This window comes from Aegilops tauschii, chromosome 5 (assembly GCF_002575655.3).
Source record: "Aegilops tauschii subsp. strangulata cultivar AL8/78 chromosome 5, Aet v6.0, whole genome shotgun sequence".
In the NCBI taxonomy this organism is placed as follows: Eukaryota; Viridiplantae; Streptophyta; class Magnoliopsida; order Poales; family Poaceae; genus Aegilops; species Aegilops tauschii.
In genome coordinates this window covers 491,084,466-491,155,343 of record NC_053039.3, presented here as the reverse complement: position 1 = coordinate 491,155,343, position 70,878 = coordinate 491,084,466, and the positions used below count along the sequence as shown (strand labels likewise).

Sequence of the window (70,878 nt, the reverse complement as noted above, 5' to 3'; positions counted from 1 at the left end):
CATCGTAGCATCGTTGTCGTCTCATCAATCTTATGCTTCTACAACTATCGCTACCGCTTAGTGATAAAGTAAAGCATTACATGGCGATTGCATTGCATACAATAAAACGACAACCATATGGCTCCTGCCAGTTGCCGATAACTCGGTTACAAAACATGATCATCTCATACAACAAATTATATCACATCATGTCTTGACCATATCACATCACAACATGCCCTGCAAAAACAAGTTAGACGTCCTCTACTTTGTTGTTGCATGTTTTACGTGGCTGCTACGGGCTTAGCAAGAACCGTTCTTACCTACGCATCAAAACCACAACGATAGTTTGTCAAGTTGGTGTTGTTTTAACCTTCGCAAGGACCGGGCGTAGCCACACTCGGTTCAACTAAAGTGAGAGAGACAGACACCCGCCAGTCACCTTTAAGCAACGAGTTCTCGCAACGGTGAAACCAGTCTCGCGTAAGCGTACGCGTAATGTCGGTCCGGGCCGCTTCATCTCACAATACCGCTGAACCAAAGTATGACATGCTGGTAAGCAGTATGACTTATATCGCCCACAACTCACTTGTGTTCTACTCGTGCATAGCATCAACACATAAAACCTGGCTCGGATGCCACTGTCGGGGAACGTAGTAATTTCAAAAGAATTCCTACGCACATGCAAGATCATGGTGATACATAGCAACGAGAGGGGAGAGTGTTGTCCACGTACCCTCGTAGACCGACAGCGGAAGCGTTATCACAACGCGGTTGATGTAGTCGTACGTCTTCACGATCCGACCGATCAAGTACCGAACGTACGGCACCTCCGAGTTCTACACACGTTCAGCTCGATGACGTCCCTCGAACTCCGATCCAGCCGAGTGTTGAGGGAGAGTTTCGTCAGCACGACGGCGTGGTGACGATGATGATGTTCCACCGACGCAGGGCTTCGCCTAAGCTCCGCAACGGTATTCTCGAGGTGTAATATGGTGGAGGGGGGCACCGCACACGGCTAAGAGATCTCAAGGATCAATTGTTGTGTCTCTGGGGTGCCCCCTGCCCCCGTATATAAAGGAGCAAGGGGGAGGCAGCCGGCCAAGGGGAGAGGCGCGCCATAGGGGGGAGTCCTACTCCCACCGGGAGTAGGACTCCTCCTTTCCTTGTGGGAGTAGGAGAAGGGAAGGGGGAAGGAGAAAGAAGGAAGGGTGCGCCCCCCTTCCCTAGTCCAATTCGGACCAGACCATGGGGAGGGGTGTGGCCACCTTTTAAGGCCTTTCTCTCCTTTCCCGTATGGCCCATTAAGGCCCAATACGAATTCCCGTAACTCTCCGGTACTCCGAAAAATACCCGAATCACTCGGAACCTTTCCGAAGTCCGAATATAGTCGTCCAATATATCAATTTTTACATCTCGACCATTTCGAGACTCCTCGTCATATCCCCGATCTCATCCGGGACTCCGAACTCCTTCGGTACATCAAAACTCAATAAAACTGTCATCGTAACGTTAAGCGTGCGGACCCTACGGGTTCGAGAACTATGTAGACATGACCGAGACACGTCTCCGGTCAATAACCAATAGCGGGACCTGGATGCCCATATTGGCTCCCACATATTCTACGAAGATCTTTATCGGTCAGACCGCATAACAACATACGTTGTTCCCTTTGTCATCGGTATGTTACTTGCCCGAGATTCGATCGTCGGTATCTCGATACCTAGTTCAATCTCGTTACCGGCAAGTCTCTTTACTCGTTCCGTAACACATCATCCCGCAACTAACTTTATTAGTCACAATGCTTGCAAGGCTTATAGTGATGTGCATTACCGAGTGGGCCCGGAGATACCTCTCCGACAATCGGAGTGACAAATCCTAATCTCGAAATACGCCAACCCAACAAGTACCTTTGGAGACACCTGTAGAGCACCTTTATAATCACCCATTTACGTTGTGACGTTTGGTAGCACACAAAGTGTTCCTCCGGTAAACGGGAGTTGCATAATCTCATAGTCATAGGAACATGTATAAGTCATGAAGAAAGCAATAGCAACATACTAAACGATCGGGTGCTAAGCTAACGGAATGGGTCAAGTCAATCACGTCATTCTCCTAATGAGGTGATCCCGTTAATCAAATGACAACTCATGTCTATGGCTAGGAAACATAACCATCTTTGATTAACGAGCTAGTCAAGTAGAGGCATACTAGTGACACTCTGTTTGTCTATGTATTCACACATGTATTATGTTTCCGGTTAATACAATTCTAGCATGAATAATAAACATTTATCATGATATAAGGAAATAAATAATAACTTTATTATTGCCTCTAGGGCATATTTCCTTCAACATCTTCACCAGCACCATCTCCTCTAAAACCCTAGTTCATCTCCTATATCCAATCTTTGTCCCAAAGCCTGAGATTGGTACCTGTGGGTTGCTAGTAGTGTTGATTACTCCTTGTAGTTGATGCTAGTTGGTTTATTTGGTGGAAGATCATATGTTCAGATCCTATATGCATATTAATACTCCTCTGATTATGAACATGAATATGATTTGTGAGTAGTTATGTTTGTTCCTGAGGACATGGGAGAAGTCTTGCTATAAGTAGTCATGTGAATTTGGTATTCGTTCGATATTTTGATGAGATGTATGTTGTCTTTCCTCTAGTGGTGTTATGTGAACGTCGACTACATGACACTTCACCATTGTTTGGGACTAGAGGAAGGCATTGGGAAGTAATAAGTAGATGATGGGTTGCTAGAGTGACAGAAGCTTAAACCCTAGTTTATGCGTTGCTTCGTAAGGGGCTGATTTGGATCCATATGTTTCATGCTATGGTTAGGTTTACCTTAATACTTCTTTTGTAGTTGCGGATGCTTGCAATAGAGGTTAATCATAAGTGGGATTCTTGTCCAAGAAAGGGCAGCAACCAAGCACCGGTCCACCCACATACCAAATTATCAAAGTAACGAACGCGAATCATATGAGCGTGATGAAAACTAGCTTGACAATAATTCCCATGTGTCCTCGGGAGCGCTTTTCCTTCATATAAGAGTTTGTCCAGGCTTGTCCTTTGCTACAAAAAGGATTGGGCCATCTTGCTGCACTTTATTTACACTTGTTACTTGTTACCCGTTACAAATTACCTTATCAGAAAACTATCTGTTACTGATAATTTCAGTGCTTGCAAAGAATACCTTACTGAAAACCGCTTATCATTTCCTTCTGCTCCTCGTTGGGTTCGACACTCTTACTTATCGAAAGGACAACGATAGATCCCCTACACTTGTGGGTCATCAATATGCTCTGATCATGATTCTACGAAATAACCATAGAAATACCAATAAAATCTGTACTTAAGTATCATGGGAAAGATATGAAGACATGCAGGATTGCAGATGGGCATAGTAATGGTATGGAACATGATTGTAGTTGTTGTACTACACGACGATGAGAGATAGAGAGGCTAACCTGACTTGCTGCCGCATTGAGATTTTGAGGAGGCTGCTAGAGACGGAACAGAGCTTCCTAGTAAGAAAATGCTCTCTACAACACATAAATCAGAGACTCATTCAGATCTAAGGATAGAAAGGGAGCAGGGGCGCCCCTACCTCTCACGGTTCTGATGTTGTAAGAGGACGCCAGGGCTGGAAAGTGTGGCTCACCGGGAGGTTGATTCAATGTCGGGGCGCGGGGCATGTGCTAGCGGATCTCGCAACGGTGGCAACAATCACGGCGCTCCGAGTGAGCAGCAGCACGCGGGTCTTCGGTGATGACTGCCTACGAAGGCTAGGCTGGCGGCGGTGCAATGCGGAGAGAGGAAGATCGAGGCAAAGAGAGAAGAATAGCGCGCCGGGATCAGGGCCATCTTCCACCGCAGTCAATTAGCACCGTCACCGCCTCCAATTTGCTAGTGGCTGGTTGCTGTTGCGGTGAAGATTTTATACATTGAGGGGAGATGAAGCGAACCACTGGAGGAAGACATCGGACTTTGGGGCAATAAGAATCCACCAAGGAGATGAAGAGGGAGAGAGTAGACGAACAGACCAAGCATGCGTGTCGTGGAGCCGATAACGCCTTTGGGAATAGCGTTGGGAGAGAGAGATTGAGAGGGGCTGGTCAATGATTAGCGATGATTGCCGGTTTATTAGGCATGGTTAGTGATGGACGCTTGCATGCACGAATCCAGCGAGGTTACGTTTTCCTAATTATCTATTGCATGCGGACTCTTCGGGGAACAAAAAGTTAAATCAAAACACTTAATGAGAGATGTGGCCCAGTACAGCCCATTCGAACTGCCTTTTGGTGAGTACTGGCTAAGTACAGCCCAGCCGCAAGAAATCAACACGCAAGGATTACCTAAAAAAATCAACACGCAGGAGAGGCAGCCAGAAGTTTATCGTGCAGGGTGGTGCGAACAAAGGAGGATGACGTGGCTGCATGAGAATGGATGAAAATCAGTGGGGTATGTAGGATGATGTGGATAGCTTGCATGTCAAGAGAAATAGGATAGTGGGGATTAACTATTTAGGTATTATAGATTCTCTAAGTCCCAAACATCTTTGGAACTCATTGATTTCACCTCTTGTTCCATTGCCTCCAGCCACTTCGATGAGTGAGGGCTTCTCATGGCTTCTTCATATGAAGTGGGATCACCTTCCATATGAATCATTTCTGTGTTATGAACTTTATAATCAGTAGAAATAGTTGATCTTTTAATTCTTTTAGACCTTCTAAGGGCCTCATTCTCTGGCACATTCTGTGCCTCATCTTCTAAAAATGGTTGTTGCGCCTCCCCTTCATGCTCAACAACGGGTTCGGTCGGCTCCTGACAGACAGGTTCTGAATCTTCTCCCATAGTTGTCATGGGTGGAGTTACAACAGGTGCTTGCACCACAACCTCAGGTACAACAGGTAATGAGAAAAATGGCTCCTGAACCATCGGATTAGGTGGATGCACCCTCTTCTCCTCAAGATCAATTTTCCGAGCTACCATGCTCCCCCTCATCATTTCGTCCTCTAAGAAGACTGCATATCTTTTTTCTACAAAATTTGTGTATCTCTCTAGACAGTAGAAATGAAAACCTTTTGATCTATAAGGACAGCCAATGAAGTGGCAACTGACTGTTTTGGGATCTAATTTTGCAATATTTGGATTAAACACTTTGGCCTCAGCTGGGCTCCCCCACACCCTTAAGTGTTGTAGGGAGGGCACTCTTCTTGTACTCTATTGAGAATGTGAATGGCAGTTTTAAGAGCATCCATCCATAATCCCAATGGCAAGGTGGAGTAACTCATCATGCTGTGCACCATATCGATAAGTGTACGGTTACGCCTTTCAGCTACTCCATTTTGCTGAGGCTCGCCGGCATTGAATACTGGGAAACTATGCCAGTCTCCTGTAAGTACCTTGCAAATGGTCCACGGACTTGGCCATATGGAGTGTGCCATCCGTAGTACTCCCCCCCATGGTCAGATCTTACTATCTTTATTCTTTTATCATGCTGATTTTCAACTTCAGCTTTGAATATCTTAAATTTATCCAACGCTTCACATATTTCTTTGATTGGATAAATATAACCATATCGGGAGTAATCATTTGTGAATGTTATGAACGGGTCATAGCCATCCACACTTTTCACAGGAAATGGTCCACAAATGTCAGTGTGAATGATTTCTAGTGTTCCTGTGCTACGGTTTGCATGCTTTTTGATTTGTTTTACATACTTTTCTTTAATGCAATCTATGCATTGTTCTAAGTCTGAGAACTCTAATGGAGGAAGAATTTCATTTTTAACTAGTCTTTCTATTCTCCCCTTCAAAATATGGCCCAAGCGACAGTGCCATAATTTTGATGAGTCATGAGTTCTCTTTCTTTTCTTTTGTTCTTTATCCGACGCAGAAACATGCCCATTCACATTACACACAAAATACACTTTTTCACGTAGTGATAATAAATAAAGCTCATTGTGAAGGAAAGCAACACCCACATGAGTATTATTAAACCATATGGCACACTTGACATGTCCAAAATGACATTCATAATGATCTTTATCCAAACATGAAACACTAATAAAGTTTTTGTGTAATGAAGGAACATATAAAACATCTGTAAGCAGAAGCTTTAATCCATCAGCTAACTCCAGGGAGACGTCGCCGACAGCTTGAACTTCTGCTTGAACTCCATTTGCAACTTCAATGCATCTTTCGCTTCTTTGCGTACTCCGCATCGAATGGAATCCCTGTAATGAATTTGCAACATGAACGGTTGCACCTGAGTCAATCCACCAAGTAGATTTCGAAAACTGTGTATACAAGGATTTATTTACAAAGGAAACAATATTGTTACCTCTCTTTGCCACTATTGACTTTAGCCAAACAGGGCAATCTTTCTTGTAGTGCCCAGTCTGCTTACAATGGAGACATGTATATTTGTCCACTGGAAAAGACTACTTTTGATGATGCTGATATTGCGTGGGAGCTTTTCCATGTAGCTTTGAAGGGGAACCTTTGCTACTTGGATTGTAATTCTTTTTCTTATTATCCTTCACATAGTTCAGAGAACCACCATGTGAGGTTCTAAGTCTTTCCTTTTCTTGCACACACATGGCTATAGTCTTTTCAATGTCCCATTTTTCAGGCGACATGTTGTAGTTGACAACAAAAGTGTCAAACTCTTTTGGCAGTGAAGTCATAACCAGGTGAACAAGGAGTGCAGGCTTGAGCTCCAAATCTGAATCCATGGGTTTAAGCTTAGCTGCCATGTTGCTCATCCTGAGGATGTGCTCTCTTATGCCATGTCCACCGCCTGTGTACTTTTCTGTCACCAGTTGCTTTAGCAACTGGCTAGCATATATCTTTGAAGAACCAGTGAACCGGCTCTTTACCTTTTCAAGAAACTCCCCTACGAAAGTACACTCTGCAATTGAGCCCACAATAGAGTTCTCAGTTGTGTTCTTTATGAAAGCCATGCACTTTTTATTGGCGGCTGATACGTGTCCAACGTATCTATAATTTATGAAGTATTCATGCTATTATATTATCCATCTTGGATGTTTAATGGGCTTTACTATGCACTTTTATATTACTTTTGGGACTAACTTATTAACCCAGAGCCCAGTGCCAGTTTCTGTTTTTTCCCTTGTTTCAGTGTTTCGCAGAAAAGTAATATCAAACGGAGTCCAAACAGAATGAAACCTTCAGAAAAGTTATTTTGGAAAGAAAGCAATACAGGAGACTTGGAGTGCATGTCAGGGGATCAACGAGGAAGGCACGAGGCAGGGGGCGCGCCACCCCCCTGGGCGCGCCCTCCACCCTCGTGGGCCCCTCGTGGCTCCCCTGATGTATTTCTTCCTCCTATATATACCAATATACCCTAAAACCATCGGGGAACAGAATAGATCGGGAGTTCCGCCGCCGCAAGCCTCTGTAGCCACCAAAAACCAATCGGGACCCTGTTCCGGCACCCTGCCGGAGGGGGGATCCCTCACCGGTGGCCATCTTCATCATCCCGGCGCTCTCCATGACGAGGAGGGAGTAGTTCACCCTCGGGGCTAAGGGTATGTACCAGTAGCTATGTGTTTGATCTCTCTCTCTCTCTCGTGTTCTTGAGGTGATACGATCTTGATGTATCGCGAGCTTTGCTATTGTAGTTGGATCTTATGATGTTTCTCCCCATCTACTCTCTTGTAATGGATTGAGTTTTCCCTTTGAAGTTATCTTATCGGATTGAGTCTTTAATGATTTGAGAACATTTGATGTATGTCTTGCGTGGGATAACCGTGGTGACAATAGGTTATTCTATTGATTCACTTGATGTATGTTTTGGTGATCAACTTGCGGGTTCCGCCCATGAACCTATGCATAGGGGTTGGCACACGTTTTCGTCTTGACTCTCTGGTAGAAACTTTGGGGAACTCTTTGAGGTTCTATGTGTTGGTTGAATAGATGAATCTGAGATTGTGTGATGCATATCGTATAATCATACCCACGGATACTTGAGGTGACATTGGAGTATCTAGGTGACATTAGGGTTTTGGTTGATGTGTGTCTTAAGGTGTTATTTTACTACGAACTCTAGGGCTGTTTGTGACACTTATAGGAATAGCCCAATGGATTGATCGGAAAGAATAACTTTGAGGTGGTTTCGTACCCTACAATAATCTCTTCGTTTGTTCTCCGCTATTAGTGACTTTGGAGTGACTCTTTGTTGCATGTTGAGGGATAGTTATGTGATCCAATTATGTTATTATTGTTGAGAGAACTTGCACTAGTGAAAGTATGAACCCTAGGCCTTGTTTTAACGCATTGCAATACCGTTTGTGCTCACTTTTATCATTAGTTTGTTTTTATATTTTCAGATTACAAAAACCTATATCTACCATCCATATTGCACTTGCATCACCATCTCTTCGCCGAACTAGTGCACCTATACAATTTACCATTGTATTGGGTGTGTTGGGGACACAAGAGACTCTTTGTTATTTGGTTGCAGGGTTGCTTGAGAGAGACCATCTTCATCCTACGCCTCCCACGGATTGATAAACCTTAGGTCATCCACTTGAGGGAAATTTGCTACTGTCCTACAAACCTCTGCACTTGGAGGCCCAACAACGTCTACAAGAAGAAGGTTACGTAGTAGACATCAGCGGCGAGCCACTTTTGGTTGTCGAGGGTATATGACATCTCCACTGGAGCAAGATCCCTCTTGTTTTTGTTCCAAGCATCATCATCATCTTTTGCATCTCTAGGTGGCTATGTTGGTTCGACCGGCAGTGGAGTGTCCACAACCCTGCCCACCTCAGCACAAACAAAAGCCAAGTCGACCTTCTTTCTCCATTCAGTGTAGTTGTCACCTCTGAGGGTTGGAACATTCATGATGCAGCTCATGAAGTAGTACCCTCCTGAAAACCACAATGAAGTGAGATCCTTGATGCAGTTCACTGGTTCTTCAAAGATATATGCTACCCAGTTGCTAAAGCAGCTGGTGACAGAAAAGTACACAGGCGGTGGACATGGCATAAGAGAGCACATCCACAGGATGAGCAACATGGCAGCTAAGCTTAAACCCATGGATTCGGATTTGGAGCTCAAGCCTGCACTCCTTTTTCACCTGGTTATGGCTTCACTGCCAAAAGAGTTTGACACTTTTGTTGTCAACTATAACATGTCGCCTGAAAAATGGGACATTGAAAAGACTATAACCATGTGTGTGCAAGAAGAATAAAGACTTAAAACCTCACATGGTGGTTCTCTGAACTATGTGAAGGATAATAAGAAAAAGAATTACAATCCAAGTAACAAAGTTTCCCCTTCAAAGCCACATGGACTCCCATGCAATATCAGCATCAGCAAAAGTCTTTTCCAATGGACGAAGATACATGTCTCCATTGTAAGCAGACTGGGCACTACAAGAAAGATTGCCCTGTTTGCCTAAAGTCAATAATGGAAAAGAGAGGTAACAATATTGTTTCCTTTGTGAATGAATCCTTGTATACACAGTTTTTGAAATCTACTTGGTGGATTGACTCGGGTGCAACCGTTCATATCGCAAATTCATTACAGGGATTCCATTCGACGCGGAGTATGCAAAGAAGCGAAAGATGCATTGAAGTTGCAAATGGAGTTCAAGCAGAAGTTGAAGCTGTCGGCGACATCTCCCTGGAGTTAGCTGATGGATTAAAGCTTCTGCTTACAGATGTTTTATATGTTTCTTCATTACACAAAAACTTTATTAGTGTTTCATGTTTGGATAAAGATCATTATGAATGTCATTTTGGACATGTCAAGTGTACCATATGGTTTAATAATACTCATGTGGGTGTTGCTTTCCTTCACAATGAGATTTATTTATTCTCACTACGTGAAAAAGTGTATTTTGTGTGTAATGTGAATGGGCATGTTTCTGCGTCGGATAAAGAACAAAAGAAAAGAAAGAGAACTCATGACACATCGAAATTATGGCACTGTCGCTTGGGTCATATTTCGAAGGGGAGAATAGAAAGACTAGTTAAAAATGAAATTCTTCCTCCATTAGAGTTCTCAGACTTAGAACAATGCATAGATTGCATTAAAGAAAAGTATGTAAAACAAATCAAAAAGCATGCAAACTGTAGCACGGGAACACTAGAAATCATTCACACTGACATTTGTGGACCATTTCCTGTGAAAAGTGTGGATGGCTATGACTCGTTCATAACATTCACAGATGATTACTCCCGATATGGTTATATTTATCCAATCAAAGAAAGATGTGAAGCGTTGGATAAATTTAAGATATTCAAAGCTGAAGTTGAAAATCAGCATGATAAAAGAATAAAGATAGTAAGATCTGAACATGGGGGTGGGTACTACGGTCGGCACACTCCATATGGCCAAGTCCGTGGACCCTTTGCAAGGTTCTTACAGGTGACTGGCATAGTTGCCCAGTATTCAATGTCGGCGAACCTCAGCAAAATGGAGTAGTTGGAAGGCATAACCGTACACTTATGGATATGGTGTGCAGCATGATGAGTTACTCCCCCTTGCCATTGGGATTATGGATGGAGGCGCTTAAAAACGTCATTCACATTCTCAATAGAGTACCAAGCAAGTCGGTGCCCAAAACACCATACGAGTTGTGGACAGGAAGAGTGCCCTCCCTGCAACACTTAAGGTGTGGGGGAGCCCAGCTGAGGCCAAAGTGTGTAATCCAAATATTGCAAAGTTAGATCCCAAAATAGTCACCTGCCACTTCATTGGCTATCCTGATAGATCAAAAGGTTTTCGTTTCTACTGTCCAGAGAGATACACAAAGTTTGTAGAAACAAGACATGTAGTCTTCTTAGAGGACGAAATGATGAGGGGGGGCATGGTAGCTCGGAAAATTCTCTTGAGGAGAAGAGGGTGCATGCACCTAATCCAATGATTCAAGAGCCATTTTTCTCACTACCCGTTGTACCTGAGGTTGCGGTGCAAGCACCTGTTGTAACTCCACCCACGACAACTATGGGCGAAGTTTCAGAACCTGTCTATCAGGAGCCGACTGAACCCGTTGTTGAGCATGAGGGGGAGGCGCAACAGCCATTTTTAGAAGATGTGCCGGAAGTTGAGGCACAGAATGTGCCAGAGAATGAGGCCCTTAGAAGGTCTAAAAGAATTAAAAGATCAGCTATTTCTACTGATTGTAAAGTTTATAACACAGAAATGGTTCATATGGAAGGTGATCCCACTTCATATGAAGAAGCCATGAGAAGCCCTCACTCATTGAAATGGCTGGAGGCAACGAAAGACGAGATGAAATCGATGAGTTCCAAAGATGTTTGGGACTTAGAGAATATTCCTAAAGGAGCCAAAACAGTAGGCTGTAAATGGGTCTACAAAACTAAGTATGACTCTAATGGGAATCTAGAAAATTATAAAGCACAACTTGTGGCAAAAGGATTTACACAAAGAGAAGGGGTAGATTACAATGAGACAATTTCCCTAGTATCATGTAAGGATTCCTTCAGAATCATAAGGACATTAGTTGCACATTTTGATTTAGAGCTACATCAAATGGATGTGAAGACGGCATTTCTAAACGGGGATTTTAAAAAAATGTTTACATGAAACAACCCAAGGGTTTTATCATGGAAGCCAAGGAAGATATGGGATGCCGCCTGAAGAAATCAGTTTATGGATTAAGGCAAGCCTCTAGATAGTGGTATCTAAAGTTTAATGAGTCAATTAAAAGATTTGGATTTAAAAAGAATGTTGAGTATAACTGCGTTTATGCAAAGTTTAAAAATGGGAAATATATTTCCCTAATTTTGTATGTGGATGATATATTGCTTGCTAGCGGTGATGTTAGTCTACTACGAGAAACAAAGAAGTTTTTGTCCTCAAATTTTTATATAAAAGATCTTGGTGAAGCATCATATGTTTTGGGCATAGAAATTCACCGAGATAGAAAAACATGGAGTTTTAGGACTATCTCAGAAGGCATATTTAGAAAAGGTTCCTGAAAAGTATAATATGCATGCGAGTGAAGCCACACCTGCTCCAATAGTCGAGGGCGACAGTTTGGGAAATTCCAATGTCCCAAGAACCAGTACGAGATCGATCAAATGAAAGCAGTACCATATGCTTTGGTTGTTGGAAGTTTATAGTATGCACAAGTGTGCACTCGCCCTGACTTAGCTTTTATCATCGGGGTACTCGGTAGATATCAAGAGAATCCAGGCATAGAGCACTGGAAGATGGTAAAGAAAGCTTTCCGATATGCGCAAGGCACGAAGGACCACATGCTAACATACATGAGATCTGATTCCCTAGAGATGAGAGGGTATTCAGACGCAGATTTTGCGGGAGACAAAGATGATTGAAAGTCCACGTCAGGATACGTGTTCACTCTCGCTGGAGGGGCTATTTCATGGAGAAGCTCCAAACAACTCAATAGTTGCATCGTCCACGATGTATGCAAAATTTATAACATGTTATGAGGCCACGGGGCAGGCGATATGGTTAAAGAAATTTATACCCGACTTGAAAGTGGTAGATTGTATTGACAAACCATTAAAGATGTACTGTGACAACCAGCCCGTGGTATTCTGTGCTCACAACAACAAGTCGAGTAATGCTGCCAAAACAATAAAGATAAAATATTGTGTTGTGAAAAATAAAATCCAGGATCACAGTATAAGTCTCGAGCATATAAGGATAAAGGATATGCTTGCGGATCCGCTTACGAAAGGCTTACCACTCAATTTGTTCAAGAAACACTTAACCGACATGGGTTTAACGGAAAGCCTATGATTCCTCGATCATGAGAGGCCCAAAAGGAACATAATTTGTTTCAAGACAGAGCGGTATGTTGTAGCTGTCTGATTTTATTGGCAATTGAGATGTGACGATGAAACATGCTCTATGTATCGATCTGTGATGAAACGAGTAAAATAAAGGTATGATTAAAAGTAAAAGTTGAGATCAAGGAGGAGAATGTTAGGTTGATCTCCTCCCGTGTGGTCCCAACAGCCTACCGGGCCCTTAGATCCGTGCCCTGATCAGGGACGCCCAAGCAACAATGGTTGGCGGCCCCTGTCACCTGCGCTAGATAAAGAGGTGGGGGCCAGCGGCATGCAACACGAGGTTCGTCGCGAGCCGTACACCCCACCGACACGCCTACCGATCTAGGTTAGCGCAGTAGTGCCGGGAAGTTCCACCGCCGCCGCCTCGACCACACCCTGCCATCACCGTCGCCTCCACCATGTCCGGCACTACGGGCACATCGAGCCAAGGAGAAGGTACTCCTCTACTTCCCCATCTTTCTGTCCTCCCTTCTCAAATGACTAGACAGATCAATGAATATAGATTACTACCGATCTAATCTAGCCGCCTAGGTGATCTTAGAGAGTCTATCATGAACTAGTAGCATCGTAATGAAGAATTAAACCAACGAAAATCTAGAATGAGGTTAGAAAGGTTACATTGTTGGATGCCGATGTTCTTGAAGATAGCGATCGATAGCGTCATGAGCTTCCTGCAAGCTCTGAAACGGTCCGCCCACGTGAGGATTCGTGTGGAAAGATCCCTTGAGGTCAACCCTAGTGAAAAATATGATCCCCCAATCAAAGTGGGCCAATGCCCAGATAGGTGACGAGGAAAGACAGCGCCAGGGCTGAGCCTCCGTCTGCACGGAGGACGGCTAGGACGCCGATTCCTCCAATGTTGTAGCGTTGAGCAGGTCCTCCAAGGACGAGAGGTCCTGCTCTTGCATTGTTCGTGCGCACGCAGGCTCGGCCACATGATCTTCCTCCTCCTTCTCACACCTGAAGTGAAACAATAACAATCAGGCTAGATCAGTAGAATAACAATTCAATTTGGAGATGAATGAATAATCAATTCATATTACCTACTAATACAATTCGAATTCCACTAGATGATGGTTCCTAAAAAAACTGATGATGAGGGGCATACGTACCGAGGAAGATCGCGGCAGGGGGCGGCGGGCAGAGTAAATTGCAAAAAACCACCATAATTGGGAACCCTAATTCAAAAAACCATCACCTTTCTAAAAAAATTCAAAAACCCACCACCAGTGTACTGACAGTTTGCAAAAAACACTGATGGGTTGATTAGAGCTTTTTATTAGGAAACTGACAGCTGGGTCCTGGTGTAAATGATGACGTGGCATGGAAACAACTCACGCCGTTTGACTCAAATATTAGGCTGGCGTAGGGCCCACACGTCATCCTCACTGCCACCCCTCTTCCTCCTCTGGTCAACACAAACGCACTCATTCACGACACGGACACACCGGTGCCCTCGCCGGCGTCGTCCCAGCCACTGGTGCTTGCCAAGAGACACAGGAGAGCGGGAGAAGGGGAAGGAGGAGCTCACCAGGAGCTTGTAGTCGACGCAGAGGTGGCAGGGGAACTCGAGGACGATGGCTTGGGGCGCGGCGGCTGCTGCCGGAGCAGGGCGACGACGGGAAGTAGTAGGAGGTTGCAGGGCTCGTCATAAAGATGCCATGCGGCACCGGGGTGTTGATGCGAAGCTGCTGGAGGCGACGGCGAGGTCTGGCGCTCGACCTCCCGATCAAATCGAGCTCGGCCGCGCCGAGCGGGCAGGGGCGCGGGCGCGCTGGAGCTCGGCCTTGCCGAAGCGGGATGGGGCGCGGCGCGCAAGAGATCGTACTCGACGGAGCGGTCATGTGCGAGGGCTCGCTGAAGCTCGGCCTCGCGGGATTAGGCGGCGTCCGCTTCGTGTATGTACGCATCTGGCCGGAATCAATTCAGGTGCTTCCGAAGCAAAGTTTGCAGGGACATGTATTTCCTCATTCACGTGTACTTGCTCGAAGATCCACAACGCAGCCCAATGGAATCCCGAAGCCGCCGCAACAGTTCGTTTGGAGGCTGGGTGTGGTCGACGGCGGAGTGCTCTCGATGGCGATGCCGACACGCTCGAACGCCTGATTTTGCGCTGCAAGTGCCAGTGCAGAGCGCAGCATGTCACAGCGGGCCAAGCAGGTGGTGGCGCGCCGGGGCGGCGGCTGCCGACGAGGTGGGCGGCCGGCGGCTGCAACTCTGGTGCGCCCGCTACGTGTTTGGCAAAATGCCAAGGAGGCAGAGGAGCCATTGACCGGTCACTTAACGTCTCCATCAATTTTCCCTGCCACGTGGCACCCGACAGTGGGACCCATCTGTCAGGTTTTCACTTAAACTGCTTTAATCGATCCATTAGTGTTTTTTGCAAACTGTCGGTACAATGGCTGTGGGTTTTGAAAAAAAAAACGAAAGGTGGTGGTTTTTTGAATTAGGATCCCCAATTGTGGTGGTTTTTTGCAATTTACTCCGGCGAGCAGGTGGGCACTGGCGGCGCGGATTGCTTTCGAGGGGCTCGCCGGGAACACGATGGTCCGTGAGGAAGTTCCCGTCCATGTCTATGTCTACGAAGACCATCGGCCCGTCGTCCAAGCCGGAACGGGCTGCGGCGGCGAGTAGCCCATGCGAATCGACGGAAACGATCACTCGCCCGTTGATGATGGGGACATCAAAGTGCAGTACGGGGTGGAGCGGAAGGTGGTGGCCGCGAGTGCCGAGACTGGTTGCCACGGGGTTGGCGACGGGGGATCCGACCCCGCGCCCGCGCCCGCGCCCGCGACTACCCGGAGGAGGGGGTGGCATGTTGTCGGCTGGGATTAGGGTTTAAGAAATCATTTATATTGCATTCCATGAGAATGGTTTATTGGTCTCTTCTTTTTTTTTTGCTAAATTTTGATCATTGATTTAAGTAACAAAATATTAATGTATGTCACAAAAAATTATATCGTTGGATTCGTATTTGAACATAGTTTGCAATAATATTATTTTTTATGACGTACATTAACCTTATGTTAGTTAATTTTAAGGTTAAAATTTAGCACAAAATACGAAGGGGATCAATAAACAAGAACGAAGGTAGTACCTCTTGAAAAAACTATACTAATTAGTTTTTCTATGATGCAATACACGGTGATGCGGGGACGGGGAACCGGCGACTGCAGCCACGGTGGCTCGACGAGTAGGAGATGGTCGTAATCCTTGACCACTTTCGGAGGAGGGGGTTTGTTTGGATTGCGCCGGTGCTGTCGTGCCAACCGTGGGAATGCCAATTAATTGGTGACTGATTTCATCGCCCGTGTCTCGTCGAAAGATTCATGAAATGAACTACGAGGGCTGGGGAAAGGTGGGCGCGCCAATTATTTGGTGCTCATCCAAGCGGGTATGCAAAGCCTGATTTTTTCATCCATTAGTCACTTTCACAGGAACCACTAGATTTTCGTCCATTAGTCATTTTCAGAGGAACCACTAGATCTTAATCCAAAAGTCCAAAACTGATCGAACTTTTCATCTTCAACCTCCTTCTCTTCTTCCTCCCTATCATGGCGCCCCCAGCCTGCCCTACTTATAAAATCGGAAATTGTTTGGATTGTGCATACTTATAAAATCCATACACATAAGAAGCCATTCGTTAAAAATTCAGAAGCCGATCAGGCTATGTGTGACCACTTTTGATAAATGGATTTTTGCAAGATGGCAGCTACGGATCCCCTTTGCTTATGTAAGTCCATCTCAAACCACATGTCCTTTCCTTTTTGGTCTAGCGAAAGAACATAGTATTACTTTTGAGTTTACAACTAGAAAACCTTAACGTAGAAGTAATAATTAAGAAAGTTCAAATATTTCTTTCACGCGAGTGCCATTGTTAGTCTCTTCCCCGTAGCTGCCACACCCAGATATTTAGGTCTGAATGGTTGTCAATTTTCGATTCATTCCCTCTGGATCATCACGGCCCTAAAGAATACACAAGCAAAGGAATAATCAACCAAGCAGCCAACATCATCATGCAACTAAAAAAGGACCTATGCCTAAGATAAGATGTCATTACCTCGTAGTAACGTCTTACTCTTTCTTCCTCCTCCTTCAACTATAGTAAAAGACATGTAATTAACAAAAAATAAGGCAACGAAAAACGTAAACACAAGCTCAACAGGGATTAAACCATACATACGTCTTCGTCATAGCCCACATACACAATGTTACCAAGCTTAGCATATTCACCCAATGGGCTTATTTGATGAGTGTATGCGGCATCATTGGGGTGCTTCGCATCACAAGCATCGCAGCGACCTTCAGTTTTTACAAGGAGGGAAATCCTCATTAAACTTTTAAATAACTACCGACACACAATCACATAAGAATAAATGAAGAGCAGATGGCAAAAAAGAAAGCGTGTATGCAGTTATTATTACACATGACTGCACAAACCACTAAGCAGACATTACAAATGTAAAAAGCTCAAATTTAAGGGATGTGCTGGCACAAGGGTGAGTACTAGGTAACAGATGAGTTCAAATTAGTGCAACCCACAAAACTGTATTTGCACAAGATGCAGGCAAAGATAAGAGCATGTCATACCGTTGTCGGTTGGTTTAAGCACGCAGAAACAGCTGACCACCAATTCTATACGTTCACCTCGCTCCCACATGAGTTCAGCGAAGAATAGATCCTCGATGCCACAGTTAGAATCATCATCGGCTCCTTTAGTCTTTGCAGTGAAATTAATATGATGGTACAGCCTAGTATGGTCATTGGGCCCATGAACAGACTCGAAGCACACTACATCTTTGAGTTCGTATGTGGGATCCTAAATTAAGAAATGCATACGCCTGATCATCAATTAATTGTTACATGAATAAGTAAAACGATAACCATGAACTAGTACAACCCTAGCCACAAGACAAAGAATGAGAGAAGTAGGGAGGGACAGAGAGCAAACCCGGAGAGCAAACAGGGAGCTTGAACCAATTGGCGCATCCAGTCACGCCTTTCATCAATCAACTTCTTCCTTGTGCCATCAGGCCAGTAGAGACATTGGCGTACGACTTTATCCACTTGAGACATCCCAGGTTGATCCATGAACCTAGTTGCATTATACAAGATTAGTACAGTATGTTATATATTTTGAAAGGAGGAGAACACAAAGTGATACTAAGCACCATGTCGTTGTTATCAGCACGACAATGGTCTTTTGGAGTGAACTAGTAGTTTGTGTGCAAGGTTAGTTGGATAGGATCAAACAGCTCTGAAGTGACCTCTTGACATGGCTTATGGTAGTAATCAACAATAAGTAAGAACAGCATAATACAACACTGAAATGTTTTTACATGTGTATAAGTTCCCAATACATTATCCTTCTGTGAAGCTATCACCGCTGTTTAGTCCACGAGGTAACAAAGATGTGTGGATGTGCCTGGATAAGAGCTAACAATTATTTAAGTTACAATCCAGATAAAAACAGATCTACTTACAAAGCAGTAGTACAATATCTATGTGCACTTTATTAATAGTCAGCTGCACTATATCTGGACAATTCCCTCAAAAATACAGTTAAAAAAAGGTTTCATCAACTGAAGGTGATCCGAAGGCATGAAATAAGAAAATAATTCAGGATGGTAGTTTTACTCATGTCAACTATTTAGCTTTTCTACAGTCTTAACTCCAGGGTCATAAGTTCATTCGAGATTCATGCTGTACAAACTGCGATTATCTTTCATGGACTACATCTACATGACAAAAATCACTTTATTGGTAGTGTGCACACCAAATAGGAAAAAATAAACAATGAAAATCTGGAATGAAGTTGAGAGACCCTACATTGTGGGATGTCATTGTTCTTCAAGATAGCGGTCGATAGCGCTGCAAGGCTGCTCTAAGCTCTGAAATGGCCCGCCCACTGGAGGATACGTGTGGAAAGATCCCTTGAGATCAATCCTGATGTAGAAGAATGCGTATCCCCAGTCCCCCCGGCGCAAGCCCCAAATGGGTGACGATGAAAGAAAACGCAGAAGTGGCGGCAAGACATGAACGGTGTCCTCCTGAGTTACCGCTGCATCGGCCTGAACAGAGGCCGAGGATGTCGGTGTGATGGGTTGCAGCATCTGGGCTGAATGTGCTGATGCAGTCTCAGCCACAGGCTCCTCCTCACGCCTGAAGTGAAACAAGCAGTTTTGTCAGCAGAACTACAGCAGTTCAGCTTCAAATTACCATTGTAGTATGGGCACATTAAGAGATAAAGTGAACCTTTTCCCTATTACTTTCTATGAAAAAGGTAAGAGGCCAGAAATCTACAGGCAGCTTCTGCAGACAATTTTGTGTAACTGTTGGCCATGTGCCCGTGTTAGTAGAAAAAACATCTTCATTTTGTTTTTTGCTTTGTATACAAAATTGATAATATGCCAGAAATCTACAGGCAGTTAGAAGACGGAATTTCAAATCTCTGTACGAGAACCTAACTAGCCCAGGCATCCAATCAATCAATCCACATTCCACATGATAAACCAAACAATTAGATAAGACTGGGAGGGAGATGCAGCGATTGTCATACAACAGATAAAGTGAGGCTTCGGCGTGGAGATGCTGGGGTTCCGGAAGAGCTGTTTCTGAAGATGCAGTGCCCCCTCCCTGCTGGTGCCCCTCACACCTGAAATGGAACAAGCAGGCTGAATCAGCAGGTGTGGCCAAGCTAACAGAAAATAACAACTTGTCATTTCGCTCTCTACAGGCGAAAAATGATACGAGGCCAGAAATCTGCATGCAGCTTGCAATTTACTAAAGACAGATAATCTAACTGAAATAGTACACTATTTCAGTACGAGCCCCATATAGATCAATAAACAAAAGGTACTCCCCCGTTCCATAGTGTAGTGTCAAAAAAAGGTCTTACATTAGAAATAAGAAAATTGATGATGTAGGCGTGGAGAGGGGCATACGTACAGAGGCAGATGGGCGAAAGCTGCGAGCAACTGGAGACCGGCTGATTGGATGAGTTGAGTGACGCTTTCAAACGGTTCGCCGGGAAGACGACGGTCCCTCGCGATGTGGTTCTTCCCATCCACTTGGTCCACAAAGATCACCGGGCCTTCCTCCACACAGGAACGGGCAATCCCGCTCGAATCGACGGAAACCATCTCTCGCCCGTCGATGGTGGACATGTCAAAGTGCAACACAGGGTAGCGCGGAGGGGGCGATCCGTCCAGTGTCGCGGTGTTGAGCAAGTCCTTCAGGGAGGACGAGACATCCTGTTCTTGCGGCATTGGCGCTGGTGCAGGGCCCTCCTCGCACCTGACGTGAAATAGTAACGAATAAGCAGGCTGGTCAGGTCAACAGCAGAACAGCAGTTTATCTTTCTGAAGTACAGAGGGCTCCGCGCGGAATCAATCCCCATAATAGGTCGGCGGCCCGGAAGAGTCCAACTTTGACGATCAGATCGGAAACAGAGAATTGACGACGGGGGCATCGAGAGGGGCGTACGGTGGCAGATCGTGGGAGGGGGCTGCGAGCAACTGGCCGCCGGCCGCGTCACTGCCCGTGAATGGTGGCAACACCGAAGTGCGGTACGCGGTGGCGCGGAGGGGGGTTGCGGTGCGGCGACTGGTGTCGGCGCATGGATCGTGCTCCTGGCGCGCTTCCTCGGACGTGCTTGGCTCGGTGTCCGGTTCGCTTCGAGTCATCCCGTTGTTGGGGCTCTGGCAGCGAATCGGATCGACAGTTTTTTTTTCCAAGACACTCTCGCCAAGCTTTATTCAAATCTCCAAAATGTTTAGGCTATGTTTGGTAGCAAAGTATTAGGAAAACTGAAGTATTGAAAACCATAATATTTTTGTCAGTTGGTACAAAATACCATAGTTTTGACATACCAAAGTATGTTGAAGTATTGAGATTATTGTGACTTGTTTGGTTGTTGCCGTAAAACACAGTATTGATGCATTCAAACACTCAGTACCTATCTGTTAGCAGTGCAAGCACACGCCTGCTGGCCGGAGCTGATCAACATGCTCAGCTAGCTAACATACGGGCCATCCCATCAGGAGCCCGGAGGAAGAAACAACCAGCTCATATGTCCCACTCACTCCTTCCCGCCGGCTGAGCCACCGTTCCATGCACTCGCCTCTAGCCCCCACCCCGTGCTAAAAGTACCAGGTGTAGTTTGTTGTGGTATGGTTTGAACAAGGATACCTGAATCTGAATTGTCTGAATGAAAAAACAGCAAAATCGCTATGGTATGACTGTTAGATTTCAGACAAATCATGTGTGGGTGTGGTGGCTGATGACAACAGAGCAGCCGTCTCTTTGCTTCCCCATGGCCGCTGAGGGAGATTTCTCCAAAGACGACAGGGCGGCGGCGGTGGCGTGGGAACGAGGCCAGAGCAAGTAGCGAGTTGTTGAGGAGAGTGCGGAAGGATAACGACGCCAGCCCTTCTTTTCACCTTCTCTGTTTTTTAAAAACAGGTCTGGGGTTCTTTTTATTATACAGAGAAAAAACTGCAGTTTGACGAATACTACAATATTAAAACAACAGTTTTAGCGGCAATCAAACAACTCATTGTAAATAAAACTATGGTAATCTAGAAAACTACAGTATTATGAAAAATGCATGGAAAATACTTTGCTATCAAACGGGGCCATAGAGATAAAAATAGTAGCTCCTCTGGTCAGCCTAACCATACATGCATGCCAAACCCGCGAGTTAAAATATGCTTAGCAAGATTGTAAGCCTGGAAGTTCGATATCCTAAACTCATTACTAACGATATTACAAACCAAAAAACACTGAGAGCGATCTATTATTTCATGTATTATGTTACTATGCTCAGCCGCTGAATTCTGCTTGATGTCGTTCACCACCGTCTTACAGTCCAATTCGGTCTAGATCGGATCGACATATACGAGACCCCCACCACCATATGGGCTTTCCAGGTGGTACCCTTTTTTTTCAATCAAGAGCTTATATTACTCAAATAGGACTTTGTAAAAAATTACAAATAGAGGGTTAGAGCATCTCCAACGCCGACCCGCAAACCGGACACCGCATCCGTCCGCAGATACGAATACGGGAGCAGGCCATTGAAAGCTAGCCGCATATTGTCCGCCAGTAAAGTAAATTTGAAATTCAAATCTGCCAGGTCAGAAAGCACGCGCCGCATCTCACAGCAGTGCCAGGGCACATCATCGCCCGGTCACAACAAAAAAGAGACAAGTATGATTTAGTTTACATGACCAATCGCAAAAAAATATCAGTCCGACACGCCATGTCAAAAATTGGATTTTCTGCCCCACCGGACCGACAATTCGAGCCTCAAGCTTAATTTGACGTCGCCACCTATGACCGACGCCGGCTCACGGCTCACCCTCTTTAGGCATACCAGCGAACAGCGTGCGGGCACCTAGCTCCTCCACGCCCGACGCACGAGTCTTGACAAGCTACGGTGACGAACACTTCGACAAAAACAGCGGCACCGGGTTGACGTCGACGATGAAGGGCAGTTGCCTGGCAGTGGATGCCGAGGGCTGCCTCCCAGATGCTTGGTGGCATAGTAGTACGGGCCTTGTAATGGTCCGGCCATGGCGTTGTCTGCACGGTCGGCGAGGATGGAGGGTCCCCGAGGCCCAGGCCTCGACCTCCACCATGTCCGCCACCACGACCACCACATATGCCTCCGCGCGGCCTTCTACTTCTTGAGCGTTGCCGCCTTTGCGGCCTTCGCTTTGACGCGGCGATTTCACCGTGACGCCGAATTGATCTTCCGGACAAGCGCGATCCCCGGATCCTCCACCACCTCCGTCTCCGGCAGGGTCTCATGCGGGTCCATGCGTTAGCGGTGGGAAGGAATAAGAGAGTGGACGAAAAAGGGCAAGAATTTGAGTGGAGTGTGGCAGGATGGAAGAAGAGAGTGGGGGATTTTGCCGCGAAAACAGTGCGGCCAGCTGCAAAAACGTGGGCGCCGTCGTAGTTTTGGGTGGGCCTGGGTTTTCGGAGTCCTGTGTGGCTCGTGTCCGAACGCCCGCAAGCCCCACTGATTTAGTTCTGGCCGTTTGCGAGAGAATTGCGGTCCCAGACTGCTCTGAGGACTGATGGGTCAGTGTTGGATGGCTTACGGGGTCCGGAGAGTCAGCATCGGAGATGCCCTTAGAGCATCTTCAGTAGCTCCCCTTTCCTCAATAAAATTCTGGTATTGGGGAGTTGCGGAAAAAAACTGCTCCAATAGTTTGTTATTGGGGAGCCACAATAGATGTTTATTGCTTTTTTTCTATGAGCTATTAAAGATGCTCTTCGATGAATATGAATACAATCAGTTAGAAAAGTAGGCATATAATTTATCCAAAGGCTTCTCCTCCACTTCATTGTAGGGGTGAGAAGGATCAAAAACTCAAAAGATGGCCATGAATCATCGCTCATCGGTGTCTCTATAAAGGCCCCCAATACTCGCTTCTCTTTTCTTTTCCATTGCAGGATTTTCGTTTCAACAGGGACACTAGGGGCGTGTTTGGTTGCCTGGGTAAAGCCCAACCAGGCCCGCGCGGGAAGCAAGAGGCCCGTTTGGTTGCCTGGTTTCACTGTTGGGCCTGCATCGCATGCTTCTTAAAGCAGCCCAGAGCATGGCTCGCTGGAAACCTAGGAATCGGCAGTTTCTCGTGAGCCAGGCCGAGCCGAGCACAACCGAGTGGGCCCTTGCACGAGTGGAGACGGGAGGGATGCGAGGCGTTTAAGTGGTGTCTTCTTCAACCTCCAGTAAGCTCCTCTCTAATCTTGTCTCTTCCATGCCCCGCTAATCTACACAACGATTCTTCCATTCATGGTAAGCTCTACACGAAAAAGATGCACCTCGATGCTACGGTTCCATTCAGGCGATCGGTTTGTAGTTTCGTTGGCCGTAAATTCTTAATCTCGTCTTCCCGTTTGGAGCTATTCTGGACGAATTTTGTCAGATTCGTCGCACACGATCGATCATTTGAAATTTCCTTTGACCAGCAGCCTAATCTCACAGTTCCTCACAACATTCGTGTTGTAAGTTTTTGGTTTCGACGATCGTAGCTGCATCTCTCTTTGAACAGCAGTGTACTGCACTGATGCCGCCATGTCGAGCTCCTCTGTCCTCTGCTCAAAGCCCTCCTATTCGTCCCTCTCGACGCCGACGCCCTTCCCCTTGATCTCCTTGCACGCGTCCTACTACACTAGAGTCGTTTCCGGCGTCGCTCATCTCGGCCTACTCTCTGTCGTCCTCCTACTGCAGTGACGCTGCAATGGCGCGCACACTGCTTCTTGTGTCCTCTGCCTCCGTGCACACTGCAGTTCGCCGCGCCGCCGACGGGGTCAATCATCTTGGCCTCCTCTCTCTCGCCCTACTACACTCGAGTCATTTCCGGCGTCGATCATCTCGGCCTCCTCTCTCTCGTCCACTGCACTGACGATACCATGGCGTGGGCACTGCATTCTCCTCCTCTGTCGACTGTCTTTGCGCGAGCACCGCAACTAGTTCGCCGACGGTGTCGCTCGTCGTGCCGCCGACGGGGTCGCTCGTCCCCGACTCCATGCTTGTCATGTCTGACACGGCGCCACGGCCACTGTCCACCGTAGTCGCCATTGTTCGGCGCACACTGCACTTCTTCTGCCATTCCCTCTGCTAGCTCTTAACCCTGTCTGCTAAGTGAAGTGCTAGCTCTTAATCATACCTCATGCGTGCAACCAAACACCGAGTTCATGTGTCGCTTGAGCCAATGCGGGCAACCAAACAAAGTGCACTTGCGTATTACCTAATGCAGGGACCCTAGATGCAAACAACCAAACAATTTGCAGATGATGTATTTGGGGCTGTTTTTACTCAACCAGACTAGGTTGAGAATTGTATGCAATGCGACTACTGTTTAAAACTTGAACCAAACACGCCCTAGGTGAAGTACTACTACCCTTTTTTTAAGTGATGAAGAAAAAAAATCACTTCCACTTTTCTTTTCCACTGTAAAGTAGCGTGGTTCGGAAGCCAAACCAGCCCCAAAGCCCAAACCCATAAATACCCTCGCGTCAACCATCCGGACCCCCCGTGACATCCACCGCTGGCCGCCTGGCCCTCTCGCAGCTGACGGCCACCCGAAGGGGCAAACCCGTCCATCCACCCACCCGCCCGGAGCCCCTCCCTCCGGTTCGAACCGCCATGTCGCGGCTGGACGGCAACACCGACCTGGACGGCGTCGCCAGGCGCCTCAGCTTCTCCTCCGCCTCCCCGGGCCAGCCGCCGCCCCTCCCGCCCCGGACGCCCCGGAGGCAGCCGGCCCTCCCGCCGATCGCGGAGGACCCAGGGGAGCAGCAGTCGTCGGCGGCGGCGACGGCGCAGACGCCCCCGTTGTCGCAGGCGCCTCGCGCGACGACGCGCGGGAGGTTCACGGTCTACACGGAGGTACCGCCGTCCGTGCCCCACACGCAGGCGGCCCCCGTCGTACCTCCCGCGCCGTCGACGTCGCCGCTCGAGACGCAGCAAGCGACCCCCGTACCCCCCGCGGCGTCGACGTCGTCGCTTCAGACGCTGCAGGCGGTCGCGGCCGCGTTGGGGCACTTGGAGCAGCAACGCCAGGCCGGGCTGCAGCAGGCGTCGGTGGCGGCGCAGCAGCAGCAGGCGTTTGTGGCCGCGTACGAGGGATGGGAGCGGGGGCGACAAGCCGGGCTGCAGCAGCAGCCGTGGGCGGCGGCGTGGGCGCAATTGGGGCAGAGTCGTTCACCGTGGCCGCGTCAGGCGTGGGCGCAGCCGCAGCCGGAGCAGCAGCAGCAGCAGGTGAGGCTGTACACGGCGGAAGGGGAACCGGCGGGGTACACGACCAAGTGGGAGGAGCTCCATCCGGTGTCCCAGCACCTTCTCCTGCAAATCGAGTAGGTTCCTGGTCATATCCCATCTCGTGTCCGTCATTCCTGTCGAATTTGGTACCCGTGGTTTATCGGCTTCCGCCGCTGTGACGTTCTGGGGTTTCGAAAACATCTCGTGGTGGTGGATTCTGCAGGTATTGGGGATGAGAGGAGTTTAATTTGTGTATTTATTAATTGCGTCTCCCTTGATTGGTTTTGTACGTTGCCTCGTGTTCAGAATGATTTGCCTCATTGCTCTCTGATCATCATCTGCTTCATCTGTGATTTGGCAGGGACAAGATAAGGGATGAGAGGCATGCGTGTGAGCAGTTGGAACAATGCAGGCGCCTCAGTGACCCATCAGTCTCCAACAAGGGTTTTGAACTGGATGCTCGTCAGATTACCCAGGTTTGGTTTTATTCTGTGGGTGGATTGTCCTTTAACTTGCAGAACATGTTTGAACAACGTTTCAGCCTTCACACGGATTAGTGTAGTACGCTAATTAACCGTTGCAGAGAAGAGGAAGAAAGTAAATGCAGTACCATATTATATTAAGCAATGTCAAGTTATCTGCATTGCTCGTTTGGTTATTGCTTTGAGAGAGCAATTCTTCACGGATTGCCCGGTACCGGCCAATATTAAGCGCCCTTGTGTACCTGAATTGCCGCACGATTGTGCTAGATAGTACTGCATTAGATGTTTATGTTTGATATAATTGAGTTGTACTTTGTATACAAATCTATTGGTAGAGCCGTTCTTACTTCATTGAAAGGCTTGAAATGCTACCGTTGCAATGTTCTCCACAAGATATAGATATTTTTTCTGAGGTCAAGTAGGCACAGGGAAGTTTTAGCATCAAATAGCTGGTGTGGCATGTTGTATGCATTGAGGGTACACCATCAAGATGTCTATGTGATGCAAAAGCAAAGATACACATCTTACTTGGAGAGCTATCTCTTCAGCTATGCTTTAAATTGGCGGGTTTCTGGGACTTAAACCTCAAATTGAAAAGACTCTGGGGACTACCAGGGCAACTTTTTGATATAATGCATGAACCCAACTTGCCGAAAAGCACCTTTAACTTGAACAAATGTTTTTGACAGGAGCAATTTTTTCTTCCTGTAACAGGAGATTGGGTTAATCTCCACCATCATCGACAGGGAGAAGGCTCCCATTCAGAGCTTAATGGCTGATATCAGAGAAATAATGTCGCATGTGGATTTTGCTATATGTGCATATGCAGAAGTGAGACGAAGGTTCGTCAGGGGAGGTGCTGAACTTGCATACTGTGCTGGATCTTCAAGCGCCCCTACTGATTTCAGCCGGCACTCGACAATGGCCCGAACCTTTCGTAACTGTTATGGTTCTGTATATCGGCCTTCTCTCTTTATGCAACACATTGTTGAAAGATTTGAGAAGCAGCTTGAAGAATGTTGCAAATCGATTGGAGAGCTAGAGCAGCTTGTTCAAACGAAGAATGATAAGACCCATCCAGCTTCTTTGAAATCTCTGCCAAAAGTTATGTCGAATGTGCATGATTATCTTATGTATGCTGCTTCTAAGGTAATATACCTTACACACAATATCCTTGTTTGGCAACTATTGTTTGATGCTTTCACAGAGAATGGACCTTATCTGACATTTTTGTTTTGTCCAGGTGGAAAATCTTCATCAACATGCCGAAACAATAAGAACTCAATATCTTAATGATCTGCGAAACAGTGGTAACTGGAATGATCCATTTGTTGAAGCGGATAGAAAAGAGGCAGCGAAACAAGAAGCTGCTGCCAGAATAGTCCATCCAACATTGCCTGTAACTGTAAGTAAACCTTTTGTATAGCAGTTCTCACAAATAACATCTCATATAGTCAGGTTAGTAAACATTGAATTTTATGCAGCAGTTCTCAAAATTAAAATATCACGTGCGTCATGTTGAACTTTGGTTCTCATCCTATCCTTGATTGGTTTCCAATTTACATTTATTGTCATTCTCATGTGTAATTCACACAGTGTGGCGACACCCGAAGCAGGCACCAGATGTGTAATTGAATCAGCTTCAGATCAGTCCTTTGTCATGTATGTCCTTTTGTCTCCATCCCTCTTCCCTCCTTTTTTGTTTTACAGCAGCTTGTGATTAACATGTTTAATGAGCAACTGTAGCGGAGTTGTCTGACTCTAGCTACTAAGGATAGACTTCTCTTCCAGATGTAAAAATACCTGGTAATGATGTCGAAATCTGTAGGGCTCAATTTATAAGAAGATGGCTATGGCCACCTCAGTTTTACTTCTTTCTGTGGCAAAGCTAAAATTGCGTCAGCAGTTTAGCCCATTTAAAGTTTAAAATACCGACATCGATTTCTGTAGATCAATCAATAATGAAACCTTTTTGAGTCTTCCAACAACTCAGAATGTAATCGAATTTTTGAATTTACTGTAACCTCCGTCCTGAAAAGATTGTCTTAGATTTGTCTAGATACCTTTTCGGACGGAGGGAGTATATTATAATCTTCTTTGACCAAAGCTAACTATTAATGTATTGACTGTGATAAGCCATGTCGTGTTTGAATTTGACACATAAATGATCTTATCGTGGAGCCTTGCACTTGAAGCCTTGATTAGCCGTTACGCGTTTAGGTTGTGAGCTGGGAATCGGGATACAAGATTTGTCTCACAAAATAAAATGAAATTCCATGCGATTGTGAAATCTTCCACGCTATCAGATTATAAATTCCACCAGACGTGGAACGTTGAAGGTGTTTTTGGTCAAACAAAATTTAGGGCTTGAAGGTGATTGCTGTCGAGGCTTCTCACTGAATGGTTTGGATTAGTAGTCGGCGAACTTTTACACACAGGAAGGACTTAGTTAAACAGTATTTGAGAATGCCTAGGTCCACATTCTAACTGCGGAACTGCTCCACACAAGTCAATCATTGTCCGATTTCTGTACGAAAAGCAATCCAGTGGCGCTCGTTAGTTCAGTCTGTCGCGTGTATGATGTATGGCTCGATTTAAGGCGTTGTACGGGGATCGGATGAAATCTGTCGTACGTATAGGGTATAGCATGATTCTTCTATTTGCCGTCTGTACATGACTTTTGGTCTTTGGCATGCATGATGCATTTGATGCTTCCCTTCTTTCTTTACTTTTTTCCGCTTTTGCGGAATAAACTATTCTACCTTTCCAAGGTGGTATTTACTTTTTTGTTTACTACTAGGAGCTCCAGCTTTGTCAGGGCTTCTAAAGTGCCGAATTACATGCTTCCGTTGCTTTTTTTTTTTACAATTTTTGAATGGTACAGTGTCTGTTGCTTTGCTGAGAACAGCCATATAGTATGTTGCGACGGGGTCGGAGAGGGTCCTTACTCGGTTGTCGTATTCCATTATCACATTCTGGTGGTCTGCCCTCTTGCCTTGCCATTTCCTCATTCGTTGTATATGGAATAATATTGCCTTGTTGGCCAGCGGGAGCGTAAGCGCTGACGGCAGTTCATATGTCATACTACACCCCAAGGATAATCGGAACTTTTAGCTGTTTGACATTTTGCTACTTGACGAGTTCAGCATCTGGTCGTATGCAGTATACCAGAGGCATACATGTCATTGACCCACCCTTGCCCAACGACCATCTCTGAATTTTTCTACAGTAGTATTAACAATAACTGACCAGCCTACAGCGCCATCACGATGGGTGGATTTCAGTCAGTCAGAATTTATCTACTACTATATCTGTTGTTCAGTTTGTGTATCGCAAACCCTGGTGGCGTGTTGTGGCTCAAGATGGGTGGGTGGATCTAACCGTGCTCCTTGAATTGGCCTTGTGTAGGTTGCTCGTGGGCGGCAATGGATGGCGTGCGTAATCGGTGACCTCGACCGCGACTGGGGAAGGAAGCTGCGGAGAAGCAACCAGTCAGGAACGAACGAGCGGTCAACTTTAGCTTGCTTGGCCTGGCCTGGCTTTTAGGAGGAGGATGAGACGGTGGCACTTGCTGTATTCTAGTGCGAATATGCATGCTTCTTCAGGTCGTTGTCCCAGTTGAGATGTGGCACGATTCAGTCGGGTCGTACAGGTTCCCTCCCGGCTAGTGGCTGCCTGGTGCCACAGGAGGCATCCCGATTTGCTACCTTCTTTGATTCCCACAGCTTGGGATTCTCTGTTTTCTCTTTTGGCATCTATGCCTGGTTTCTTTTTGGGTTTTTGAACCGTGTGCACAGGCGTTAGTGGATCGTAGATGTGATTACTGTATGATCAGATAGATAGATAGATAGGGATAAAAGTTGCACATGAACTGTAGAGGAGTCGACGGGGAGCAAACTCCCTCAAAATAGTGCTCACGATGTGTGGATATAACAGTTACGCCAGAAGAAAAAAAAGTGGATGTAACAATTCGGTTATCATCTGTTTTTGCGCCTCGTTTGAATTGATCATGGGTTGTGAAAACTGTATTCTTCCTGTGCATTCGTGCCAGAAAATTCGATTTATTGTTTTTCGTCTGTTCAGCACAGTGACTGTAAAAAAACTTTCTGAAGAGAGAAAAGAATCAGAAGAGTCACAATCGCACGTGGGGCATAACAACCAAATACAACACGGGTAACAAACAAGATGGCCCAAATAACAGGAGATTCACCGCTTCTTTTCAAAATATTTTCGAAACTTATCCGGCCATCGCACTCCGGCCTAGTTGGGGCCAGGCCAACCGCGATCGAAAAAAGATCTCCAAAATCCTGGCGGCCCGCACGCTGCCACGCATCCCTACAGAGCATAAAGAAGCCGCCGCTCACCCTCCCTCCACCTTCCATCTCCCACTTCTCCGCCCCCTCGCCCCCTCCGCCGCTGACCTCGTCGGCCACCGCCGCCGACGAGGCCTCCTATCGCCGGATACCCATCCCCTAGGCACCGGCCCCTTCATCAATCTGAAACCCCCCTCCTCGCCCCGGCGAGCCGTGTTACCATCCGACTCCGCCGATCCTCCGAACCCTAGATCCCCTGGGCACCCGATCGCGCGCCCCTTCCGGAGGGGCGCCGTCCCGATCGCCCCGGAGGAAATGCTCCGCCGCGTCCCGTGAGATCCGGCCGCCAAGACTCGACCTTTTTTGCCTCCGAGGCGGCGTGACGCGGCGCGATGGCGATCCGCATGACCGTCTCCTACTCCGGCTACGTGGCGCAGAGCCTGGCCACCTCCTTCGGCCTGCGCTGCACCACCGCCGCCGCCGCGGGCTCCGGGGCCGCGCCCGGCGCCGGCTGCCGCGTCCTCCAGGACGCGCTCTCCCGCCCCTTCTGCCTCTTCGCCTCCTCCCGACGCGTCGAGCAGCACAATGACGCCGAGGACCACAACCACCCCAAGCCCAAGCCCAGGCCCAAGCCTCTCCCGCCCGCCGCCGGTGCCGGCCGCCCCACCAAGGCTCTCCCTGTCGCAGCCGCCGGAGGCAGGCAGCTGACCAAGCTTGTCCCCGCCGACGGGGGCAGCTACTCGCTGTTCGTCTCGCCGTCCGGCTCGGCAAAGGCGGATGACCCACCGTCGCTGGCGGTGGGGTTGCTGTCGGTGCTCGCGTCTGGGGTCGGCTCGGGCCCTGGCATCGCCGGCGTGTCCTCGCTGTCGGCGTCGCCGTCGATATCGTCCGGGCTGAACCCCGCCACGCTGCTCCCCTTCTTGCAGGCGACGAAGTGGCTTCCCTGTAGCGATATCATCACCGGCGCATCATCCCGCAGGTCGGTACGCCCTGCGGATGTGTCGACGGCGCCCACACATGTGCCTTCCCGTCGCCCTTCGCCTTCGCCTGTGCCCTCCCCTGCGGTGGCTGCCCCTTCGAAGGCGGGCGTGATGGCGTTGCTTGGCAGTAGCGGTGCAGCGGCTGCCCCCACCAAGATGGGCGTCAAGGCATTGTTTGGTAGTAGCGGTGCGGTGGCTGCCCCTTCCAAGGTGGGCAGCGTAGTAGCGCCGTTAGTTGGTAGTAGTGCAGTTGCTTCTGGTGCTGCTGGGGTGGTGAGACAGAGCAGTGCTGCTCTTGGTGCTGCGGCAGGGGCAAGCAAGAGAACTAGCTGGCTGTCAAGGTGGGTGAACTCCTGCTCGGATGATGCAAAGACCGTCCTCGCTGCTGTGACTGTGCCACTGCTCCATAAATCCTCTCTAGCTGAGCCGAGGTCCATCCCTTCAAAATCGATGTATCCAACATTTGATGTTGGTGACCGGATTCTCGCCGAGAGGGTACAGTTAACTCCCAGTCTTCCATGAGTAGCAGTTTTCTGTGATGTATGTCTGCTGATGGTGCATACTTGCAATTTGCAGGTTTCATATATTTTCCGGGAGCCACAAGTTTTGGACATTGTGATCTTCCGTGCACCTCTGGTCCTTCAGGTATGATATCCAGTTTATCTTGTTATTTCTCTCCGGTTCATGATGGGATGTGTTATAATTTGGACTTCTTTCTTGCAGGCATTGGGCTACAGCTCAAGTGATGTGTTCATCAAGAGGGTTGTGGCCAAGGGCGGGGACATCGTTGAAGTAAGCTTTTATCCGAAGGGTAGTGGCTTCTATTTGTTTCCATTCCCCTCTTATTTCGTTTTCTTGTTGGCATGAATTCCAACCATTTGTATCCTCCTTATCTGAATAGGTGACTGATGGTCAATTATTAGTTAACGGAGTAGTCCAGGATGAGGACTTTGTGCTTGAGGCACCCGATTATGAAATGGATCCAGTGGTACGCCATCTTTGCTTCCTGCATCATACTAATGATCAAATGTTGTAGCTTGACAAAATCACAAGTTCGATGATACCAAGTAGCTTGACAAAATCACAAGTTTGATGATACCAAGTTTCTATCATTAAACTGTTGAACCTCATATGTGAAGGTATTAATGTGCTGACGTATTTGTCGCTTAAAATGTTAAATTAGTTGTGTTTTTAAGTTGATATAATGTGACATAGAACTCACTGGTCCATTGGTGGTCCATAAGAGCCTACGTGACTTGATCATAAAGCAAGTAGCTCCATTTTCTGAATGAGTTTACACTGGAGTATACATATTGATCAGTTGTTATTTGCTTTTTCCAGAGTGTGCCTGAAGGCTACGTGTTTGTGCTAGGGGACAACAGAAACAACAGCTTCGATTCCCATAACTGGTATGCCAAACCTCTATGGAGGATACCTGCTTGATTTCTTGAGACTAATTTGCAGGACATGTAGCTCATGTTCTATTTTTGTCATTACAGGGGACCGCTACCCGTGAAGAACATTCTTGGGAGATCTGTGCTTCGATACTGGCCACCATCGAAAATAACAGATACAATCTATGACCACATTGACCATGATGTGGTTCATGGCATGGCAGGCATCTCCTGAGATGCACAGTTGGTTCGGCAATGCTAAACCAACCCATTTTTTTTGGCAGAGTATCACTGATGACCTCTGCTGCATTTTTTTTCTCCTCTAGCTATTTATTTTGATTGATGTCGCCTTGCACGTAAGCCTGGCTGACTCTTCAGTTTTTCCCCTGCCCTACCAGCAGATGCTTGTTTAGAGGCAACAATTCTTGTACTGTAACCAAAGGTCTGGCTCGCCTGTCGAATGAGCATCCATGGCAGCGCATGGAAATTTTGTTATGTTTGGGCGTTTGGCACAAGGAGAGTTGGTTGATCTGTTTCAGATCATAATGTATAAGAAGCAGAAAGCATGCCATATTGTTCATCCTGTTCCTTGTAGAGAGTTTTGGTTACCATCTGAATCCGACATGTTTGTTTGATGAAGGAAACCATGGCCAATTTTGAAACGCGTCTTATCACAGACGATGTTCTGGTCTTGTGTTCTTCGATGTTGTTGATTGTGATACGTAGTTGTGGCATTTTGTAATGATTGTGAGTTGTTCGTAAGAAATGATATGCTGCGACTTTTCAGCTTTTAGTATGTTGGCCGCATCCGCATGGGCAAGATGTTTGTTTAGCAGTACACTTGACAGCCAACTGAGCGAGTGCAACATATGTGCTTGTGTGTTTTTTCAGCGGTTTATGTGCTTGTGTGTTGTTGATTTTGATCTTGTATTCAAAGAATCTTTTCTTTATTTGAGCAAGTATGTCAAGGATTGTTGTAGCTGACAATTATTTGAAAGAAATATGAGCAAAATATGTGCTTCTGTGCTGTATTCAAAGAATCTTTTCTGTTTTGGGCAAGTATACGAAGGATTATTGTAGCTGTCAATTGTTAGAAAGAAATATGAACATCTGAGCTTATGATCCTTGCTAAAAGATCTATGATGTCGCGCGCTTCTGTCAAAACATTGAACTAGCAGAGATCAAAAGAAAGACTCAAGCTTGCATCCATTAGCCGTCATTTCTTCTAAGACAGACCTCCCTTTTTCTTTGCAGTGTCAATTGTCTAATTTTCTCTTGTAAGATGTGTGCGTGATGGAGTGATGAATGTTCTTTTTTTTTCTCAAGAGAGTGATGAATGTTCTTCCTTGCCACATTAGAAACAAAATCAAGTGTCATCAATGTTTCAATACTGACCAGTTCAAAAAAAAAAGTTTCAATACTGACAAATACTCCATCCCATCATCACCACGTTGCATTATGAAGTGGTAGTTGTTTCGAGACTGACAAATAGATATATCTGCAACTTCAGGTAATGAGCTCAAATCAACCACCCCACTGTGGTCCGGACAAAAGGCAGCAACGTAGTCAAGAACAGTACAAAATTTCAACATTGCGTTACAGACAAACCACATTTGCAGGTACACTTCCGGCCCGACAATTATACACGGAATTGATGTATATGTGCAATTTCCTATCAGCCCCTATCACTAACAGAAGTAAATAAACAAGAAGAAACTGTTACCACTTTACATCCAGTGACAATGGATCAGGCGGCAGAACCAACGACGTGAAGTCAGCGAAGGAGACGTTCGAAGTCAGGCTGCTCCACGAAGTAGCGTCTGCTATCTGTAAAGATTTCCTCACCTTCTTCACCGATATAGCCTTGAGCCTTCCCTCTTCCTCAACCCTAGCGATGACGTCAAGCGTGATTCGCTGGACCACAGGCAAGGTTTTCCACTCTGGAACATCGTCCCAGATGTCGTCCTCTTCAGTAATGTCCCTCTCGAGCTCCAAACGGAATTTTACCAGGGTCATCGACGTCACTCTAGCTTCGAAGAAGTTCATTGTTCTGTTGAACCCATTCCTCTCACTGAACCAAGTCTTCAGGAGTTTTTCAAGCCTAGGCAGCCTTGGACTAACTGAGCAGAACGCACATGCTGAGATCAACCGATCTGACATGTCGCTCACTTCAGACTGGTCTGACAGTAACTCGATAGCGTCATCAGAAGTCAACAAGGGCTTCATGTGGCCCCCAGAGACATTGGTTTCATGTGCAACTATTGTAACTGATGATCCTACAACACGCATGTGAAGTAATGGAGCACAGGTTGAGTGGCTGAGAGGCAATATTTGTCTTAGGTCCTTGTTAGTGGCAACCAAGCTTCCATTTGCTAAGAGACCTATACTGTGAGGATGGGAAAAGAACACTCTCTGTGCACCAGTAATCTTTAATGCAACACCAGCAGCAACAAGTACCCTCTTCAACCCTGTATACGTGGCATTCAACTGCATATGAGGTGCAACATAAGATTTTGCAGCAGTTGATTGATGAAACAAATAGGACAACAACAAAAACTTTTGAACATTATGATGAAGTTTATATAAAGTAGTCCATGAAAGATGGTAACGTAATTAGTCATGAGCAGCAAACAAAGATATCCAAGAGCAGTTTATCTCAGTTCTCCAGCATACAACAATCGAAGATATACAGACTTGACTGCTATACACTATAATTAAGTATAAAGGCAAAATTGCATATGTCTGATTATCCTATATATGTCCATTCCTTTTCCACCCGGAACAACCCCTTGCCCAGGCATGCTAGAACAAAATGTTTGTATCCTGTCTTTGGTATTCTGGAGGTAAGTTAAATTCAAAATCAAACATTCAGGAAGTTATATTAAGCCAACTACATAGAAGTAGAAGGCACTGAGAAGAGTCCAGTGTTTTAGTATCTCGCATATTGGGCATTGATTTGCCACCCCTAGTAAAGGCATTCCCATATGTGTGTTAATGTACTTAAATGTATAAACATAGCAAATTTAAATGCACATAACATGTCACACACGCTATACTCCCTATCCTCTTCGATTATTACCATTCAACGATTCAGTAACACTTTGGCGGTACTGTTAGTTCAGGGCCAGAACGACAAGTGGAACCAAACTGGAGGTTTAGATGTTCAATTTTGTTGCATATCCTTACAATTACACCTGCAAATCTAGGAGAAAATTGTTCCAATTGACACGATGTACACACCACGAAAATTAAACCAGATATATCTGTACTAAATAGTGTCCAGACGACGCTGCAACAACCGCAACCAATTTGAAGTCGCAATCAAAACTAGTAAAAGGAGTAGGCAGCAGCTAGACCATTCACCAATTAGAGCAATCGCTTCATCTTAAAGGTGACACGACTTCAATTCCGTACCAATACTACCGCTAGCATAGCAAGCAAGCAAGCAAGGAGCAAAATCTGAAGCAACAGCAAAGCAAAAAGTCAAACCGCAGCACTCACCGACGGCAACTGGAGCTCCGCGAGGCCCCCGCCAGCGCCATCGGAGACGAACACCTCGAGCGGCCCGACGAGGTCGAGGTCCCTGACGCCGGAGCCGAACGCCAGGGCGCCGTCGCCGGCGACGAAGTCGACGCCGTCGGGCCCGAGCACCTCCTCCACGGCGGGCGCCTCGGGGTGGCTCCAGTCGACGAAGCCGTCGGAGGCCCGCGCCAGCGCGGCCGCGGCGCCCCCCGCGCGGGCGCGGAACTCGTAGCGCTGCACGGCGCCGACGAGCGCGCCCCCGGCGTCGAGCGGCCAGACCCGGACCTCGGCGTCGGGGTCCCAGCCGTACTTGTCGGCGACGGCGTCGACGACGTCGTCGAAGAAGGTGGGATCCGGGGCGGGCACCGGCTCGCGGCCCGCGAAGGCGTAGGCGTGCGCCGAGGCGTTGGAGGTGGCCGGGAGCGGGGAGAGCGAGGCGGCGCGGGCCGGGGCGGGGGAGGGGAGGAGCGGCGCGAGGAGCAGGAGGAGGAGGAGGGGGAGGGGCGTGGCCATGGTGGCGGAGGGGGGAGGATCTAGAAGCTTCGAGAAGGATGGATTGGGGTTTGGCCGGTGGTAGGTGTCGTGTCGGGTCGAGCCCCCCGGAGGAGGATCTCTTGGCGGAGGGGGGAGGGGGACGGGGACGGTTCTGGAGATATTATTATGGCGCCCGTGGGGGTGGGGGTGGTTAAAGGCTTAATGGGAGGCTGACTCGTGGGACCCGAGAACTGGATTAGAGGTGGGCAGGTGGCTTTCTGCGTGCGTGTTTGCTTGCGATCACATAAGAGCTTGCTTTCATCTAATAAAAAAAGGAAAAAGATAGGAGTAGTAGTAAGAGTTTTTTTTCGCGTGGGCTTGGGTACCCTGTAGAAAACTTTACAGATTCCGTTGCAGATTAAAAATGGAGATTATGAGTTTTTTTCTTGCGGGAGAAATTTCCAATTTTATTTATCAATCATAGCAGCTGGCAGTATAGAGAACACAAGAGGTAATAAAAATTACAACCAGGTCTATGGGCCACCTAGCGACGATTACAAGCATGGGAGCAAGCCGAAGGCCCGCCGCCATCATCACCCTCCCTCACTGGTGTCGGACAAACCTTGTTGTAGTAGACAGTCGGGAAAGTCGTCGTGCTAAGGCCCCAAAGAACGAGCGCACAAGAGCAGCAACCAGGGCCGTACCGGGGAAATCGGAGGCCCTGTGCAAATCAAAATTAGGCCCTATGTATGAAAGAAAAACCATCATATTTTTGTCAGCCAGTGTAGTTTTTCACACGCCAGTTGGAAGCAGAAGGTTTAAAGACATGTAACCATGTACCATGATACTTTCGAAGAGCTGTGAGACTGAGAGATATGCGTAGGCTGGCTTGGTGTAAAATATTCAAACATTTGTTTATTCTAGTACCTAATGCTTTAGTTAACACCGTGATTAACCAAAAACTGGGGCCCGTCTGGTGCTGGGGCCCCTGTTCGGTCGCTCCTGTTGCACATGCTCATATACGGCTCTGGCAGCAACCATCGCCGATGAAGAGACTTGTAGATCAGAAAGATCAAACCTGAAACCAGACGAACAAAAACTTGATCCAAATAGGTCCACTGAAGACCAACACCGATCGAATCCCACGAGATTCGACAAAGACACACCTCCACACATCCTCGGACGACACTATTCATACCATCTGGACGGGGATAGGATGTGGCAGACATTATTCCTACGAGGGAAATCGCCACCGCCACACAGCCCCAACCCAAGACGTTGGACCTAACAAAAACGAACACGGGGTCCCTCCCGTCGGCGGGGGGGCCGAGATCCTCCACACCTCCACGGCCCAAAGGCCATCCAAGATGGGGTGGATCGGCGATGGCGCAGGCGGGAGGAGGAAGGAGACTTTTCTTCAGGAGGAGGATTTACCATGACAATTGTTGAAGATTATGAGTTACCCCTTCAATCCAAAAGATCATATTCTTCTGATCTCTTGTTTGATGGAGAATATGAATTAGAATTAGTTGACCGTAAATGTATGAGAATACCCATTTTTAGTAACTTTACTATCCGCGTAAACTTTTAAGGTGGGTATACCCAAGCAAAACTCGTTTTCGCGTAATACTATAAACGAAACCATGCCAGTTTTGAATACAAATTCGAACTCGGGTTGGCAGTTCCACAACGATGATTAATGATGTGATTGCAATTTTGCGAGACATCTGAAGCAACGGAACAAAGATAGTATCCGACAGTTCAGAACAGTGGTAGCGCTGCAGATGCACTGGACGGCACACTGGAGATGCACTGAGATCATATTTCAGAACACTGATTCACCACCAAGAGAGCATTAGTAGTATTAGGTTAACTTAAGAGAACCTCTCTGGAGAAAGGCCAAATTCTATGGTACAAATAGCCCGAAAAGAAAAAAAAGAAAAAAAAAATCTATGGTACAGATGATGCTAACTGTTCACTTCTTCTATGTTCGGCATGTTGGCAAACAAGAACTTCGCCAAAATCCAGGCCCGCTCGCAACGGCAAGAAGTGCCCTGCGGAGAAAACAACTACAGTTCATCAGGACAAGCAACACCAGTGGGGCAACGGATAGCACCAAACCATTTGTAGCACATGCTAAGCATTCAGGTTCATACATTGCATCTGTGAGTTCAGTTCTAAGAGATTAGTTGGGAAAGATTAGAGAAATAGAAATGTCGTTCGATCCTCCACAACCAAAATAGAGATTCATCATCTACGACTGAAGAAGATTTTCTAGCAATTTTCTTAGTAATTTATAACTGAATTTTCGAGTTCAGACAACAAACAACAGGGAGCTGCAAAATATCACAAAGTAATTCCACCAAATGACATATTCTACCCACTACCCAGGAGCAATGTATAGCTCCCATTCGTTATCAGGAAATCCGTTATATGAATTAATTAAACCATGTTTGAACTGATCTTCAGACAGGGTAACCTAGCATGTTACGTAATCCATAGTTTGCATTTCCAGATGATATATTCCACGCTATCAAAATTCAGAATAATACAGTAGAAAAACTGTCTAGAAATCGATCCAGAACTTTAAATTTATATAGCTCAGAGAGTTATCTCGATTAGCAAATGTAAGGTGCTAAGATTTCTGAGTGCAGTGCAGGATTATATGTTGGACAGTTTTTCGATTCTAATATAACATGCATATTCAGTTAGCCTTTTAGCAGAACACATACGTGGACTTACTAAGGAGCTTAGGCACTAGCTTTTTGCTCAATGCAACTCCCTGAAGGTTCTGCATTCTTTACAATCCACGCATGCTTCAGAATATCGTCAAGAGAAATCCTCTTGCTCGAATCCTTCACTAGCAGCTGCATACAAAATTCATACTTTCAACTTCATCACCTTAAAGGATATGGCCCATTTGTCCAAAGAAAAGATATAACAAAGACTTTCAAATGTTACCTTGCAAATGAGATCCTTGGCATCTGCAGATATGTCACGAGTTTTAGGGAACAGCAAGTCCACTTTGACTATCCTGCTCAAAATTCATGTTGCAGAGAATGTGTATCAAAGGAAGATCGGGCAAACACAAATATAGCTACACAAACATTGTAGCTCTTACCTCATCAGGGTGTCTTGCTGTTCTGCAGCTTCAAAGGGTGGCGAGCCATACAAAAACTCGTAGCACAGGATTCCTAAAGTCCAGTTGTCAACAGCGTAATCGTGAGCCTTCTTCTCTACCATCTCTGGTGCTAGGTAATCTATTGTGCCACAGAGTGTGTGACGTTTAGCATTTGATCGAACCGCCCATCCAAAATCTGCAATTTTAAGCCGGCCCTGTAAAATGGAAGTTCAGTGACTTCTATAAAAAAAGGCTCAGCAACTTATGCACAGACACAGAGTTAAAAGTGTCAACAGCAATCAGCTCTGACACACCAATGTGGACAGCACAACAAATGATGTTCTTTACTGGTTTCTTACTCATATGGATGTGGACAGCACAACTAATAAGGACAGTATTTGATAGTCTCTATAGCGCCAGAAGTATCTCTTCAGTAATCTCGAGAAAGTTATACAGGACATGCATCTACAAAGTAACCAGGTGTTCACAGCCATATATAGTACACAAGTGCAAGTCGGTATAATCATGTATGACCAGCAGTACTTACCAGCAAAACGTGTACTATTAGTCAAAAAGAAATGGGATGCCCGTGTACATTGCGATGTCAAATTTATACTGCACTATTTTACTTACAAATAATTATAGAGTAAGCTACTGCTTATCTGCTATTTCGTCTCTCTATAAAGCCAATTTTAAAATGCAAGCTATATGTGCCATAACCTAAAATTTCTCTACAGTTGGATTGATCACCAACAGTCATAAGTTCCCAACAATATGAGATGCATAATGCTTCAATTCACAATGCATAGCTCCTGAAATTTTCCACATATATCTTAATAAAAGTTCAGGCCACAAGGATATCTGGATAGTTTATGCTTGCAGCAAGACCAAGGCAAATGGGATATATTGTCTGTTTTATTTTATCTCAAGTATTTTTCACATATCGGTCATATCTATAAAAAGAGATTGTCTAACTGATCACAACACACAACATGCATTTCGCGGAAACATATATATTGCTTCATTAGAGTACAAAATGCCACTAAAATTACCGCAGCAATGAATAGGTCCAGCTATTGTTTAATCAATCTGTGGGCAGGCATAATTTACAACAATGATGTAGTCTGAATCCATCTGTGGGCAGGCATAATTTACAACAATGATGTAGTCGGATTCCATGTTGTTGACAAACACGGATGGCAAAAAAATAGTGCATTTAACTCACTGGCTTATCAAAATATTGCCCATATAAATTCTTAAAATACGCAGTTTGGTATGATGACACATAACAGTGGCAGAGAGGCAGCAACTGCATACAGAAGAACCAACCTCGATATCAAGGAGCAAATTTTCCGGCTTGATGTCCCGGTGAATTACCTGCTTCTTGTGACAGTATGCCAGTGCACCAGCAAGGCTTGCTACATACTAAAGCAAAATAAAATGAATTGGATCAACAGAAAATCCAGCACAAAAATGGTAAGTCAGTAGAAAAGCAATGTAGGTCCACCATGATTGACAGCCTGATGTGCTGTATATCAAAAAATGAGTACATGTCATGCTAAGCAGAGTGCAGTTTGACTGATTACTGTTCAGACAAAGGAAATGGTTCTATTGTGTTTGGATCTTTGGGTTGGATGATTTGGATCTCAGACTGAGCTGGAAGTGTCACTCCTGAGGTGGGTTTTCTGTACTGAAAATGCTAGATTTGTTTTCACTCCCATTCATGAAAGAGGGGTGAGGCTTTTCCTTGTGTTTCTAAAGATGTTCGGGAGTTCTTAGGTTCTTCATCTTGCGGTGAAATACATAGCTATACCAAAATTCTTAACGATCAAACAGTATACTACTTTCAACAATTATTGAGAAACCAACATAACTAAACACAGATTGTTTCAGAACACCTACTAATGAATATACTAAGTTACTAAGAGCCAGTACTCTTTTAACTCATCTTTCTACCTCTCACGACCACAATCGAAGTAAAATGCCCCCTATCGATTTTTGTGGGCTTTTCTACGGGACAGTCAGAGCTCCGAGTATTCCAGCTTCATTGCAGATTTTGAGATTTCAGATAGTTAATTCCACAAACGATAGCGAATAACAACTGGGCCGATCCAATCAATAAACGCCACACGGCTGGGGAAAAGTAACACGGCAGGAAAGGGACAGGGTGGGGATGGCTCACGGTGGCGGCGGTCCGCTCCGAGAAGTGGCCGACGCTGCGGAGGAGCTTGTAGAGCTCCCCGCGGGCGGCGTACTCGAGGACGAGGACGACCCGGTCGGCGTCGTGGAACCAGGCGAAGAGGCGGAGCACGTTGGGGTGGTCGAGGCCGTGCTGGATCTCGATCTCCCGCCGCAGGTGCCCGTGGAACCGGTACTTCTCCAGCTTCGTCTTGTATATCACCTTGAGCGCCACCACGTAGCCGCTCTGGACCGCCGCGGTTCTCCGGCGCGTCAGCCTCATCGGGGTTGATGATTTTGGGGGGAAATCGAAGCTCGAAGGTTTGGGGCCTAGGGTTACCTGCTTCTCGCGGCCGAGATAGACCTTGCCGAACTTGCCCTCGCCGATGAACTTGCCGACGTCGAAGTCGGTGAGGCTCCACTGCCGCCGCTCCATCGGAGGTGAGAGGGGGACGGAGGCGCTGCGGAGAGACGTTGGGATTTCGTAATGGAGCGTGCGGAAGCCAACTTCTGTGTTCAGAGTAAGAAATCGATGGGGTGAATGTGGAATGGGCCTCGGCTGATTTTGGCCCGATCCCATCCCTTCTTTTAGATGGACCATTTGGAGCTACTTAGACCAGCCACTGTGAATACCAAATACTAGTGCCGCAGCCCGCAACTCAAAACAAATATAAATACTAGAGCTCCTATTCGGTGCGTCACGTGGCGGTGGTGAATTTAAAATATGATCATGAATTGAAAAAAGTTCAAGATTTGAAAAAAATGCTCTTGAAATTTAAAAAGGTCTTCATGAATTAAAAAAGAAATTCAAAAAAAAATCATGAATTCGAAAATGCTCACTACTTTGAGGAAAAGCTACAGATTTCATAAAATGTTCATGAATTTGGAAAAAAGTTCGTGGGTTTCAAAAAGTTCCCAAATTTGAGAATTTTCTCGGATTTCAAACAATATTCATGAATTTGAAAACATGTGATGTCAAAAAATGTCCTCAAAGCTTAAAAGCATTCACGAATAAAAAAATGTTCTCATTTTTCAGAAAAGTGGACGAATTTGAAAATTGTTTCCGTATTTCTAAAAATTTCATAAAATTAGAAGAAAAAATAAAAAAAGGAAAGAAGAAAAAGGAAACCAAAAGAAATAAAAAATCAATTAAGGAAACAAACGGGGGGAAAGTAGAGAAAAAAACACAAAACAAACAAAATGGCTGGCCCACTACTGCGGGCCAGGGTGCATGTTTGGTCGCTATACCTCGACCCGCACGGGGAATGGGGTTGATGTGGCACTCCATGTAAGAAGGGGGTGGCACCTTAAGTAGGATTAAGATCTACTACTACAACAAACCCTATGTTGTATTGAGTTGGACCAAAAAGACTAAATAAAACGCGCTTATTTGGCATTATTCAGGGCAATCACATTCTATGTTGGGTAGTTTCTCCCCACCACCTTGATTTGGTTCGCTGACAACCAAAATGGCACAAATCAAACCTAAACAACGTACTAACAAATACATTACGGCAATATTAAAAGGTCACATCATTGCATCAGCGGGTTGAAACTCCTGATCAAAATATATAGTTCAGAGTTATAGACAACATGGGCTTGCCATGCCCGACACTAACATCAGACATCAAAACATACATGCTTTCAGACAATAAGGGGTGTTAGAACCACTAATCAAAATATACATTGCTACTAAACACTTCCAACATAAAAATGTAGCACAAAACTTAACATAATAGTCAAGATCACCTTAACTTCGATGATCAAGCAAAATACACACTCTAAGATTGCTTAACCACACTGCATAGAAATAAATCACTTCACTCATCACATTCCAAACATTTCATAGCAGCCTCAACCATCGACTTGTTAAAAATGGTTACTTCCCACACAAACTCAAGGGCCAACTCGAAGTGCATACTGGCTTCAGCTCACGACCATTGACGAAATTGAGCCAACCTTCGTCCAGGTACACAATTTTGCCTGACTTCCTCACCTTCACATGCCACATGTAGCTTCCACCAACCCTCAGGTTCATAGTGATGTGTGTACCATTTGTACCTTTGAACATCCTTGCTCCAACCTTGTTTGGTAGAACTAAATCAGTGGATTCAAACTTATCGACATAAATCTGGCACATAAATTTTCCGGCTTTCCTGGGACGGTGCAAATGTCCTACCAGAGGTGGGCGACCTTATTGTTGCTCATGACAATGCTCACGGTGGTACCTGCCTTGTGCACCATCTGTTTCTAAAGGCCTTTCAACTGCTTACGTACTTCCTTCTTGCGTTTTCACATAACAGACTTGGAGCATTGACCACCTTTTGATTTGCCTTTCACATTATGGCTCTGGCGTAAAAAAAAGGATGCTTGGCGTGATGAGTAGGCCGTGCAAAATCAAAGCCAGAAGAATCTTGCTCCGAATCTAACTCGGTGACGCTAACCATGGTATGATCCGGAGAATAATTGTCCATAGGCATATACAACAAAAGACATGAAACAAAAAATTATTGGGTCACCTTTTTATCCGAACGCCAACAGATTAAGAGTACAAGCTTACTTCAGACATACTGTAAAACATCCACACTACAACAGGGGCTCACACTAAGACAGTTCAAAATTGATCTACAGGTAGATTCGAAGGGGGGGGGGGGGGGGCAACGACGGTGCTACTTCAAAGATCAGGAGTCGACGAGATGTGAAAGAGCAAAAACTGACGGAAGGAAATGGCCGCCGAACGGATACCTTACAAGACATACGACAACGAGGAATGGCGACCTTCATCCTAACTAGTCGATGCAGAGGGGAAGAAGATCGATGGCCAGACATGGGGTTTTAGGGGAAAATGAAATTGTTGTAGGGAAAGATATTCAAGAATATATGGTTCAAATTACTGTACACACTATCAGTTTGACTTTGACCACAGAAGATCATAAACGTTTAGCCCCAATTACAAAATGATATGTGCGAGCCTTTGACAAGTTTCGTGTGACACGCCAAACAACTAGAGTAGTTTAGAAAATGATATTGGATACCCTGACAAGAACAACTAGAGGCTCTGACAGGCCAAATAAGCCAGCGTATCTGGTAAGCAAGACGCGACAAATGCTTTGACGGATCCATATCGCTATAGAGGCATCCAGAAAAATTGCCAGAGGTTCCAGTAAATGTAAATGGAAAACGCCTAATACAAAGGCACAGCGAGTTGCGCAAGGCGCCTAATGTTTTGTCGCTTCAACGAATACTGGTATCACGCCTGACCGTCAGATGGGACAAGGAGGTGTCACACTGACGACACGACCGATGACTATGGACCAACGAGGGTCAAAGACGTCTCGGGGTCACACGCCCTCGTATGTAAGTTAAGCGTCTGATGGTTAGACGCGGATATGAATGTGGCCGGATTTCGAAATAGGTTTTTCAGGGGTTAGCGAGCAGATTAAGTTTTGCAATGGGTCATATGGAGCATCTACAGCCAGGCGCCACAAAACCGCACCTATACGCCCGGTTGGACGGCCCTGTAAAAAAACCGACCAAGCCGGGCTCCTCAAGCCGGCCCCAAACGCCACGCTGTCCGGCACACCTCATATCTAGCCCAAATTTAGGGCGGATATTGAGACGCTCAGGTGCGTCCGCCACGTCAACCTGGCCCACCATGGCCCTCACCGACCCCACATAAATCCCAAATCCGGATGAACCTTAGACCAAGTTGATGTCTACTACGCAACTTTGTTCTCGTATACTCTGTTGGGCCTCCAAGCGCAGAGTTTTGTAGGACAATGATGTCTACTACCCAGCCTTCTTCTTGTAGACTCGTGTTGGGCCTCCAAGCGCAGAGTTTTGTAGGATAGTAGCAAATTCCCCTCAAGTGGATGACCTAAGGTTTATCAATCCATGCGAGGCGTAAGATGAAGATGATATCTCTCAAACAACCCTGCAACCAAATAACAAATAGTCTCTTGTGTTCCCAACACACCCAATACAATGATAAATTGTGTAGGTCCACTAGTTCGGTGAAGAGATGGTGATACAAGTGTAATATGGGTAGTAGATATAGGTTTTTGTAATCTGAAAATATAAAAATAGAAAGACAACAAGTAACAAAAGTGAGCAAAAATGGTATTGCAATGCTTGAAAACAAGGCTTAGGGTTTATTTCACTAGTGCAAATTCTCTCAACAATGATAACATATTTGGATCACATAACAATCCCTCAACGTGCAACAAACAATCACTCCAAAGTTTCTATCAGAGAACGTAGGACGAAAACGTGCATCAACCCATATGGATGTCACCTCGGGAATCTGCGAGTTGAGTGCCAAAACATACATCAAGTGAATCAATAGAACATCACATTGTCACCACAGATATCCCATCGCAAGACATACATCAAGTGTTCTCAAATCCAATACTCAATCCAACATAAAGAAACCTCAAAGAGCAAGACTCAATTCATCACAAGAAGGTAGAGGGGAGAAACATCATAAGATCCAACTATAATAGCAAAGCTCGCGATACATCAAGATCGTGCCAAATCAAGAACACGAGAGAGAGAGAGAGAGATCAAACACATAGCTACTGGTACATACCATCAGCCCCGAGGGTGAACTACTCCCTCCTCATCATGGAGACTGCCGGTATGATGAAGATGGCCTCTGCTGATGGTTTCCCCCTCCGGCAGGGTGCCGGAACGGGCTCTCGATTGGTTTTTCGTGGCTACAGAGGCTTGCAGCGGCAAAACTTCCGATCTAGGGTTCTTTTCGGAGGTTTGGGTATTTATAAGAATTTTTGGCGTCGGTCTCACATCAAGGGGGTGCTCGAGGGCCCCAGAAGCCGTAGGGGCGTGCCCTGGGGAGTAGGGCGCGCCCCCTGGCTTGTGGCCACCTCGTCCACTTCCTGGCCCAGCTCTTGTGCTTCGGGGGTCTCTTTTGGTCCATAAAAATTGACCGTAAATTTTCAGCCCATTCCGAAAACTTTTATTTCTGCAAAAAAAATGACACCACGGTAGTTCTGCTAAAAACAACATCAGTCCGGGTTAGTTCTAATCAAATAATACCAAAACCATATAAAATTGTTGTAAACATGGCATGAATACTTCATAAATTATAGATATGTTGGAGACGTATCAGACAACAGCAGATTTCCCTCAAGTGGATGACCTAAGGTTTATCACTCCATGGGAGGTGTAGGATGAAGATGGTCTCTCTCGAACAACCCTGCAATCAAATACAAGCAATCTCTTGTGTCCCCAACGCACCCAATACAATGGTAAATTGTATAGTTGGACTAGTTCGGCGAAGAGATGGTGATACAAGTGTAGTATGGGTAGTGGATATAGGTTTTTGTAACCTGAAATAATAAAAACAACAAGTAACAAAAGTGAGCACAAATGGTATTGCAATGCTTAGGAACAAGGCCTAGGGTTCATACTTTCACTAGTGCAATCTCTCAACAGTTCCAACATAATTGAATCATATAACAATTCCTCAACGTGCGACAAAGAATCACTCCAAAGTTTCTATCTGAGAAAGTAGGGCGAAAACGTGTATCAACCTATGTGCCTAGATTACTGATACGTCTCCGGCGTATCTACTTTTCCTAATGATTTTCCTGTTGTTTTGAACTCTAATTTGCATGATTTGAATGAAACTAACCCGGACTGACGCTGTTTTCAGCAGAACTACCATGGTGTTGTTTTTGTGCAAAAATAAAAGTTCTCGAATTGGAACGAAACTTTGCGAGGAATTTTTATATAATAAAAGAGAATTTCTGGAGCCAAGAACTACCGGAGGGGGCACCTGGGTGAGCACAACCCACCAGGGCGCCCCCCTTAGGCGCGCCCAGGTGGGTTGTCCCCACCTGGTGGCCCCGCAGACTCCAACCCTAATACTATAAAATCACATATTTGGAGGAAAAAATCGGGGAGGAAGAATTATCATGTTTCACGAGGCGGAGCCACCGCCATCTCCTGTTCCTCATCGGGAGGCCAGATCTAGAGTTCGTTTGGGGCTCCGGCGAGGGGGGTCTTCGATCTTCGTCGTCACCAACCCTTCTCCATCGCCAATTCCATGATGCTCCCCACCGGGAGTGAGTAATTCCTTCGTAGGCTCGCTGGTCGGTGAGCAGTTGGATGAGATTCATCATGTAATCGAGTTGGTTTTGTTAGGGCTTGATCCCTAGTATCCATTATGTTCTGAGATTGATGTTGCTATGACTTTGCCATGCTTAATGCTTGCCACTTTGGGCCCGGGTGCCATGATTTCAGATCTAAACCGTTTATGTTATCACCATTATATCTATGTTCTAGATCCGATCGTGCAAGTTATAGTCACCTACTATGTGTTATGATCCGTAAACCCCGGAGTAACAGAAGTCGGGATACTTTCCGGTGATGACCGTAGTTTGAGGAGTTCATGTATTCACTATGTGTTAATGCTTTGTTCTGGTTCTCTATTAAATGAAGGCCTTAATATCCCTTAGTTTCCAATTGGACCCCGCTGCTGTGGGAGGGTAGGACAAAAGATGTCATGCAAGTTCTTTCCATAAGCACGTATGACAATTTACGGAATACATGCCTACATTATATTTATGAACTGGAGCTAGTGTCGTATCGCCCTAGGTTATGACTGTTATATGATGAATATCATCCAACGAATTCACCGATCCAATGCCTACGAATTTCTCTTATATTGTTTCCGCTAAGTTACTACTGCTACTGACACTATTGTACTTGCTACAAAATCATTGCTACTACTGTTACTGTTACTATTGCTGCTACTACTACTATCAAAACTATCATACTACTTTGCTACTGATCACTTTTCTGCAGATAATTAATCTTCAGGTGTGGTTGAATTGACAACTCAGCCGCTAATACTTGCAAATATTCTTTGGCTCCCCTTGTGTCAAATCTATAAATTTGGGTTGAATACTCTACCCTTGAAAACTGTTGCGATCCCCTATACTTGTGGGTTATCAAGACGTTTTTCTGGCGCCGTTGCCGGGGATCATTGCTATATTTGTTGAGTCACTTGGGATTATTATCAAATTATCACTATGAGGAATCTGAAGGATACCAAGACTAAGTTTTTTCCCTCTAAGACGAGGGGAGGTAAGGAACTGCCATCTAGCTCTGCACTTGATTCACCTTCTGTTATGAGTAGACTTGCAACACCACCACATGCTATTAATCCTGATATGTCAAAAGTTATTGATGATGCTACTTCTATGAATGCTACTCATGATGAAGCTAGTACTATGCTTGATGATTATGTGTGATACGTCTCCAACGTATCTATAATTTTTGATTGTTCCATGCTGTTATATTATCATTCTTGGATGTGTTACAATCATTTTATAGAAACTTTATATCATTTTTTGGGACTAACCTATTAACATAGTGCCAAGTGCCAGTTGCTGTTTTCTACTTGTTTTTTACATCGCAGAAAATTAATATCAAACGGAGTCCAAATGCAGCAAAACTTTTTGGAGAATTTTTATGGACAAGAACACCTAGGATGGGCCAGAGCAGCACCTGGGGGGTGCCCCAAGGGGGGCACAACCCACTAGGGCGCGCCTGGGCCCCCAGGCGTGCCCAGGTGGGTTGTGCCCACCTCGGTGGCCTCGCGCACCCCCTCTTTGCCCTAAAAAATCCCAAATATTCCAAAACCCTTCGGGGTAGCCCTAGATCAGAAATTCTGCCACTGCAAGGCCTCTGTATCCACGAGATCCAATCTAGACCCCATTCCGGCACCCTGCCGGAGGGGGGAATCATCTCCGGTGGCCATCTTCATCATCCCGGCGGCCACCATGATGAGGGGGGAGTAGTCGACCCTCGGGGCTGAGGGTTTGTACCAGTAGCTATGTGTTTAATCTCTCTCTCTCTCTCTCTCTCTCTCTCTCTCGTGTTCTTGAGATGGCACGATCTTGATGTATCGTGGGCTTTGTTAATGTAGTTGGATCATATGGTGTTTTCCCCTCTCTATCTTGTTGTGATGAATTGAGTTTTTCCCTTTGAGATTTCATTGTTTTTCCCTTTCGAGGTGACATTGGGGTAATCTATGCATAGGGGTTGATGCACGTTCTTGTCTTTTGTTTCTCCTGTAGAAATCTTGGGGCACTCTTTGAAGTTCTTTGTGTTGGATTGAGTATTATGAATATGTTGCTTTGGTGTTATTTTAGTACGAACTCTAGGATAGATTGAACGGAAAGAATAGCTTTGTGTTAATTTAGTACGAACTCTTGAATAGATCGAACGGAAAGAATAGCTTTGAGGTGGTTTCGTACCCTACAAACAATTTATTCTTATGTTCTCCGCTAGATAGGAACTTTGGAGTGATTCTTCATCGCACTTTGAGGGGTGGTTATATGATCCAATTAGATTAGCATTGTTGAGAGATTGCACTAGTGAAAGTACGGATCCTAGGCCTCATTTTCAAGCATTGCAATACCGTTTTTGTGCCCGTTTACTATTTGCTACCTTGCTGTTTTTATTTATTCAGATTGTAAAAATATATTTCTACCATCAATATTACACTCTTATCACCATCTCTTCGCCGAACTAGTGCACCTATACAATTTGCCATTGTATTGGGTGTGTTGGGGACACAAGAGATTTCTTGTATTTGGTTGAAGGGTTGTTCGAGAGAGACCATCTTCATCCTACACCTCCCACGGATTGATAAACCTTAGGTATTCCACTTGAGGGAAAATTGCTACTGTCCTACAAAACTCTGCGCTTGGAGGCCCAACACGAGTCTACAAGAATAAAGTTGCGTAGTAGACATCAAGCTCTTTTCTGACACCGTTGCCGGGGAGGTGAGTGCTTGAAGGTATATCTTTAGATCTTGCAATTGAATCTTTTAGTTTCTTGTTTTATCACTAGTTTGGTTTACAAAAGAAAACTACATAAAAATGGAATTGAGGTTGCATCATATTATTGATCATCTTTATAATATCTTTCTTGAAAATGATGTTTCGGAAAATTGTGCTCAATTGTTAGAAGAAGGATTCAATAGAATGTTTGGTATAATTGATGAGCATGATTGCAATGTTTTTACTATGAATTCTTTGAATCCATGATGCTAACGATATGCAAAGCCATCAGCTTGGGGATGCTATGTTTGATGAAGTTGATATTTTTAGTCCCCCAAGTTTTGATGAGAAAATTTACTATGATGATTGCATGCCTCCTATTTATGATGATTATATTGATGAAAGTGGATTTGGAGAGGTCATGACTTTATTTAGTGATGAATCCACTACTTTGGAAGAGGTTTCAATTGCTTATGAGAACAAAGTTGCTATCTATGATGATTATGGTGATGACATGTATGCTATATTGAATAATGCTAACCATGAAACTTGTCATCATGATTTTAATTTTCAATCACATTATAGTTATTTTGTTGAGTTTGCTCCCACTACTATTGATGAGAATAAATTTGCTTATGTGGAGAGTAACAAATTTTTTATGCTTATGTATCATGAAAAGAGTGTTTTATGTGATGGTTATATTGTTGAATTCATTCATGATGCTACAGAAAATTATTATGAGAGAGGAAATATGCTTTTACATATTGAAATAATATCAAGTTTCCTCTCTTTATGTTGAAAATTTTGAAGTTATGCTTGTTTTGCTTTCCTATGCTAGTTGATGCTTGTTCCCATAAGTTGTTTGCTCATAAAATCCCTATGCATAGGAAGTGGGTTAGACTTAAATGTGCTTGCCATGTGTTTCATGATGCTCTTGTTATGTTTCAATTCTTATCTTTCATGCGAGCATCATTGAAGTCACACTACTAGGGAAAAGCCTATACATAGAATCTTACCAGCAGCGTGTTTTAAAATAAGGCGCTGCTGCTATATAGCAGCAGCGCGCTCCAGCAGAACTCGCTGCTGAAACAAAAGTAGCAGTTGAAGGAAATATGCCCTAGAGGCAATAATAAAGTTATTATTTATTTCCTTATTTCATGATAAATGTTTATTATTCATGCTAGAATTGTATTAACCGGAAACATAATACATGTGTGAATACATAGACAAACATAGTGTCACTAGTATGCCTCTACTTGACTAGCTCGTTAATCAAAGATGGTTAAGTTTCCTAACCATAGACATGATTTGTCATTTGATTAACGGGATCACATCATTAGGAGAATGATGTGATTGACTTGACCCATTCCGTTAGCTTAGCACTTGATCATTTAGTATGTTGCTATTGCTTTCTTCATGAGTTATACATGTTCCTATGACTATGAGATTATGCAACTCCCGTTTACCGAGGAACACTTTGTGTGCTACCAAACGTCACAACGTAACTGGGTGATTATAAAGGTGCTCTACAGGTGTGTCCGAAGGTACTTGTTGAGTTGGCGTATTTCGAGATTAGGATTTGTCACTCCGATTGTCGGAGAGGTATCTCTGGGCCCACTCGGTAATGCACATCACTATAAGCCTTGCAACCATTGTAACTAATGAGTTAGTTGCGGGATGATGTATTACGGAACGAGTAAAGAGACTTGCCGGTAACGAGATTGAACTAGGTATTGAGATACCGACGATCAAATCTCGGGCAAGTAACATACCGATGACAAAGAGAACAACGTATGTTGTTATGCGGTTTGATCGATAAAGATCTTCGTAGAATATGTAGGAGCCAATATGAGCATCCAGGTTCCGCTATTGGTTATTGACCGGAGACGTGTCTCGCTCATGTCTACATAGTTCTCGAACCCGTAGGGTCCGCACGCTTAAAGTTCGGTGACGATTTGTATTATGAGTTTATGTGTTTTGATGTACCGAAGGTAGTTCGGAGTCCCGGATGAGATCGGGGACATGACGAGGAGTCTCGAAATGGATGAGACGTAAAGATCGATATATTGGACGACTATATTCAGACATCGGAAAGGTCCCGAGTGATTCGGGTGTTTTTCGGAGTACCGGAGAGTTACGGGAATTCGCCGGGGAGTATATGGGCCTTATTGGGCTTTAGGGGAAAGAGAGAGAAGAGGCTACGCGCCCCCCAAGGCCTAGTCCGAATTGGACTAGGGGGAGGGCTGCGCCCCCTCCATCCTTCTCTTCTCTCTTCCCTTTCCTTGACTCCTACTCCTACTACTTGGAAGGGGGGAATCCTACTCCCGGTGGGAGTAGGACTCCTCCAGGGCGCGCCATAGGGGCCGGCCCTCTCCCCCCCTCCTCCACTCCTTTATATACGTGGCCAGTGGCACCCCATAGAGACAACAATTGATCTCTTGATCTCTTAGCCGTGTGCGGTGCCCCCCTCCACCATATTCCACCTCGATCATATCGTAGCGGTGCTTAGGCGAAGCCCTGCATCGGTAGCAACATCATCACCGTCATCACGCCGTCGTGCTGACGGAACTCTCCCATGAAGCTCTGCTGGATCGGAGTTCGCAGGACCTCATCGAGCTGAACGTGTGCTGAACTCGGAGGTGCCGTACGTTCGGTACTTGGATCGGTCGGATCGTGAAGACGTATGACTACATCAACCACGTTGTGCTAACGCTTCCGCTTTCGGTCTACGAGGGTACGTGGACACACTCTCCCCTCTCATTGCTATGCATCTCCATGATCTTGCGTGTGCGTAGGAAATTTTTGAAATTACTACATTCCCCAACAGCAGTAGCGCGCCTCCTCTAAGCCGCCGCTACTACTACAATTGGCACGACCCCGCCGCAAAGCTAGTTTTAGCAGCAACGCGTTAATACGAAGAGCGCTACTGCTATAGATCATAGCAGTAGCGCATTCCCTTAATACCCGCTACTGCTAAGTTTACTAAAAAAATTAGTCCCACCTCGCTCCGCGAACAGGGTTTGTACCGCCTTAAATATGTTATTTCTCAAACTATCACAACCACTTGGTCTTCATTGAACTCTATGTGTAGAATTTGTGGCTGTAATATGAGTCTTCACCAGTTCCTAAACAGGTGAGGACTCATATTGACAAATCAGATTGTACACAAAAGGATCGTTGATGATCAATGTATTTTTGATGTTAATTTTTACGTGCTGACATATAGCAGTAGCGCGTTGTGACTGAAAGGCGCTACTGCTAGGTCGTTTAGCTGTAGCGCGTTTCGCTGCAGCGCGCTACTGCTAAGCCATTATATCTTCCACCCCTCACTCTCCTCTCTCCGATCCAATCACACTCACTCGATCTCCCCCTCAACCCCCCCTCGCGCCGGTCCTCCCCCGCCGGCCGCCGTCGCCTACCCCTCCTCCCTCTGTGCCGCCGTTACCTCCTCCTCCTTGCTGGACTCGGTACCACCCTCCTCCTCTATCCTCCCTCCACTCCTTCGTTCGCCGCCGGCCGGCCCCTCCTCACTCCGCCTTCCTCCTCCGTCCTACTCTCTCCTCCCTCCTCCAGTCGCCCTCCTTCTCCCTCCTCCCTCCTCCATCCACAACCCCTCCTCCCTGCTACATTTTGATTTAGTAGGCTAGTTCATATGCAACATTTTGATTTAGTTGATATGATTTAGTTGATTTAGTAGGCTAGTTGATTTAGAACATTTTGATTTAGTTGATTTAGTAGGCTAGTTGATTTAGTAGCTAGTTGATTTAGTAGGCTAGTTGATTTAGTTGATTTATAGAACATTTTGATTTAGTTGATTCAGTACGCTAGTTGATAGCTCTGAAGATTTGGCACCACCTTGCTAGATACTTGAAAGAAATTAACCATTTTATTGTTATTTTTTTTTCTGTACATGGATAGCTAGATGCTTTGTTTTTCTGTAATAAGTTATTTTTTGGCAAAATGTTGGTGCCAATTTAGTTTAATTTGCCACTTGTTTTTAATCAATTATCTTAGGCAATAGGGGCCAAATTAGATGAAATGTCTTGTTAGTAAGCTATGAAAATATAACTGAAGAAGAACCAAAAATATCACATGCTACTGTTTTTCTTTCCTGTGAAGTGGATCGTTAATCCTTTGCTCATATTGCTTCAGAAAATGGCGCCACCACCACAATCACCATGTCGACTGTGCAAGTCAAGGTGCGCCAGCAGCCTTGCAACTGGCAAGCTGTTTGGCATCTACTTCCAGCCGAGTTTTCGTCATGCGGCGGTAAGAAATTATATGAAATGTAACAACTATTTTATTTTTAGTGTTGGCATTACTGCATTGTGTCATTTTTCTTTTTTTTACACAGATCGTCCCGTGCAATGTGAGGTTGAAATTCAACAAGCTGACAGGAGACACTATGACATTTGAGGCTCCTGGAGGGCCGTACACTATGGAGGTCGAGAAAGGACGCAATATGTCGCAGATTGGAAGAGATGGATGGGCCCGTTTCCTCGCCCGCATGCGTCTTACTGGTGGTGAGTTGATCAGCTTCTCCTTCAGAGCAGAAAGACCCAAGCTGGCTGTCATTTATATCAACCTGGTGGAAGATGATTAAGATGACGAAGATGATGAAGATAATGAGGACCCACTCGATGAAGATGATGAGGACCCACTTCATGAAGCCATCGTAGCTCAAAGAATGAGGCTGAGCGAGGAGGAGGTGTGCAACCTATGGGACATAATTCCGCCATGTGATGACTTTGTCGGGGTGCCATTCGTGACCCGCCTGACAAGTACCATGGTCGATCGGCATGATATGGTATGTTATACTTACAAATGCAATTTATCCGATAATATGCTTAGTGTAGAGTCCAATGATATGCTGTGTGGAATCTAGTCGATGATATGCTTTAGTGTAGAATCCGATCACATGCTTATTAGTGTAGAATCCAAGGAACTATTAATAGTGTAGATAATCCATATATACTTATTAGTAGAATTCATGCTTAGTACAAATGTGTAGTACTGTGTCTTTTGATAGTGTAGAAATCTATACTTAATAGAAACATATTTGCAAGAGTATGTGCGAGGCTATTTATTAATTGATATGTTTTTCTTATTCAAAAATTGCCAAAGAGCCTATCTGTGAGTTGTGGTATCGAGCCTGATGAAGAAGGCTCAACTGGACTACGCCTTACCGCAAGGGGCTCCGTCACCACCTATACTTACCGCATGGACACGGACAGTCGCACACACTTAAACTCGGTTGGGTGGAAGAGATTCCTTGTTGGCAAGAATCTTCGTGTTGGACAGGCCATCCTAATTACTATCAAGAACACCCACCGCCCAGGCTTGAGGATGATGATCGTCGTCGATATCATCTAGAACTACATATGTGTGTGTGGCTATATCATGTAGAACTACATATGATGATCATCGTCGATATCATGTAGAACTACATATGATGATCGTCGTCGATATCATCTAGAACTACATATGATGATCGTCGACGATATCACCTAGTACTGCTTGAGGATGCATGTTGACTATATATGAAATTGTTATCTAGTACTCCCTCCGTTCCAAATTACCCGTCGTGGTTTTAGTTCAAATTTGAACTAAAACCACGACGAGTAATTTGGAATGGAGGGAGTACTACCTAGTTGAACTAAAACCACGACGAGTAATATGGAATGGAGGGAGTACTACCTAGTACCTATAATGCTTTTTGAAATTGATATCTAGTAGTACCTAGTATCTGGAAATTGTAGTTTATTGAAACTGAAAATGGGTAGGAAGCGGGGGGGGGGGCAATGATGAAAGATATAGCAGTAGCGCGGGGCTAGGAAACCGCTATAGCTAATTAATAGTAGCGCGTTCCGGAAAACCCATTGCTGATATAGTCAATAGTAGTAGTGCGGGTACACACCGTGCTACTACTAACAGTTAGGTGTAGCGCCGTAGTAGTAGCGCGGCCTCCCGCGCTGCTGATAGCCTCAAAACCCGCGCTACTACTAGGGTTTTCCCTAGTAGTGTCATCATGCCTAGATAAAAGGCATTAAAGAAAAGCGCTTGTTGGGAGACAACCCAACACTTTTACCTACTGTTTTTGTGTGTTCACATGATTAGGCTACTGTAGTAATCATGTTTTATAGCTTTTGTTCCAATAAAGTGCCAAGTAAAGCCTTTAGGATATTCTTGGGCGATAGTTGTTTGATCTTGCTGAAAAAGAGAAACTTTTGCACTCACGAAAATAATTTTCATAAATCACAGAAACGTTCTTTTGCTCTGTTTATTTTTGCAGAATATTCATATACAAATTTCTCAGGTTTTCCTAAGAATTTTTGGAGTAGTAGAAGTATGGTTGGAGTACACATAACTACAGACTGTTCTGTTTTTGACACATTCTGTTTTCAATGCATGGTTTGCTTGTTTCCTAGTTTCTATGGCTTATATTCCTCAATGCAAATTGTGGAAATGATATTCTAAAGTAGGAATTGTGTGGAAACAATTATGAATCTTGTCTTTGACAGTACCGTAGTGAAATGGTTTGCTCTTTATCATACTAACCTATCTCACGAAGTTCCGTTAAGTTTTGTGTGATTGAAGTTTTCAAGTTTTGGGTGAGATGTCGATATGAGGAGAATAATGAGTGACAAGACCCTAAGCTTGGGGATGCCCAAGGCACCCCAAGGTAATATTCAAGGAAGATCCAAGCAACTAAGCTTGGGGATGCCCCGAAAGGTATCCCCTCTTTCGTCTCCAACATTATCGTAACCTCACTTGGAGCTACATTTTTATTCGTCACATGATATGTGTTTTGCTTGGAGCATCATTTTCTTTTGTTAGGATTTGCTTGATGTTATATAAAATAATGTTTTGCATCTTTATTTTCAATAAAAATGTCAAGGATAGCCTTTACCATGCTTATTTTGCAAGTATACATGTTGCTGTTTCAAAACAGAATGTTTATCGCTGTTGCAAACATTCCCGAGAAAAGTCAAAATGTGATAAAATGTTGAAACCTTTTGCATAAGAAGCTCTGATAAATTTTCTACAGTGCGGTAAATTTTCATAATTTTTGGAGTTAGGGAAGTATGATGAATCTTGCATTCTTTACAGACTATACTGTTTTGGCAGATTGCTGTTATGTTTGCATTGTTTGCATATGTTTGCTTGTTTAATGGAGGATGGCTAACACGCGCGCGCGCGTCGCAACGCTCGGTTTCGGACCAGGTAGGCTTTCCTCTTAAGTATGTGCGCAACGAGTTGAATTTCCTTTTTAACTAACCAGAGTGGTAGAGATTGAGGACACGCCGGCCCCCCACCCCCCGTTGAAATCAGGGGGGGAGAGAGATTAGGGAAAGTGGTGGGCCCGTGCTTGCATGTGTGGCTAAATTCACGGAGCAGAGAGAACGTGCTGGACCAGGGTGCTTGCATGCAACTGATAAAGAAAATTTTGGTGGGTCCAGGCGCTCACGGGATTGCTACCATTCCTTGCATGCATCCTCACGGTGGGCACAAGGTAGGACCCACTAATAATGACCCTGGTAGTTTAGAAATGGAAAGTGAAAGGAGATACGCCGCTGTCTGTCGCGCGTCGCAACGCGCGAGCGCGAAGGAGTGATTTCGTGTTTAATGATTCTATTCGAGGATAGGAGTATTAAATATGCAGAGACATTTAGTATGCAATGTTTAATAATAATTTTAGCGATTTTCTACAGTAGAGAATGATAAGGTTTTTGCATTGATTTATACTAACTTATCTCACGAGTTCTTGTTGAGTTTTGTGTGGATGAAGTTTTTGAGATTTAGGGAAACCGTGATATGAGAGGAATTAAGGAGACACAAAAGCTCAAGCTTGGGGATGCCCAAGGCATCCCAAGTTAATATTCCAAGAATTCTCAAGCATCTAAGCTTGGGGATGCCCTGGTAGGCATCCCACCTTTCTTCTTCAACGATTATCGGTTAGTATCGGTTGAGCCAGAGTTTTTGCTTCTTCACATGAATTGTGCTATCCTTGAAATGCCATTTTATTTTATTTTCCTTGTTGTTTTAATAAAATACTTAGAACTGAAAGTTTTTTAAAAATAAAATAGAGTCCTCAAATAGTTGCTAGAGAGGCTAGGTAAGCGGCACTCACATCCCGTCAACGAAGCTCTTTTCTATGGAATTGCTCTAGTGCTTCACTTATATCTTTTTGAGCACGGTGTGCTTTAGTATTTTTGAGGAAATTCTCTCTTGCTTCACTTAAATTAATTTGAGAGAAAGAAATATTATGCTCATGATCTTCACTTATATTTGTTTGAGCTTATCAAAAGCAACATATGAAAATTAGTTCCAAAGTGATAGATATCCAAGAAGGATATAATAAAAACTTTCATGAAGATCATTGGACAAAATGAACTTGGTTCCTTGTAATAGTTTTGAGATATGATGATGTGATATGTGAGTCATGTTGATGAGTAATTGTGCTTTAGTAAGAATACTGGTGTTAAGGCTTGTGATTCCCTATGCAAGCACGAAAGTCAATAGTTATGCAACGAAATTACATCCTACTTGTGGTGCATTATTCGGTGTTAATTATTCTCAATGCTCTCTTATGAGATTATTCGTTTCTTGGTTGGACGCTTCTCAACCTTTTGCTAGCCTTCATTTTGCACTAATTATGATCACTACTTGTGCATCCAAAATCCTTTAAACCAGTTTTGCCACATGAGTCCACTATATCAACCTATATGCGGTATTCTTTTGCCAATCTAAGCAAATTTGTATGTGCCATCTCTAATTTCCAAAATAAAATTCTCTTTTGTGTGCTCGTACCTCTCGCGAGGCGGTGAGGGGTGGCCAATATTTTCCATGCCAGATGTGTTATTCTCACGATGAGTGTTTATTCACTTGTCATTGCACGAGAGTAAGGCAAAGGTATTAGGGATGCCCGGTCCTGAAATGAAAAATGTCAAATAATAAATTCCTTGGAAAGTGTTGGTATGGAGGGCAATAGTGGATTCGGCTAGCCATGGTGTCACGGGATATCCGCGGCCACCTATGGGACCGGGTGGCCCCTTGCTGGTTCGGCAGGGGGACGTCACGTTGCACAAAGAGCAAACTAGCGTACGGCAGCACGACAGAGAGTACACGTGCAATTTACCCAGGTTCGGGCCGCCGCGAGGCGTAAGACCCTACTCCTGCTTTGGTGGATTGATGGTGGAATGAGCGTGGTGACGCGTAGTACACTTGCCCGGCAGGGTTTGCCTCGGGGCCGCAACGACTACGCACGTATGGTGGCTTGGGTTCATCAACTTTCCAACCCTTCCTACGAGTGCCATAGGCCTCCTTTTATAGATTAAGGGGTCCCCACAGTGGCAAAGTGGTCATTATCCACTGATATGATAGCAAACAGTGCTATCATACCTAACTCTGTGGGCTGACAGGGTGCATTAAATGCACCGTTTAGTGTCACATCACTGGTCGCCCAGCAAGGCTTGCCGGGCTATCTTGCCAGCTCTGCACCTGTTCTCTTGACACGTCGCAGGACGGGTGTCATCTGCGGGTTTCTTCTGTAGGAAATAGCTACCATGTGGCGAATGGCTACCACTTAATGATCTTGCGGCTTGACACCGCACTGATTGATGACGTGAGTCGCACTTTGAGTGGTTGGTGGGGCGGTTCTGCCCCCGCGAGCCCCGGCAGGCTCTGCCGGGGAGCCTTGGTTGCTTGCTTCTGGTGGTGGCCCCGCTCCTTGCCGGGCTCGCCTGCCCGGCATGGGAGGCCCTTTTCTTGCCGATATCTTGCTCCTCTGGCTCGATCTTGGTCTCTCTGGGCTGCGTGTTGGTTCTTCAGATATCTTGGTTTGGCCTTGGTCTTGACCGTGCACGAGTCAGGGGAAAACATATACCCATATATATTTTCCCCGACATAAGCCCCCGGGCCTAAGCCACACGTGTCACGTGGCACGTTGGGTTAGGCCCTAAACAGTGCACGGACACGTGGCAGGAGTGGGCTCTGCATGTTGTTTCGCCATGGCGACCAGTCAACCCGACGTCCATTTTGTGCAATTACTGCACGTCGTGGGGTCGTGGTACTATTGCAGTTATGGTAAAATGGTAACTTTCTGAAGCACCGCGCCTCTGCCCTGCTTTCCCCCCTTAAGAGTAGGGAAAAAACAGAGCGACACGATTCATCTGCCTCTCGCCCCGCTCCTCCATCTTCTTCCTTCGCAAGCCAAGCGTCAGTTCCTCATCTTGCCTCTCCTCCCGCCGTCTCCCTCCTCAATGAATCCCTCCCCTTTTCTTGTTGCCGCAGCAATGGGGAAGAAACTCGCGGAGAAGAGAAAGCCGACGACCACGGTGAAGGACGCCGCCGCCGAAGGGAACAAGAGGTCAGCGGAGCTGAACAAGAAGCGAAGCGAGGATGTTGTCTTTGTTCCGTCCACTTTGAGGAGCCCTGTCCTTCAGGCGAAGTACGGGTATCTATGGGGGTGGCCCGTCGAGAAAGGGCATGGGGCTCCCGTGGTCTACGAAGCGGGCGAGGTGAATCCCCTTCTTATTGGTTCTTTGCTGCTTATTTCATCCGCGGCCTCTGTCCTCCCTTCTCGGGGTTCTTCGAGGCAATCATGAACCTCTATGGGTTCCATCTCCTTGATTTCACGCCCAATGTGATGGCGACCATGGCCATCTTTGCGTATTTGTGTGAGAATTTCGTCGGAGTGATGCCCAACGTGGATCTGTTTCGGCATTACTTCGTCCTGAGGGTCGAGAGCAAAGTAAACCACTCCAGAATCATCAGTTGGATGCCACGAACGAAGAGGATCATTTGGGACTACCTCCCAGGGTCCCAACGCGAGAGATGGGATGAATGGAGAGGGGATTGGTGCTGGATCCAGGACAAGGAAGCCCCTGATTTTTGCGAAGCGCGGAAGGTGTGTGTTGAGCGGGGCAAAGATTGGAGCCTGAAGGACTCACCGAGGATAGACCGCGCCCGGCAATCAACAGGATCACTCGCTTGGCGGCTGCCGGGTTAACTGTTGAGCATGTGGGGGCAGATTTCCTCCGCCGCCGCATCTCACCGCTGCAGGAAAGGGACAGGCCTGCGTGGCTATATGGCGGTGCCGCGGATAGGATGAGGTTGCTGCCGGGGCTGGCCAATAACTTGTCAGTTTATGGCCATGCTTGGTTGTGCGACCAACTATTCGGTCGCTTCGAGTTGTTCAAGCTTCCGGCAACCGTCGTTCCTCTGAACATCAATTCTGCCCAGGATCAAATACTGAAGTGGATGCCGGACTGCAACGCTGAGGGGGTATCGAGCACTTGGCAGCTTCCTTCCCTTGACGAAGAGCTCCAGTGGTCGAGTACTTTGGTGGAGAAGGCCACCAGGGCCGAAGACGGAATGTATAAACGCACCTCTGCTGCGGAGGTAGCGTATATTCTGAAGAGAGTCACAGAGGACAAAGATGCCTGCCACGCAGAAATGGAGAAGGCCGCAAAGGCCGGGAAAGGCAAAGGGAAGGCTAGGAACGGGAGCTCTTCCCAAGGCGGCAGCGAGGCGCAAGCCATGGAAGATACTGCAGGGGAAGAGCTTGTCGGGGATAACTTCGCCGGGCTAGACGCCCTAGCCACGGCAGCAAAGGAGCTCCAGGAGGGAGAGGAGGCGGAGAGGGAGGGGGGCACGACAGTGGGCCCTGAAGAGGAATGGCTTGCGGCAGGACCGCAAGCCCCCGCACCGGACCCAGACCAGCATACACGTAGGCGTGCCGCAGCCCGGGGAGCGGCGACCTCCAACCCAACGCCGCCCACCAAGAAGGTGAATAAGATCTCCACCAAGTCCACCAAGGCCGAGGTGGTGTGTCGCTAATCCCCCCGTCTTGCTCGGGCCTAGGCACCTTCCACCAAACGGCCGGTGGTCTCGGAGGAGAAGTCCAGCTCCCGTTCTGGCTCGAGCTCCTCGCAGAGCTCATCTCCCCCGGAGCCCTTGATGTCGCGACAGGCACTGAAGCTACCGGGGAGCTCCATCCTTCCACCTCTAAAGAGAGCACGGGATTCCACTCCTCCCGCGGAGTTCAGCTTGAACTCCATGCTCATTGCGGAAGGGTAAGGAGGATTTTTCTTCATGGTAGATATATTTCTAAGTAGATTTGAATGCTTTTGTTGACTAACCTCTTGTTCTGGTTGTCGCCGGCAGGGAAGTGGAGGAGGAGGCGGAGACCCTTGTCCACCACTCCCGGAAGAGGCTCCGGCGCCTCGGGTCGCTGAAGGGAGTAGAGGGCTCGGTTTTGGCAGGGAAAGACGCAGAAGATCCCGTGCTGAGCCCCCAGCTTAGCCCCCGGCTTGGGAATGGAGACATGGCCCCGCCCACCGGAGATGATGGAGACAGCCTTTCCGCCCCCGCACGCGGAGGAGGTGGCGAGGTGACGCGGGGCGAGCCCCTCCTTGAGGGGCATGCCTCCTCTGCCGCCCAAACCGAAAAGGTCGTCATGGAACCCTCTGTGGCAGGGACTGTGCAGAAGGCTGCCGAGCCCACCCCGGCAGAGGACAAGGCCCGCGACCCGGCAACAACTGCTGCCGGGGAAACGGAGATCCCTGCTCATCAGACTTCCCCAGGTATTTTGCTTAGTTCTTATTTTCTCCCATGTTCTGATTGCTTCCTCTGGTTCCTTTATTTGCTTTGAGACTTCTATTTCCTTGTTTGTTCACTGGCTCCTTTTATCTGCAGCCCTTCAAACTGAAGACTCAGATTTGTTGGAGGTGGTGGCTGACATAGGGAGGTCTGCCGCGGACAAGGCCGCGAAGGTCGTAGCTGCTGAGGGGCGGGATCTCGTTGCCGGGGAAACACAAGGTTCTCTGGCAGTGGTGGAGCACTCTCTGGAGAGCGCCCCGGTAGGGGAAGTGGTTATCGAGGCGAAGATTCCTCTTCAAACCATGGGTCAACTCCCCTCTTACGGGGCGCCGCTGAGGCCCCGCCGTCTTCTTCAAACATGCTGGCTATGGTGCTGTCATTGCCTGATATCGGAGCCCCCGGCCCGTCCTTGACAGATGCAGATCCTGATGAAGAGCTTCAGTGCCTTCTGACACCGCTGCATCTGGGAAGCGTGGAGGCCGATGAATCAGCTGCCATCAATATGGATTTGTCCTTCATGGAATCCATGGCGGCAGGTGTGAAGGAAATGCAGGCCCGGCACTGCCAAAAGTGGCAGGAGCTCAAGGAACGGCGCGAATCCGCCCGCAAAGTGGATCAGAGGCTGAAGGACAAGTGTCTGCGTGAATGGCATGACAAGCAATTCAAGGCGCTCATGAGGCAGCAACAGACCCTTCAGATGATGAAGGAGGATATCATGGCTCAAGAGGGGCGTCTGGCAGATCACAGAGCATCCCTGGATGCCAGGGAGCGAGAGATCTCCCTTCAGGAGGAGAATCTTGAAGCTACCCTCCGCGCCAAGGATGAAAGTTTGGAGGCCTTGGTGCAGAAACACACCAAGGAATTGGAGGACAAACATGGAGCTGTTCTGGATTCCCTCGCCACTGACCATGCTGCCCAGCTGAAGAAGCTTGTTGAAGATTTGGGCGCCGTGTCTTCCGCCAAGGCCTAGCTCAACCGGCAGGTGGCCAAACTGAACGAAGACCTTGCCGAGAACGCCAAGGTGGAAGCACTCAAAGAGGAAGCATGACGGGCAGAGCTTCTCCTGGCCGATGTGTAGTCACAGCTCTCATCCAAGACCCAAAGCCTCGAGACTGCCAACGGCAACATCTCTGATATGAGGGCGAGGATCGGCTCGCTAGAGCAGTCGGCGGAATCCCTTGAATCACGGCAGTAGTTGCTGTCCAAGGACTTGGAAACCACCAAGCGCCTCTGGCAAGATGCAGAAGACAGGCTGAAGAATCAGGTCGACATGAGCAACTTTTGGCTCAAGAGCCTGATCGATATACAGAACGTCTTGGAGCCCAAGCTGCGGCGATGGGCATGGACGGCCCAGTCTACTCAGCCAATGAACATGAGGTCCCGAGTGCCAAGCTAGGGATCTTCTTTGACGAGCTGATCAACAAGTTGAGAGTGCATGAAGAAGGGAGGGCCGACCATTTCGCGACCGAGTCACGGAGGCTCGCTCGCAACGCCCTCTTCATGGTCTTGAGCAACATCGCCTATCACCACCCAGAGCTCGATCTCGATGATGGCTTCAAGAAGCCGCCAGCGGGCGCTGATGTTGCTGCTGCCGAGGAGAAGGTCGCTCCCCGCGCCGACAGGGTTCTCCGCGTTTAGGCTATTCCACCTGGTCTTGTAACAGAACATGACACATATTTTGTGTTTAGTAGTTTTATCTCTATTGTTTGTGCGAGGCTGATACTTTTAGCTGGATCTTTAAATGCGTGTGTATCCCTTTAAACTCTAAATGCTCGTGTGTTGGGGAACGAAGTATTTCAAATTTTTACCTACGATCACGCAAGATCTATCTATGTGATGCATAGCAATGAGCGGGAGAGTGTGTCTACGTACCCTTGTAGATCGAAAGCGGAAGCGTTAAGTAACGCGGTTGATGTAGTCGAACGTCTTCGCGATCCAACCGATCAAGTACCAAACACACGGCACCTCCGCGATCTGCACACATTCAGCTCGGTGACGTCCCTCGAACTCTTGATCCAGCTGAGGCCGAGGGAGAGTTTCGTCAGCACGACAGCGTGATGACGGTGATGATGAAGTTACCGACGCAGGGCTTCGCCTAAGCACTACAACGATATGACCGAGGTGGAAATCTATGGAGGGGGGCACCGCACATGGCTAAGATCAACTTGTGTGTCTATGGGGTGCCCCCTCCCCCGTATATAAAGGAGGGGAGGAGGGGTCCGGCCGGCCTCATGGGGCGCGCCCCAAGGGGGGAATCCTACTCCAACTAGGAGTAGGTTCCCCCTTTCCTAGTCCAACAAGGAGGGGGAAGGAAGGGGAAGAGGAAGAGAAGGAAAGGGGGGCCGGCCCCCTTCGCATTTCAGATTGGGCTTGGGGGGGGGGGGCGCCTCCACCTGGCCGCCTCCTCCTCTCTTCCACTAAAGCCCATGTAGGCCCATTAAGCCCCCGGGGGGTTCCGGTAACCCCCCTGTACTCTGGAAAGTGCCTGAACCTATCCGAAACCTTCCCGGTGTCCAAACATAACCTTCCAATATATCATTCTTCATGTCTCGACCATTTCAAGACTCCTCATTATGTCCGTGATCATATCCGGGACTCTGAACAACCTTCGGTACATCAAAACACATAAACTCATAATACCGATCGTCATCGAACGTTAAGCGTGCGGACCCTACGGGTTCGAGAACTATGTAGACATGACCGAGACTCATCTCCGGTTAATAACCAATAGCGGAACCTGGATGCTCATATTGGCTCCCACATATTCTACGAAGATTTTATCTGTCAAACCGCATAACAACATACGTTGTTCCCTTTGTCATCGGTATGTTACTTGCCCGAGATTCGATCGTCGGTATCATCATACCTAGTTCAATCTCGTTACCGGCAAGTCTGTTTACTCGTTCCGTAATGCGTCATCCCGCAACTAACTCATTAGTCACATTCCTTGCAAGGCTTATAGTGATGTGCATTACCGAGAGGGCCCAGAGATACCTCTCTGACAATCGGAGTGACAAATCCTAATCTAGATCTATGCCAACTCAACAAACACCATCAGAGACACCTGTAGAGCATCTTTATAACCACCTAGTTACGTTGTGACGTTTGATAGCACACTAAGTGTTCCTCCGGTATTCGGGAGTTGCATAATCTCATAGTCATAGGAACATGTATAAGTTATGAAGCAAGCAATAGCAATAAACTAAACGATCATAGTACTAAGCTAACGGATGGGTCAAGTCAATCACATCATTCTCTAATGATGTGATTTCGTTCATCAAATGACAACTAATGTCTATGGCTAGGAAACTTAACCATCTTTGATTAATGAGCTAGTCAAGTAGAGGCATACCAGTGATACTCTGTTTGTCTATGTATTCACACATGTACTAAGTTTCCGGTTAATACAATTCTAGCATGAATAATAAACATTTATCATGATGTAAGGAAATATAAATAACAACATTATTATTGCCTCTAGGGCATATTTCCTTCAGTCTCCCACTTGCACTAGAGTCAATAATCTAGATTACACAGTAATGATTCTAACACCCATGGAGTCTTGGTGTTGATCATGTTTTGCTCGTGAGAGAGGCTTAGTCAATGGGTTTGCAACATTCAGATCCGTATGTATCTTGCCAATCTTTATGTCTCCCTCCTTGACTTGATCGCGGATGGAATTGAAGCGTCTCTTGATGTGCTTGGTTCTCTTGTGAAATCTGGATTCCTTTGCCAAGGCAATTGTACTAGTATTGTCACAAAAGATTTTCATTGGACCCGATGCACTAGGTATGACACCTAGATCGGATATTAAGCAGCTATGTACTCCGCTTCACCCGTAGATCCCGCCACGACGCTTTGCTTAGAACTGCACCAACTGACAGCTCCACCGTTCAATATAAATATGTATCCCGTTTGTGACTTAGAGTCATCCGGATCAGTGTCAAAGCTTGCATCGACGTAACCATTTACGATGAGCTCTTTGTCACCTCCATAAACGAGAAACATATCCTTAGTCCTCTTCAGGTATTTCAGGATGTTCTTGACTGCTGTCCAGTGATCCTCTCCTGGATTACTTTGGTACCTCCCCGCTGAACTAATAGCAAGGCACACATCAGGTCTGGTACACAACATTGCATACATGATAGAACCTATGGCTGAAGCATAAGGAATGACTTTCATTTTCCCTCTATCTTCTGCAGTGGTCGGGCATTGAGTCTGACTCAACTTCACACCTTGTAACACAGGCAAGAACCCTTTATTTGCTTGATCCATTTTGAACTTCTTCAAAACTTTATCAAGGTATGTGCTTTGTGAAAGTCCAATTAAGCGTCTTGATCTATCTCTATAGATTTTGATGCCCAACATATAAGCAGCTTCACCGAGGTCTTTCATTGAAAAACTCTTATTCTAGTATCCTTTTATGCTATCCAGAAATTCTATATCATTTCCAATCAATAATATGTCATCCACATATAATATCAGAAATGCTACAGAGCTCCCACTCACTTTCTTGTAAATACAGGCTTCTCCAAAAAGACTGTATAAAACCATATGCTTTGATCACACTATCAAAACGTTTATTCCAACTCTGAGAGGCTTGCACCAGTCCATAAATGGATCGCTGGAGCTTGCACACTTTGTTAGCATCCTTTGGATCGATAAAACCTTCGGGTTGCATCATATACAACTCTTCTTCCAGAAATCCATTCAGGAATGCAGTTTTTACATCCATTTGCCAAATTCCATAATCATAAAATGCAGCAATTGCTAACATGATTCGGACGGACTTAAGCATTGCTACGGGTGAGAAGGACTCATCGTAGCCAACTCCTTGAACTTGTCAAAAACCTTTTGCAACAAGTTGAGCTTTGTAGACAGTAACATTACTGTCAGCATCAGTCTTCTTCTTGAAGATCCATTTATTCTCTATGGCTTGCCGATCATCGGGCAAGTCAAGCAAAGTCCACACTTTGTTCTCATACATGGATCCCATCTCAGATTTCATGGCCTCAAGCCATTTCGCGGAATCTGGGCTCATCATCGCTTCCTCATAGTTCGTAGGTTCGTCATGGTCAACTAACATGACTTCCAGAACAGGATTACCGTACCACTCTGGTGCGGATCTTACTCTGGTTGACCTACGAGGTTCAGTAGCAACTTGATCTGAAGTTTCATGATCATTATCATTAGCTTCCTCACTAATTGGTGTAGGAATCACTGGAGCTGATTTCTATGATGAACTACTTTCCAATAAGGGAGCAGGTACAGTTACCTCATCAAGTTCTACTTTCCTCCCACTCACTTCTTTCGAGAGAAACTCCTTCTCTAGAAAGGATCCACTCTTAGCAACGAATTTCTTGCCTTTGGATCCGTGATAGAAGGTGTACCCAACAGTTTCCTTTGGGTATCCTATGAAGACACATTTCTCCTGTTTGGGTTCAAGCTTATCAGGTTGAAGCTTTTTCAGATAAGCATCGCAGCCCCAAACTTTTATAAACGACAACTTCGGTTTCTTGCCAAACCACAGTTCATATGGTGTCATCTCAACGGATTTAGATGGTGCCCTATTTAACGTGACTGCAGCCGTCTCTAAAGCATAACCCCAAAACGATAGCGGTAAATCAGTAAGAGACATCATAGATCGCACCATATCTAATAAAGTGCGGTTACGACGTTCGGACACACCATTACGCTGTGGTGTTCCGGGTGGCGTGAGTTGCGAAACTATTCCGCATTGTTTCAAATGAAGACCAAACTCGTAACTCAAATACTCTCCTCCATGATCAGATCATAGAAACTTGATTTTCTTGTTACGATGATTTTCCACTTCACTCTGAAATTGTTTGAACTTTTCAAATGTTTCAGACTTATGTTTCATTAAGTAGATATACCCATATATGCTCAAATCATCTGTGAAGGTCAGAAAATAACGATACCCGCCACGAGCCTCGACACTCATTGGACCGCATACATCAGTATGTATTATTTCCAACAAGTCTGTTGCTCGTTCCATTATTCTGGAGAACGGAGTTATAGTCATCTTGCCCACGAGGCATGGTTCGCAAGCATCAAGTGATTCATAATCAAGTGATTCCAAAAAGCCCATCTGCATGGAGTTTCTTCATGTGCTTTACACCAATATGACCCAAACGGCAGTGCCACAAATAAGTTGCACTATCATTATTAAACTTATATCTTTTGGCTTCAATACTATGAATAGGTGTATCACTACTATCGAGATTCAACAAAAATAGACCACTCATCAAGGGTGCATGACCATAAAAGATATTACTCATATAAATAGAACAACCATTATTCTGTGATTTAAATGAATAACCGTCTCGCATCAAACAAGATCTAGATATAATGTTCATGCTTAACGCTGGCACCAAATAACAATTATTCAGGTCTAAAACTAATCCCGAAGGTAGACGTAGAGGTAGCGTGCCGACGGCGATCACATCAACTTTGGAACCATTTCCCACGCGCATCGTCACCTCGTCCTTAGCCAATCTTCGCATAATTCGTAGTCCCTGTTTCGAGTTGCAAATATGAGCAACAGAACCAGTATCAAATACCCAGGCACTACTGCGAGCATTAGCAAGGTACACATCAATAACATGCATATCAATTATACCTTTCACTTTGCCATCCTTCTTATCCGCCAAATACCTGGGGCAGTTCCGCTTCCAGTGACCAGTCCCTTTCTAGTAGAAGCACTCAATCTCGGGCTTAGGTCCAGACTTGGGCTTCTTCACTTGAGCAGCAACTTGCTTGTCATTCTTCTTGAAGTTCCCCTTCTCCCCTTCACCCCTTTTCTTGAAACTAGTGGTCTTGTTAACCATCAACACTTGATGCTCCTTCTTGATTTCTACCTCCGCAGCCTTTAGCATCGCGAAGAGCTCGGGAATAGTCTTGTTCATCCCTTGCATATTATAGTTCATCACGAAGCTTTTGTAGCTTGGTGGCAGTGATTGAAGAACTCTGTCAATGACACTATCATCAGGAATATTAACTCCCAGTTGAGTCAAGTGGTTGTGGTACCCAGACATTCCGAGTATATGTTCACTGACAGAACTATTCTCCTCCATTTTGCAGCTGTAGAACTTATTGGAGACTTCATATCTCTCAATCCGGGCATTTGCTTTAACTTAAACTCCTGGAACATCTCATCTGCTCCATGACGTTCAAAACGTCGTTGAAGTCCCTGTTCTAAGCCGTAAAGCATGGCACACTAAACTATCGAGTAGTCATCAGCTTTGCTCTGCCAGACATTCACAACGTCCGGTGTTGCTCCTGCAGCGGGTCTTGCACCTAGCTGTGCTTCCAGGACGTAATTCTTTTGTGCAGCAATGAGGATAACCCTCAAGTTACGGACCCATTCCGTGTAGTTGCTACCATCA

The 70,878-nt window shown here is 46.0% G+C and overlaps 4 protein-coding genes and 1 long non-coding RNA gene across 7 annotated transcripts; 2 read left to right on the top strand and 3 right to left on the bottom strand.

The window, feature by feature from the left end:
- Positions 1-16,543: 16,543 nt before the first annotated feature.
- On the bottom strand, positions 16,544-17,164 carry LOC141022437 (uncharacterized). The gene is made up of 3 exons (XR_012183745.1): positions 16,998-17,164; positions 16,875-16,913; positions 16,544-16,780 (listed from the first exon to the last, which is right to left on the bottom strand). It is a non-coding gene; the product is annotated as an uncharacterized lncRNA (long non-coding RNA).
- A 7,708-nt stretch (positions 17,165-24,872) lies between these two features.
- On the top strand, positions 24,873-30,051 carry LOC109779475 (nuclear pore complex protein NUP58). The gene is made up of 6 exons (XM_020338099.4): positions 24,873-25,687; positions 25,954-26,068; positions 26,789-27,223; positions 27,318-27,479; positions 27,671-27,736; positions 29,483-30,051. Exons 1-5 carry the CDS (start codon positions 24,978-24,980, stop codon positions 27,707-27,709), a joined length of 1,461 nt encoding a protein of 486 aa, XP_020193688.1. The 5' UTR covers positions 24,873-24,977; the 3' UTR covers positions 27,710-27,736; positions 29,483-30,051.
- Positions 30,052-30,368: 317 nt separating this feature from the next.
- LOC109779474 (uncharacterized) lies at positions 30,369-33,378 on the top strand. 2 transcript variants are annotated; one of them, XR_002236850.4, is made up of 6 exons: positions 30,369-31,862; positions 31,944-32,012; positions 32,091-32,178; positions 32,269-32,355; positions 32,709-32,776; positions 32,867-33,378. XR_002236850.4 is itself a non-coding variant. In XM_020338098.4 (6 exons), exons 1-6 carry the CDS (start codon positions 30,780-30,782, stop codon positions 32,994-32,996), a joined length of 1,506 nt encoding a protein of 501 aa, XP_020193687.1. In that variant the 5' UTR covers positions 30,404-30,779; the 3' UTR covers positions 32,997-33,378. The 2 variants fall into 2 exon arrangements, 1 of the variants encoding a protein (XP_020193687.1); XM_020338098.4 differs by having other exon boundaries at positions 30,404-31,862; positions 32,091-32,159.
- A 946-nt stretch (positions 33,379-34,324) lies between these two features.
- Positions 34,325-36,942, bottom strand: LOC109779472 (protein TUNICAMYCIN INDUCED 1). The gene is made up of 2 exons (XM_020338097.4): positions 36,263-36,942; positions 34,325-35,248 (listed from the first exon to the last, which is right to left on the bottom strand). Exons 1-2 carry the CDS (start codon positions 36,794-36,796, stop codon positions 34,481-34,483), a joined length of 1,302 nt encoding a protein of 433 aa, XP_020193686.1. The 5' UTR covers positions 36,797-36,942; the 3' UTR covers positions 34,325-34,480.
- Positions 36,943-38,578: 1,636 nt separating this feature from the next.
- LOC109779470 (serine/threonine-protein kinase Aurora-3-like) lies at positions 38,579-42,618 on the bottom strand. 2 transcript variants are annotated; one of them, XM_020338094.4, is made up of 7 exons: positions 42,397-42,618; positions 42,061-42,303; positions 41,208-41,303; positions 39,879-40,093; positions 39,719-39,791; positions 39,490-39,624; positions 38,579-38,811 (listed from the first exon to the last, which is right to left on the bottom strand). In XM_020338094.4, exons 1-6 carry the CDS (start codon positions 42,490-42,492, stop codon positions 39,508-39,510), a joined length of 840 nt encoding a protein of 279 aa, XP_020193683.1. In that variant the 5' UTR covers positions 42,493-42,618; the 3' UTR covers positions 38,579-38,811; positions 39,490-39,507. The 2 variants fall into 2 exon arrangements, with proteins under 2 accessions (XP_020193683.1, XP_020193684.1); XM_020338095.4 differs by having other exon boundaries at positions 39,500-39,624.
- Positions 42,619-70,878: the final 28,260 nt, after the last annotated feature.

Bases quoted from the DNA above. Each gene is read 5' to 3' on its own strand.
- LOC109779475 (XM_020338099.4), top strand. From the start codon at position 24,978: ATGTCGCGGCTGGACGGCAACACCGACCTGGACGGCGTCGCCAGGCGC. The intron at 25,688-25,953 runs GTAGGTTCCTGG...GTGATTTGGCAG, and splicing joins CACCTTCTCCTGCAAATCGA to GGACAAGATAAGGGATGAGA. The intron at 27,480-27,670 runs GTAAGTAAACCT...TAATTCACACAG, and splicing joins ATCCAACATTGCCTGTAACT to TGTGGCGACACCCGAAGCAG.
- LOC109779474 (XM_020338098.4), top strand. From the start codon at position 30,780: ATGGCGATCCGCATGACCGTCTCCTACTCCGGCTACGTGGCGCAGAGC. The intron at 32,013-32,090 runs GTATGATATCCA...TCTTTCTTGCAG, and splicing joins GTGCACCTCTGGTCCTTCAG to GCATTGGGCTACAGCTCAAG. The intron at 32,160-32,268 runs GTAAGCTTTTAT...TTATCTGAATAG, and splicing joins AGGGCGGGGACATCGTTGAA to GTGACTGATGGTCAATTATT.
- LOC109779472 (XM_020338097.4), bottom strand. From the start codon at position 36,796: ATGGCCACGCCCCTCCCCCTCCTCCTCCTCCTGCTCCTCGCGCCGCTC. The intron at 35,249-36,262 runs GTGAGTGCTGCG...CCTCATATGCAG, and splicing joins CGGAGCTCCAGTTGCCGTCG to TTGAATGCCACGTATACAGG.
- LOC109779470 (XM_020338094.4), bottom strand. From the start codon at position 42,492: ATGGAGCGGCGGCAGTGGAGCCTCACCGACTTCGACGTCGGCAAGTTC. The intron at 42,304-42,396 runs GTAACCCTAGGC...GCGGCGGTCCAG, and splicing joins ATCTCGGCCGCGAGAAGCAG to AGCGGCTACGTGGTGGCGCT. The intron at 41,304-42,060 runs GTGAGCCATCCC...ATTTTGCTTTAG, and splicing joins CGGAGCGGACCGCCGCCACC to TATGTAGCAAGCCTTGCTGG.